Source organism: Nomascus leucogenys, chromosome 18, assembly GCF_006542625.1.
Source record: "Nomascus leucogenys isolate Asia chromosome 18, Asia_NLE_v1, whole genome shotgun sequence".
NCBI classification, from domain to species: Eukaryota; Metazoa; Chordata; class Mammalia; order Primates; family Hylobatidae; genus Nomascus; species Nomascus leucogenys.
In genome coordinates this window covers 36,084,349-36,156,437 of record NC_044398.1, presented here as the reverse complement: position 1 = coordinate 36,156,437, position 72,089 = coordinate 36,084,349, and the positions used below count along the sequence as shown (strand labels likewise).

General features: G+C 39.8%; 1 protein-coding gene across 1 annotated transcript; it reads left to right on the top strand.

Annotated features, from left to right (window-relative positions):
- Window positions 1–19,467: 19,467 nt before the first annotated feature.
- WAPL (WAPL cohesin release factor) lies at window positions 19,468–56,238 on the top strand. Its single transcript, XM_030798439.1, has 15 exons — window positions 19,468–19,639; window positions 20,752–20,904; window positions 21,169–21,305; window positions 22,396–22,507; window positions 25,977–26,204; window positions 32,164–32,275; window positions 32,989–33,086; window positions 34,418–34,494; window positions 37,660–37,835; window positions 38,159–38,274; window positions 39,329–39,493; window positions 45,022–45,229; window positions 48,102–48,190; window positions 53,470–53,565; window positions 53,880–56,238. The coding sequence occupies exons 4-15, from the start codon at window positions 22,424–22,426 to the stop codon at window positions 53,943–53,945; spliced, it is 1,515 nt and encodes a 504-aa protein (XP_030654299.1). The 5' UTR covers window positions 19,468–19,639; window positions 20,752–20,904; window positions 21,169–21,305; window positions 22,396–22,423; the 3' UTR covers window positions 53,946–56,238.
- The last annotated feature ends 15,851 nt before the right edge of the window (window positions 56,239–72,089 follow it).

The following is a 72,089-nucleotide window of genomic DNA, read 5'->3' as shown; positions in this document are numbered from 1 at the left end:
GAAAATGGATCACTTTTTGACTTTCATACAGGGCAATAGCCACAGAGTACGTACCTGAAAGCTGCCTGGGTTAATGGCTGGAGTCTGTTCTAGCTGTTCAGGACCCATGTCACACTGGTGGTGACAGAATGTGAATCTCGCACTGTCCAAATTGGTTTTATTTTTAAAAGAATAATTCTATACATTACCTGATAAAAAGTAGGTAACCTAATTTTGATTTTAAAAGTGAACTGAGGCCAGATGCAGTGGCTCACACCTATAATCCCAATACCTTGAGAGGCCAAGGCAGGAGGATTGCTTGAGCCCAAGAGTTCAAGACCAGCCTAGGCAATATAGCAAGACGTTCTCTCTACAAAAAATAAAAAAGTTAGTCAGGCATGGTGGTGCATACCTGTAGTCCTAGCTACTTGAGAGGCTGAAGTGGGAGGATCACATGAGCCCGGGAGTTCAAGGTTGCAGTGAGCTATGACTGCGCCACTGCACCCCAGCCTGGGTGACACAGCAAGACTTTGTCTCAAAAAAAAGAAAAAACCTTATGCAGTAGATACAAAGGAAAAAAATCATTTAAAAAATGAATTGAGCATTTTGTGTGTCTACCACTCTGCTTGTGCTTTTTTTTTTTTGAGACAGAGTCTCGCTCTGTCACCCAGGCTAGAGTGCAGTGGTACCATCTTGGCTCACTGCAACCTCCACTTCCTGGATTCAAGTAATTCTCCTGCCTCAGCCTCTCAAGTAGCTGGGATTACAGGGGTACACCACCACACTCAGCTAATTTTTGTATTTTTAGTAGAGATGGGGTTTCACCATATTGGCCAGCTTGTCAAAACCTCAAAATTCTTGAAAAACCAAATTTGTTTTGAGACAAGGTCTTGTTCTATCACCCAGGCTGGAATGCAGTGATGCAATCATGGCTCACTGCAGCCTTGACCTCCTGGACTCAATCGATCCTCCCACCTCGCCTCCTAAGTAGCTGGGACTACAGGTGTGCACCACCAGGCCTGGCTAATTTTTGTATTTTCTGTAGATAAGAGGTTTTGCCATGTTGCCCAGGCTAGTCTTGAACTCTGGGCTTAGGTGATCTGCCCGTCTCAGCCTCCCAAAGTGCTGAGATTACAGGCATGAGCTACCATGCCCAGCTGAAATCTTCAAATGAAAAAGTTACTATAGCTAATTAATGATTTACTGAAGAGTTATGGGATGTACACATTACCATTTTCTCTAAATCAAGATAAAGAGACGAGGAAAGAAAACACTCCAGTAAGGCATTCCTGTGACAAACAAATTATCTGTCTTGGGTTTTACCATATACTGAAATCACAGCCAAGATGAGCCACGCAGTCCATTCAGGGAGGTACTTGATAAACACCAGCGCCATGAGGGCACTAATCATAATGAGATATGCCTGCTGGAGTCGAAGTGGACCTTTCCAGTGAATGGAAATCATTCCCACCACACCAAAATTCCAGATCAGGAGTGCAACAGTAATGTAGTCCACAGCAACGTTATAGGTTTTAAACACTTCCCTGAAAAAAAATTACACAGATTTTAAAAGATTTATGTGCAATAATTTTCACCAAAACATTATTTAGAATAATGTGATGGCTCCCAAACATTAGATATTAATATCCCACCTTTATAATTTTACCATAACCTATATCAACTGTGCTATTATTTATTTAATACTTCCCTTTAAATAATTTACTCTTTTTTTGTTTGTTTTTTTGTTTTTGTTTTTGAGCCAGGGTCTCATTTTGTTGCCCAGGCTGCAGTAAAGTGGTGCAATCATGGCTCACTGCAGTCTTGAGCTCCGGAGATCAGGTGATCCTCCCATCTCAGCCTCCTAAGTAGCTGGGACAACAGGTGTGTGCCATCATGCCCAGCTAATTTTTCTAATTTTTTTTGTACAGATAGGGTTTCACCATGTTACCCAGGCTGGTCTAAAACTCCTGGGTTCAAGCAATCCGCCTGCCTCAGCCTCCCAAAGTGCTGGGATTACAAGCATGAGCCATGGTGCCTGGACAATTAATTCACTTTTTTCCCTCAAGTTGAACAATTCACTTTTTTTTCCCAAGCTGAACTTTTTCTTAACAGGAAGCTCTGTATCATTCATATAAATGGGAAACCAGGTGCACAGGCCATAACTATAAAAATAAGTACAAACAGGAAAAAAGATCATATAATACCTAAAATACCATACTATACTTTGGGAAATATTAGTTTAAAACATCTGAAATTAGAAAAAATTAAACATGTGCTAATAAATTTTATAGCTAGGATATAAATTTTCATATAATGAGATTTAGCAGTCATTAAAAATAGATATATGCAGGCTAGGCACAGTGGCTCAAACTCTAATCCCAGCACTTTGGGAGGCTGAGGTGGGAGGATCACCTGAGGCCAGGAATTCCAGACCAGCCTGGGCAACACAGTGAGACTCTATCACTACAAAAAAATTTTAAAATAGGCTAAAGGTGATGGCACATGCAGTCCCAGCTACTCAGGAGGCCGGGGTAGGAAGACAGCTTGAGCCTGGGAGTTGGAGGCTGTGTGAGCTATGATCACACTACTGCACTCCAGCCTGGGCAACAGAGCAAGACCCTAACACTAAAAAAGAAAATAAAAAAATATATATATATGTATGTATTTTGAAATTTCAAAGTGGGAGATAAATCATCTTTCCAGATAGCATCTGAAACCCAAAGTTTATGCTTAAATAAAGGTGTGCTTTCTTTCGCCTTCAAAGCGGGAGAAGAATCATCATACACACACACACACACACACACACACTTACATATACACATATATACAAATATATTTTTTAATACACATATATAAACATGGAGTATAGGCGTAACACACTGTTGCTTGAAAAAATATAGGATCCCATTTATGATCCCATGTATGCAAAGCAGTGTGAGAGAAGAGTAAATGAGAAATTGATATATTAATTCCTGAAAGGATGACAGGACTTATCTTTAGGTGGTGGGAATCTGGTCATTTTTCTTCTTTATAATCTTATATAATGTCTTTTTTAAAAAAATAATGAATGTTAAGTATTTTTATAATGAAGAAAATGCTATTTTAATTTTGGGGAGGAAAAATCCACCATCTAACAACAAAGAGATTGCAACTGTAGAAGATGCCTGAGGTAACTGAGGAGAAAGCATGCACGCCTTTAGGCATAAACTTTGAGTTTCAGGTACTGTCCAAAAAGATGATTCCTCTCCCACTTTGAAATTCCAAAACAGAGCAAACATTGAAATCTCTGGACAATGTAGATATTTATATTAAGCATTTCCGGTATCCTCGAACTAAAAAACAAAAACAAAAACAAAAGACAACAAAAAAAATCTATTTATTAATCTTTGGCTAGGTAACACATGAATAAGATATAAAATTCACAACAGATACTGTGAAAAGTAGGTTTTCTCCCCACTGTGCCCCACGGTTCCCCTCTCTAGAGCAAAGCACTATTTTTTCTTGAGATGGGGTCTTGCTATGTTGCCCAGGCTGGCTATGAACTCCTAGGCTCAAGCAATCCTCCTGTCTCCACCTCCAAAACTGTTGAGATTACAGGTGTGAGCCACCGTGCCTGACTGGAAAGCACTACTATTAATTTCATGTACATCCTTCCAGAAAGTCTATACATATCATGCATATACTTTTCTACTTGACACAAATGACAGCATATTTTAATTTTTTTTTTTTTAAATAGAGACAAGGTCTCACTGTCACTCTGGACAGAGGGCACAATCATAGTTCACTGCAGCCCCGAAGTCCTTGGCTCAAGTGATCCTCCTGCCTCAGCCTCCCAAGCAGCTGGGGCTACAGGCATGCACCACCACGCCTGGCTAATTTTTGTATTTTTTGTAGAGATGGAGTTTCACCATGTTGCCCAGGATGATCTAGAACTCCTGGGCTCAAAGGATCCTCCCACCTCGGCCTCCCAAATAGGTGAGATTACAGGTGTGAGCCACCACACCCAGCCTTAAAATTCTCAATAATAGATCTTGCATATTATCTTTTTTATCCCTCTAAGCTGTCAGTTTATTCACTTAAAATATCTATTTCTTCAGAAGCGGGAGCAGGGACTGCTGGCCCTCAGTGTCCCCTGCCTTCCTCTGCACAGCCTGCACTAGCAGCTCTGAGTACAATGTACGTAAGGAGGGGTAACCTGAGCTAGAGAGGGCCTGGAGCCACATCAGACCCATCCACCCAGTTGTTGGCCTACAACTGGCTGTGGATCCAAAGGAAGGTAGAGGCCAGCTCAGTCTACACCTGCTACTGCTCAGTGCCCACCCGGTCATGGGAGACCAACACACGGTAAAGGTCAAGGGCTTCTTGGAAGGCAGTCAGCAGCCTGTGCAAGATGTTCTCCACACTGCTCAGCTTAAGGGGAGCTGAGGGCAGGACCTCAGCTGGCATCTCTGCTTCACCAGTGTCCAGGGCTTGCACAATTCTTGTTTACTTGTAGATATTTAATCTTTTTTGCTGCCATCATAAATGGGACTTGTCCTTTTATTATGTTTTCTAACTAGTTGTTTATGTGAAGGTTATTGATTTGTGTTTTCATTTTATTTTATTTTTTTGGGACGGAGTTTCACTCTTGTTGCCCAGGCTGGAGTGCAATGGTGCGACCTCGGCTCACAGTAACCTCCACCTCCCAGGTTCATGCCATTCTCCTGCCTCAGCCTCCCGAGTAGCTGGGATTACAGGTACCCACCACCACGCCTGGCTAATTTTTTGTATTTTTAGTAGAGGTAGGGTTTCACCATGTTGGCCAGGCTGGTCTCGAACTCCTGACCTTAGGTGATCTACCCGCCTCAGCCTCCCAAAGTGCTGGGATTACAGGCGTGAGCCACGACACCCAGACCGGGGACTTTTGTTTAATTTTGTAATCAATTGCCTTACCAAACTTACTTAGTAATTTGAATTGGTTTTCGGTTAGTTCTAAAACAAAGTAAACAATCATTTTATCTCCAAATATTGGTAATTTAACCTTCTTTTCCAAATTATATAGCTCGTATTTCTTTCTCTTGCTTAATTGTGTTTGCTAGTCCCTCCAGAGCAATGCTAGATAATTGGTGATAAAGAAAACCTTCATCTCAGCCGGGACAGTGGCTCATGCCTGTAATCCCAGCATTTTGGGAGGCGGAGGCAGGCGGATCACCTGAGATCGGGAGTTTGAGACCAGCCTGGCCAACATGGTGAAACCCCTGCTCTACTAAAAATACAAAATTTAGCTGGGCATAGTGGCAGGTGCCTGTAATCCCAGCTACTTGGGAGGCCTTGAGGCAGGAGAATTGCTTGAACCCGGGAGGCAGAGGTTCCTGTGAACCGAGATCACACCACTGCACTCCAGCCTGGATGACAGAGTGAGACTCTGTCTCAGAAAAAAAACAAAACAAAAAACAAACAAAAAAAAGAAAGAAAAGAAAACCTCCATCTCATTCCTGACCTTAATAGCAAGCTTCTAGTTTCCCTATGAGGATGACATTGGCCTTTAGAATGAGATGCATACATTTTATAATGTTAGAGATTTAGTTATTTATTTATTTTTAGAGACTGAGTCACCCAGGCGGGAGTGCAGTGGTGCAATCATAGCTCACTGCAGCCTTGAATTCCTGGGCTCAAGCCATCCTCCAACCTTAGTCTCCCATGCAGCTACAACTACAGGCACACACCACAATTGGCTAATTTATTTTTTGTAGAGGCAAAGTCTTGTTAGGTTGCACAGGTTAGTATCCAACTTTCAACCTCAAGCTATCCTCCTACCTTAGCCTCCCAGGGTATTGAGATTATAAGCATGAGCCATTACACCTGACCCCATCTGTTTATTAAGGAATCTGATCAAGAACAGGTGTGGAATCTTATCAAATGCCTTTTAGCACATACAGAGATGATGATCTAGTAATATGGCAACTTATAATGAACCAGTCTTCCATTCTGCAAACAAACTCCACTTGGTCAAATGTATTATTATGGCAGGGTGCGGTGGCTCAGGCCTGTAATCCCAGCACTTTGGGAGGCCAAGGTGGGCGGATCACAAGGTCAGGAGCTCGAGACCATCCTGGCCAACATGGTGAAACCCCGTCTCTACTAAAAATACAAAAATTAGCTGGGCATGGTGGTGCGCACCTGTATTCCCGGTTACTCGGGGGGCTGAGGCAGGAGAATCGCTTGAATCCAGGAGGTGGGGGTTGCAGTGAGCCAAGATCATGCCACTGCACTCCAGCCTGGGTGACAGGGTGAGACTCAAAAAAAAGTATTATTCTTTTAATCTATTGCTGAATTCTCTTAATATTCTGTTATTCTTTTGAGATCAATAAATATAACTGACCAATAGTTTTCTTTTACTTGATAACTTGCAGGGCTTTAGCTATCAATGTTATGCTGGCTTCATAAAATTAATCTGGAAGCTTTTTTTCTTTTTATATGTTCTGGAACACTTAGTATTAGAGTTACCATTCCTTAAAGGTTTAACAGAATTTCCCCATTAATCCACTGGGGCCTGGTACTATTGTTATTAGTGCAGGTGGGGTGGAAACTTCTTCAGTAACTTTCTGTATTTCTTCTTTGCTCTGTTTAGATTTTCTCTCTCTTCAGGGGTCAGTTTTGATAATTTTTTTTCTAGAATATCATCCATTTCACACAGATTCTCATATTTGCTTCTTTTGTCTGTGGTTATTTCCCTTAATGCTCTACCAAAGAAATAACTCTCAAATTTATTTATTAGTTTGACTGCCTCTTCGAATTTAAGAGCTAGTGCAATTGTTTCCAAACTGTATTCTGCCACTTGAGCTGAGAAAAAGGCCAGGCTGGCACATCTCTGAGCTTCACTATTCTCTTTGACAGACTAGATCCACTTTTTTCTATATTATATATGAAAATTTCATGTAAGATTTCATTTGAAAGAAAAAAGAGTCACTGATTAAAAAAATAGAAGTATGAAAATCAATTATTCTGGTTTTTATACATTCTTAAAACCCTTTCTTAACATTCTGATTCACAGACTTCTACTAGAAGAATATATAATCTTCAAAAAGGCTTAGAATTAACTGTAGTCTTAAGTTCTTTCAGTTCTACTTATTATAAGCAAGGAGCAACAGAGGAATGTCTCAATTAGTAATATTGACTTGTCTTTATATACCAAGTATGACCTATATATGGAAACAATTCAGAGTAATTCATCAACAAAGTACATGGCTTTAAGTGATCGCTACAGAGCACAAAGGTAGTTAATTCTGAAAGACAGACCAAAAATTTCACAACTTACCCCAAGTAAATGAATGAAAAAAAGAACAGCAACAATAGAGATGATATAATAAGCCAGGCATGGATGACCTAGAAAAGAAAGCATTTCAATATAATTAACAGGTCCCACAACTCTTAAAAAGTACATATTTTTTTCTTTTTTGAGACAGGGTCTCACTTTGTCACCCAGACTGGAGTGCAGTGGCACGATCTCAGCTCACTGCAACCTCTGCCTCCTGGGTTCAAGCAATTCTCATGCTTAAGCCTCCTGAGTAGGTGGAACCACGCGTGCGCGCCACCACACTAGGCTAATTTTTGTATTTTTTTTTTTTTTTGAGACGGAGTCTCGCTCTGTCGCCCAGGCTGGAGTGCAGTGGCGCAATCTCGGCTCACTGCAAGCTCCGACTCCCAGGTTCACGCCATTCTCCTGCCTCGGCCTCTCCGAGTAGCTGGGACTACAGGCGCCCGCCACCACGCCTGGCTAATTTTTTTGTATTTTTAGTAGAGACAGGGTTTCACCGTGGTCTCGATCTCCTGACCTCGTGATCCGCCCGCCTCGGCCTCCCAAAGGGCTGGGATTACAAGCGTGAGCCACCGCGCCCGGCCTAATTTTTGTATTTTTAGTACAGACAGGGTTTCGCCATGTTGCCCAGGCTGGTCTCAAAATCTTGACCTCAAGTGATCCGCCTGCCTCAGGCTCCCAAAGTGCTGAGATTACAGATGTGCACCACCACGCCCGGCCCACATCTCTCTTTAAAACAACTTTATAAAATAGTACAATTTGGCAAAGGCCAATAGAATGGCTTTACCTAGATATTGGTACTCCTTGGACATTTGAATATTCTTTTTTTTTTTTTTTTCTGAGGTGGAGTTTCGCTCTTGTTGCCCAGGATGGAGTGCAATGGTGCAATCTCGGCTCACTGCAACCTCCACCTCCAGGGTTCAAGAAATTCTCCTGCCTCAGCCTCCCAAGTAGCTGGGATTACAGACATGTGCCACCACGCCTGACTAATTCTGTATTTTTAGTAGAGACAGGGCTTCTCCATGTTGGTGAGGCTGGTCTCGAACTCCCGACCTGAGGTGATCCACCTGCCTTGGCCTCCCAAAGTGCTAGGATTACAGGTGTGAGCCACAGCACCTAGCCAACATTTGAATATTCTACATTGACTATGCAAATACAACAAAGTTGTTTCTGGTGTTCTTCCACAAAAATTTTCCAACATTTTGTTACAAAAATGTTCAAACACACAGCAAAATTTAATTAATTTTACAGTCAACAGCCATATATCACCTAGAGTCTACCATTCATATTTTGCAGTATTTGGTTTATAAAATTTCTGTCTAGCTCCTCATCCATTAGTCTTTGTTATTACTAATACATATCAAAGTAAACTGAGAGGTCGGGCGCGGTGACTCACGCCTGTAATCCCAGCAATTTGGGAGGCCAAGGCAGGTGGATCATGAGGTCAGGAGTTCAAGACCAGCCTGGCCAATATGGTGAACCCCGTGTCTCTACTAAAAATACAAAAATTAGCCAGGCATGGTGGCACATGCCTGCAGTCCCCGCTATTCGGGAGGCTGAGGCAGGAGAATCACTTCAACGCGGGAGACGGAGGTTGTGGAGAGCTGAGATCGCACCATTGCACTCCAGCCTGAGCAACAGAGCGACAGTCCATCTCAAAAAAACAAAAAAGGTAAGCTGAGAACACCTGTACATTTCCCTCCAAATACTTCAACTTTAGCCTAAATTTTATCTCACTCTTTAAAACTTGTCTGTCTTGGCCAAGACAGACAATACCAGTGGGAGATGTACACTGGGATTCCATATTAAGCTTTAAATTAAGGACCAGAGTAAACATTAAATAATCGAAATTCTCATCTTTCTTGAGAGATGCTTTTCACCTTGGTTTTTTGGCAAGGGAAGAAGGAGATGTTCTTATTTATTTCTTTTTTAAATTTATTTATTTTTGGGAGATGAAGCCTCACTCTGTCGCCCAGGCTGGAGTACAGTAGCACGCTCTTGGCTCACTGCAACCTCCACCTCCCAGATTCAAGCAATTCTCCTGCCTTAGCCTCCCAAGTAGCTGGGATTACAGGCAGCCACCACCATGCCCAGCTAATTTTTGTATTAGAGATGAGGTTTCACCATGTTGGCCAGGCTGGTCTTGAACTCCTGATCTCAAGTGATCCACCCTCCTTAGCCTCCCACAGTGCTGAAGTTACAGGCATGAGCCACCGTGCCCGGCCTAATTTTAATTTTTTTAACTGTACCTTATAGGAGCCCCCAAATATTTTTTTAAATTATTTTTTGAGATAGGGTCTCACTGTGTTGCCCAGGCTGGGGTACAGTGGCATGATCATAGCTCACTACAATCTCGAACCACTGGGCTCAAGCCATACTCCCACCTCAGCCTCCCTAGTACCTAGGACTATGGCGTGGGTACACCACCATGCCTGGCTAATTTTTTAATTTTTTTTTTTTTTTTTTTGGTAAAGGTTGGGGTCTCACTCTGTTGCCCAAGCTGGTTTTGAACTCCTGGCTTCAAGTGATCCTCCCGGTCTCAGCCAAACTGGTGAGAGTCACCATGTCCAGTCTTGCTTATTTCAAAAATAGCATTTTTCTGAATCAAAAGTAACATATGCTTGTAACACTTAAGAAACACAGAAACACTAAAAGAATAAAACTATTCTAATGGCCAGTGACAACGAAAATTAATATCAACATTTCCCTTCCAGGCCAGGCACAGTGGCTCATGCCTGTTATCCCAGCAGTTTGAGAGGCTGAGACAGGTGGATTGCCTGAGGTCAGGAGTTTGAGACCAGCCTGACCAACATGCCAAAACCCTGTCTCTACTAAAAATATGAACATTAGCCAGGCATGGTGGCGGCCGCCTGTAGTCCCAGCTGCCAGGGATGTTGAGGTGGGAGGATTGCTTGAACCCAAGAGGTGGAGGTTGCAGTGAGCCGAGACAGTGCCACTACATTCCAGCCTGGGTGACAAAGTGAGATACTGTCTCAAAAAAACAATACGAAACAAAACAAAACCGTTTCCCTTTCAGACATGTTTTCTATCTGCATGTATAGGCGTGTGTGAAGACCTTTTAACAGTGAGAATCAACTAGTGTACTGTTTACATTCTGCTTTCACAAATGTAATCTTTTATTACAAACATATTCTCATGCCACCAAATATTATTTGAAAATATGATTTTTTTTTTAAGAGACTGGGGTCTCACTATGTTTCCCAGGCTAGACTGTAAAACCTGGGCTCAAGCAATCATCTCGTCTCAGGGTCCCAAGTAACTGGGTCTACAGGTGCGTGCCACTGCACCTGGCGTGAAACTATGATTGATTGACTGACTGATTGATTGATTTTGAGATCGAGTTTTGCTCTTGTTGCCCAGGCTGGAGTGCAATGGCGCAATCTCACTGCAACCTCCGCCTCCCAGATTCAAGTGATTCTCCTGCCTCAGCCTCTAGGGTAGCTGGGATTACAGGCACTCACCACCACACCCGGCTAATTTTTTTGTATTTTTAGTAGAGACAGGATTTCTCCATGTTGGTCAGGCTGGTCTCGAACTTCCGACCTCAGGTGATCCGCCCACCTCAGCCTCCCAAAGTGCTGGGATTACAGGCGTGAGCCACCGCGCCCAGCTGAAACTATGATTTTTAAATGACAAAATAATAGTATACTCATATGGATAAACCCACAACTGAACCTTTGCCTTATGCATGGAATCTGTATTGTCTTCCCTTTCTTTCCCCAATTTTAATTTACATTAAAATGAACATCCTACTTCACAAATGTTTTTCCGCATTTCTAATTCCTTCTTTAGAATATATCATAAAAGCAAAATTACTAAATCAAAGTGTACAAACTTTTGCTAATTACTGATTTAATTAATACACACTGGCTTAGTTACTTGACAAAAAAGACTAATCTTGACAAAGTCAATATGCCAAATATGTTAATTTGTTATTTTCATATGCATTTATTTTATTACTATGTTATACACACACATTTCAACAGGCCTTTCTCATCTTGCAAAAATCCATAGTTCAGCTTTCCTGTGCTAAAGGATATGAAAGAAAACAGCCCTGCTGTTTTACAGTACACAACAGTATCTTCTCTAAACCCTAAACTATCAAGGCCAGAAATCTTCTGACTTTAATAAGTTATAGTTCCTTTTATAACAAATTATGTATAATAATTAACTGCCTTTTCTGTTTTTTAACATTTTAAGGTTTGGTCTTTTAGCTTCTAGGGATTGCCACAGACATTGCATAACCAACCACTGATATGAGAAATCCTCAGTGTTTATTTCCAAACAGGCTCTGGCAAGTTACTGAATCTCTGACTCAAAAGCTCCTTTTACTTATACTGGGAGTCAAAGTAACAACTTGTTTCTATATAATTGTTTGTGGCGTGCTAAGACTTGAACCATTAAAAACATCACAACACAAATGAACAAGTAAATGTGGAGATCTGGCTGAATACAAACCTCTTAAGCTGTCTAAAATGAAGGATAAGGCTGGGCCTGGTGGCTCAGGCCTGTAGTCCCAGCACTTTGGGAGGCAGAAGCCAGTGGATCACCTGAGGTCAGAAGTTCGAGACCAGCCTGGGCAACATGGGGAAACCTCATCTCTACTAAAAATGGAAAAACTAGCCAGGCATGGTGGCGTGTCCCAGTAATCCCAACTACTTGGGAGGCTGAGGCAGGAGAATCACTTGAACCCAGGAGGCGGAGGTTGCAGTGAGCCAAGATCCACGCCACTACACTCCAGCCTAGGCGAGAGACTGAGACTCCGTCTCAAAAAAAAAAAATAAAATAAAGGATGGATAAAAGATGCACAAATGTGACAAAAATGTATTAAGAAAGGTTCCAGATAAGATGGAGTAAGCACCTTCCCTCTCTCTGTCCCACTGAACACAGTTACAAAACCTGGGCAGAAAGCAGGCAGCAGCTGGTTGCAAAAGATGAAAAGTAATGAGAGGTAGGTGGGCTGGGGAATTAGAAGTACTAGCAGTGAGCTGACTACTTTTTTTTTTCCTCCACCTGTACTCAATACAACCTGAGTGGGCATTAGCAAGACAATGGGAGCTCCAGAAGACCTCTAGCTCTGGCTTGAGGATCAGGAAAGACGTCTTCTAACACCCAGAGAGTGTAAGAATCCAGTTTTCTTCCTTTTTTTTGGAGACAGAGTCTCGCACTGTAGCTCCGGCTGGAGTGCAGTGGCACGATCTCGGCTCACTGCAACCTCTGCCTCCCGGGCTCAAGCAATACTCCTGCCTCAGCCTCTGAGTAGCTGGACTACAGGCGCCCACCACCACGCCTGGCTAATTTTTTGTATGGAGACAGGTTTCACAGTGTTGCCCAGGCTGGTCATAAACTCCTGAGCTCAGGCAATCCGCCCACCTTGGCCTCCCAAAGTGTTAGGATTACAGGCGTGAGCCACCACGCCCGGCCTTCTTTTCCCCTTTTCTCCATTCTCGTATGCCCAGTCCTCACACAATCCTGTGGTGATGGTATGTGGTGGCAGAAGCCTAAAATTCAGAGGGAGGGAATCTTACTCTCTGACTGGAGGAATGTCAGTCCCAAGAGAGGGGGCAAATAGCCCTTGCTTTATTTCTCTTCTCTTCCCACATTTTGGCCCTGACTTTAGGAAGATAAAGTCCACTTTCGGCTGCAGGAATGGAAAGGGAAGCCCAAGAACCACAGGGAGACACAGAAAGAGAAACTCATGAAGGCAATCTCTTAAAGCTGTTTATAAACCTGTGGGTCCATTCCCGAGGTAATGGGTATGGATATGATCCTTCAAAGTAACACCGACCCTGATGACCGAATTACAATAGAAACCACTATACCATCCCACACTGGTGACTGGTGGCATATACATGGGGCAGATCTAAGCAACATGCGAAGGCTTTGACAAGGCTGGTTGGACCTAACCCAATCAGATCAATTGGCCAAGAAACAAAAATATAACCATCCTTGGAGCATAAAAATCCTCCAAGAAGTAAGGGCAAACACTCTTAAAATGAAAGGAAAGTTTTTAAGTTTCAGAATAAAAAAATGTAAAGAAGGGCTAAATAGGAATTTTAGAACTAAAATAAAATAACCAAAAACATTTCACTGAATAGGTTTAGTAACAAAATGCAAATTTCAGGAAACTTGAAGACAGATCAATAGAAATTATCTAACCAGAGCCAATAGTGAAAAAAATTGGAAAATAAACAGAGCCTCAGAGACCTGTGGAATAAAAAGTTATTTGTGTCATCACTCCCAGAAGAGGGTAAAGAGCCAGGCACGGTGGCTCATGTCTGTAATCCAGCACTTTGGGAGGCTGAGGTAGATGGATCACTTGAGGCCAGGGGTTTTAAGTCCAGCCTGGCCAACATGGTGAAACCCCATCTCTAATAAAAATACAAAAATTAGCTGGGCATGAATGGCGCATCTCTGTAATCCCAGCTACTTGGGAGGCTGAGGCTGCAGTGAGCCAACATCACATCACTGCACTCTAGCCTGGGTGACAAAGCGAGACTCAGTCTCAAAAAAAAAAAAAAAAAAAGGGGGCCGGGTGTGGTGGCTCACACTGTAACCAGCACTTTGGAGGCCCAGGCAGGCGGAATACTTAAGGCCAAGAGTTCAAGACCAGCCTGGTCAATGTGGTAAAACCCCGTCTCTACTAAAAATTACAAAATTAGCCAGGCATGGTGGCGGGCGCTTTAATCCCAGCTACTTGGGAGGCTGAGGCAGGAGAATCGCTTGAACCTGGGAGGCGCAGGTTACAGTGAGCCGAAATCACACCATTGCACTCCAGCCTGGGCAGTAAGAGCGAGAAACTTTGTCTCAAAAACAAAACAAAACAACAACAAAAGAAACCCATTCCTTTTTTTCCTCACTTTTATGAGCCAGCCCAGTGGGGGATAACATAATGTCACTTCCTCTTAGATTTTCAAGAAGGAATGCTTTCTTTCCTCTGTTTTTTTTTTTTTGTTGTTGTTGTTTTGTTTTTTTGTTTGTTTTTGTTTTTTGAGATGGAATGTTCACTCCTGTCACCAGGGCTGGAGTGCAAGTGGTGCAGTCTTGGCTCACTGCAACCTCCATCTCCCAAGGCTCAAGTGAATTCTCCTTCCTTAAGCCTCCCGGGGTAGCTGGGATTACAGACGTGTGCCAACCACAACCCGGCCTAATTTTTTTGTATTTTTAGTGGAGATGGGGTTTCCATCTGTTGGACAGCCTGGTCCTCAAACTCCTGACCTCAAGTGGTCTGCCCACCTCGGCCCTCCCAAAGTGCTGGGATTACAGACGTGAAGCCACCATGCCCTGGGCCTTTACCTCTGGTTTATAGTTTGTGATTCAGTAATCCAATCTGTTAACAACAACCTTTGTGGTGTTATTGTAAAAACCAATTTTTATCCATTGTTTTTTGTAGAAACTATGTTATCTCTCATGAAGAAATGCCCCATCAGTTTGTCCAGTGGAATATTTTTTCCTTAGCTTTTAATGGAAATGTCACATTTGACGTTTTTTCTTGCTTATGCCCCTGGAGCACTGAATACAAAAAATAATATGTTTAAGATTACTAGTATTGAATATGCTAAAATGGTTCTGAATATTTAGAATGTTTAGATTATTATTATGAACTTTTTGCTTGTTTTGTTCTGAGTATTTTTCTCATTTAATTTCCTAGCAACAGAATCCATCCTTTTTTTTTTGGAGTAGGATCTCACTCTGTCATCCCAGGCTGGAGTGCAGTGGTGTGATCTTGGCTCATTGCAGCCTCCACTTCTGTACTCAGGAGGTGATCCTCTAAACCTCAGCATCTCAGTAGCTGGGACCACAGGAACCTGCCACCATTCCCAGCTAATTTTTGTATTTTTTGTAGAGACTGAGTTTCACCCATGGGTGCAGGCTTGTCTCAAATCCTGGGCTCAAGACATCTGTCTCCCCTGGCCTCCCAGCTTGCTGGGATTATGGGCGGAGCTACCATTGCTTAGCCCACAACTTTTTTTCTTTAACACAGAAAAACGTTTAGGATCTGGTTTATAATGCTGTATCTGCTTTTCTTTTTTTCTTTTTTTCGAGACAGAGTTTCTGCTCTTATTGCTCAGGGTGGAGTGCAATAGCACGATCTCAGTTCACTGCAACCTCTGCCTCCCGGGTTCAAGCAATTCTCCTGCCTTAGTCTCCTGAGTAGTGGGGATTACAGGCACCTACCACCATGCGAGATGGGGTTTCCACCATGTTGGCCAGGCTGGTTTTCAAACTCCTGACCTCAAGTGATCTGCTCGCCTCGGCCTCCCAAAGTGCAAAGATTACAGGCGTGAGCCACTGCACCCGGCCTGTATCTGCTTTTCTGTTGCCCGGGCTGGAGTGCAATGGCACAATCTTGGCTCACTGCAGCCTCTACCTTCTGGGTTCAAAGTGATTCTCCTGCCTCTGCCCTCCCAAGTAGCTGGGCTATACAGTGCTGCCACCATAACCGGCTAATTTTTTGTATTTAGTAAGAGACGGGGTTTCACCATGTTGGTCAGGCCAGTCTCGAAACTCCCTGACCTCAGATCCCACCTGCCTCGGCCCTCCAAAAGGTCCTGAACTCCTGACTCAGGTGATCCACTGTCTCGGCTCCCAAAATGCTGGGATTACAGGCATGAGTCACTGTGCCTGGCCCTGTATCTGCTTTTCGAACAAGAAATAAAATTAGAAGATTAAAGACAAGGCCTGGTGGTGCAATCAGAATGACTCTGTTAACATTTAGCTAGGTTGCTAAATGGTAAGGGTGATTTTTGAATTTTCCCATGGAAAGTTGATTGCTATATGGTATTTTACATATATTGTACACACACAGTCACTTTCATTGAGTGAAATTAGCATGTGAATACCACTAATTTTGTGCTTTACATACACAATTCACTAAGGAGCATGTGGGAATTACTGTACTGTTTTAGAATGATGTAAAGAGCTCAGTCAATGTTCCCTTTTCTCCTTACCCTGTTTCTTCCTCTCCCTGCCGTGTTTATGTTAGCCTATACAGATATTACTTATTTCAGTTTTTAGTTAGATGTGTCTTCAATATCCCTCCTCCATAATAAACCCTATATTAATCTTGTAAGACTTTGAAATAAAGTCAAGAAAAAGTTCTAAATTGGACTACTTCCTTTAGATTGCTTATTAGTATTAAAATGGTAAAACATCATCAAAAAGCTTTAAAACTAATAGTCTTACTAAATTGCCTTTTCAACAGCATAACCAAAAGTTCCTTTAAATGACCTTTTAATATAAATTATTCAATTATTCTGTATGCTGTTATGCTTCAAGGACTTTTGAGATGAATAGACACATCAAGTTATTCCATTTCGTTTATCATATTCTTTATTAGGTAGGCTATATATTCTATTTTCTACGAATGTGTTAGACTTAAACTGAGCAGCACATCATCACATAACATTATTAATAATATTTAATACTTAGAAAGCACTTTTTTTTTTTTTTAAACGACAGTCCTCGCTTTGTTGCCAGGCTGGAGTGCAGTGGCACAATCTCAGCTCACTGCAACCTCCACCTCCCGGGTTCAACTGATTCTTCTGCCTCAGCCTCCTGAGTATTGGTACTACAGGTACTCACCACCACGCCAGCTAATTTTTGTATTTTTAGTAGAGACAGGGTTTCATCCTGTTGGCCCAGGCTGGTTTCAAACTCCTGACCTCAGTTGATCCGCCTGCCTTGGCCTCCCAAAATGCTGGGATTACAGGCGTGAACCACCGCACCCGACAGCACATACTCTTTCAGGCACTCTTAACAGTGTTTTAATTTAAAACTGTGAGCCACCCTAGTATTTTGTTAGCTGTGGAACTAGGTAACTAGATTATTACTTGTAGTCAGTGCTTTTTTTTTTTTTTTTTTTTTGAGACAGAGTCTCACTCTGTCACCCAGGCTGGAGTGCAGTGGCACGAACTCGGCCCAGTGCAAGCTCTGCCCTCCCGGGTTCACACTGTTCTTCTGCCTCAGCCTCCCAAGTAGCTAGGACTACAGGCGTCCACCACCGTGCCCGGCTAATTTTTTGTATTTTTTAGTAGAGACGGAGTTTCACCGTGTTAGTCAGGATGGTCTCAATCTCCTGACCTCGTGATCCGCCTGCCTTGGTCTCCCAAAATGCTGGGATTACAGGGCTGAGCCACCGCCCTGGCCTAGTCAGTGCTTTTTAAAAAGTAATTTCTCTTTTGCTTCTTTAATTTAATTTTATTTTTTTGTAGAGACAGGGTCTTGCTTTCTTGCCCAGGCTGTTGTTGAACTCCTGGCTTCAAGTGATCTTCCTGCCTCGGCCTAGAGGCGTGCCTGTAATTACCGCATGAGCCCACTGTGCCTAGCCAGTCAGTGCTTTTTAAAAAAGAAGTAAAATGCTTGAGCTTTGAGGCACTCGTTCTTGCCAAAAGGCTGTTGTTAGCAAGCCTGGGCTCGGAGTATGCTTGAGGTACTAAAGGTAGTTTCAAATTAGGGGATCCATAACTAGCAGACACACAAGTTATATAGCTGGTCTTTGAAAAGAATGGAAGGAATGGAGAGGTAGGTTTTTAAATTTATGTTCGGTCCACGTTATGTGTTGTGTCTCAGGAAGCCAGATCAAGTCATTCATGAGTGCATAAATTGTTTCAGCTTGCTAATGCATCATCATGTTATGCACACCTGGCATTTATGAATGATGGGTTTGTATACACAATACAAATGAGAGTTTTTCTACTTTATTAAAGATAATATATAAAAAGCTAACCATTAGTTCACACTAATGCTTAATGCTAATTATGTTGCTTCAGTGCAGCTAGTAAGGGGATGTAGTTAAGTTTTTTAATGTAGATTTTTTGACAGTCTTGAAGTATGATTTTCCACTTATTTTTGTTGTACTGAAAATAAGATTTGTTTCATGAGAGAAAATCTCTAATTTGACCAACCATTCATTTGAAGTTCAAAACATAATTTAATGTCACTTTCGTAGGGATAGAATGAGGTGTTACCTTTCTATCTTGTCTTTGTAATTACGCAGTTTTCTCTTGAAAGTGGAGGGTTTTGTTCTTTTACTTTGATTTGATTTTGTAGGTTTACTGTCATTTATTCTCAATTCTGAAATTCAGTGTTAAAACTGAAAATCCCCCCTATAAGTTTAAGTAAATTGATAGGGCAGCACGATAACCTCAATTGATGTGAGGGACTTTAACATCTTTGTCCTGCTTAGTGTGACATTTTGCTGCAGAAATCACGTATGTTATTACATGGTACTTTTTTGGATCGCACTGTGTCTTGAATAATGTGGTATATGTGTTATATTTTACCTTGATAAAATTTGAGAACTCTTGAGTAGTGGCATACATCTGGCTGCAGTGGTTTGCTTTAAATGAGCTCATTATCTGTCATAAACTGCTGGATTCCCATTGTTGGAAGATTGTGAGGCATGAATTGGTAGTAGGAAAATAAAGTTTTTGCCGAAGAACACGTTGAACTATTATTATTATCATCATTACTGTTTTTTAAATTTTTTTTGAGACGGAGTCTTGCTTTGTCACCCAGGTTGGTCTTGAACTCCTGGGCTCACCCAGGTGGTCTTGAACTCCTGGGCTCAAGTGATCCTCCTTCCTCACTCTCCCAAAGTGCTGGGATTACAGGCATGACCATCATGCCCAGCCCATGTTGAGTTAAATGTGTTGATTACTTAGTAAGCCTAGCAAGAGGTTTACCTTTTTTTTTTTTTTTGAGACGGAGTCTCACTCTGTCACCCAGGCTGGAGTGCAGTGGCGCAGTCTCAGCTCATTGCAACCTCTGCCTCTGGGTTCAGGTGATTCTCCTGCCTCAGCCTCCCAAGTAGCTGGGATTACAGATGCCTGCCACCACATGCCCAGCTAATTTTTTTTATTTTTAGTAGAGACGGAGTTTCACTGTGTTGGCCAGGCTCTTCTCAAACTCCTGACCTCAAGTGATCCACCTTCCTTGGCCTCCCAAAGTGCTGGGATTACAGGCGTGAGCCACCCGCGTCTGGCCTAGGTATACTTTCAAGTGCCACTTTTTCTTGGTTAGTCATAGTTGCACAGAGCCACTAATTACTGATTTTGTGACCTAGTACTACAGTGATTATATTTGCCATAGACATGAGAATGGGAATTATGGTGGGACTAGTCCCAGATAGTATCCATCCTGCTGTTTCTAGGACACGTTTATGCATATAAATTATTCTTTATGATTTTTAGTTGAGAGTCTTTTGTAAGGATGGCAGCGGTTGATCTTTCTCTCATTTCTCTAGTCACCCACAAAAGCTGTATATAATGCCAGACATTGGAATCATCCAGATTCAGAAGAACTGCCTGGGCCACCAGTAGTAAACCTCAGAGTGTCACAGTAAGTGAACTGTACTTATTTATTTTGTGTTTTTTAATAAGCTATAAATTAAGCAGTTACTGTATTCATACTTCGTAAATCTTTGACTTTTCTATTTAACAGTTTATTTTGGCTTTCTTTACTGAAACGTAGTAAGTAGTTTCAGTTTAATTCATTGGAAAACAGGATTGTCAGTAAGATAGCAGAAATTCTAGTGCTGCTAGGTTAAACAATGAAAGCCATAAAAATAAGGCTCTTGTTACTCATGACCCACATTTCATGGAATTTATAGTATTTAGTGTTTAAGAGCAAGATTATCCATATTTGATGTTTGTATAAGAGCTGTACTGTATATTACATCCTATATATATTTCTAAGTGGCTTTCAGTGCTTAATTTGCTTTTCAGAGGCAAATCTCTTCCTGTATTTTAGTAATACTTTTCAATCCAAAACATTAGGAAAAAGATTCTAAGCAACTTATTTTCTCCAGAATGACTGGTAATGTCATACATAATTTCTAGGTTAACAGTAAAGCTTCAGTCATCTGGAGTTATCAAGTAAATTAGTTCTTTATAACAATAAGAAATTTGGGGATAGAAGTCTTTCTAAAGTATAATGTACAGTTCCCTGTCTTCTTAAACTGATTAGACTCCTTTTGATATTATAAAGAAATAATTTTGTATATTAGTAGTAATATAGCATGCTCCTGTTACAGCTATTTATTTCTACCCTAAACTACTTCACACTCGTGTGCTATTAAAATTCTTTTGACTCTGTCTAGTTTTTTCTGTCCTGTCCCTTTCTCCTTATGAAAGCTATTTTTGCATGCAGTTGTGGTTCTTTAGTCTTTCTAATGGTACTAGAGACAAATGACAAATTGTGTGAAATAAAAAGTTTAAAAAAGACTAGAAGGAATCCTTGAGTGGTTCTTCTGTGTGCAGACATACATATGTCTTACCTGTTAGTGCATGGAATTCAAAGTATTTCTAAAGACCTTTGAGAGGCCTCCCTGCTCCCTGCTTTTTTAAAAAGCTTTATTTACTTTTTTTTGAAGCTGAATTTGCCAGATAGATGAGATGTTCCTATTTTTATATATTTATTTAGAACAACTAATTTAATACCTTTATTAATAGGTGAGGCTGTCTTCAAAGGAACCAAATCAAAAAGATGATGGAGTTTTTAAGGCTCCTGCACCACCATCCAAAGTGATAAAAACTGTGACAATACCTACTCAGCCCTACCAAGATATAGTTACTGCACTGAAATGCAGACGAGAAGACAAAGAAGTAAGCAGCCGTATACAGTGTTTACTGCATGTTGATAGATTTTTGTATGTAACATTTAGCCTTTTAATATCTTCAACAAATATCAGTATACTGATACTCAGTTTTGAACCACAAACTTCTTTTGTCCTACCATCATCATTGTTCTAAAAATATTTTTGTTGCCATCTAACGAACTATTTTATGTACTTATGTAAAGTACAGTGAGCCCATAGGTTTAAATATGCTAGTTCCTAGTTAAGGGGTGAACTTTTTTTTTCTTGGCAGTTATATACTGTTGTTCAGCACGTGAAGCACTTCAACGATGTCGTAGAATTTGGTGAAAATCAAGAGTTCACTGATGACATTGAGTACTTGTTAAGTGGCTTAAAGAGCACTCAGCCTCTAAACACACGTTGCCTTAGGTAAGATCTTATTTTTGTATTTTACAATTATGTGCATGCTGTATTAAATTTTTTCAACTAGGTGTTGTCCAAAAAGCCAAACATTTTTTATTTTGTTATGATGAGGTAGTATGTATAGTCAGTGATATGTTAAAATGCTATCCATTTCTTTATAAATAATTTGATTCTACATGATAAGAGGGAAAGCTGGATGATGAGAGCCTTTTTAGTATAGCCTAGGCTTCAGTTTTCAAGTGCTTAAAAAAAAAAAATTATGCTAAAGCATCTTTTTGCCCTGTATGGTGGCTCATACCTATAATCCCAGCATTTTGGGAAGCCAAGTTGGGAGGATCATGTGTGTCCAAGAGTTCGAGACCACTTTGGGCAACATAGTGAGACCCCATGTCTACAAAAAATAAAAAATTAACGAGTCATGGTGGCATATGCCTGTAGTTCCAGCTACTTGGGAGGCTGAGGTGGCAGGATGGCTTGAGCCCGTGATCATGCCACTGCACTCCAGCCTGGGTGATAGAGTGAGGTGAGGCCCTGTCTCCAAAAACAAGAAAGAAAAAATTACCAGAAAGAAAGAAAGTAAATAATTTAAAAAAAAAAAATCTTTTAAGTTCTTTTTACCTCTCATGTTCAAGTAATAAATTAGATTTATTTAAGCATATTGTGATCTGGATGCTTACATTTGCACCCAAATGCTCAAAAAGGTGATCTTTTGTATTTCCTAATGGATTGTTTGAATACTATAATTTTGATTGAATTTTTCAGTCACTTGGAGTATATCCAATCAAATATAATTATAATTTTTATCAAGTATTATGAAAGGCAGCTCAGATTTAAAGCTTTTAGTGGTAGTAGTAATGTAAGGAATGCACTAAAGACAGTTAGGTTATTTTTTTAAAATACAGTGTACCTAATCATGCACCAGGCATCAGTATATTTTTAATAATGTGTTTTGCCTATGGTTTTTATATTGTGATCATGTATGGGCAATGCTTTGACCCTTTTACCCCCTTCCTATTTGCTGGTTTTGGTATTACACAAACTAAAAACTAATGTACTAGCTGTTTCCAGCCCCCTAACGTACTCTATTTTCTTGTAGTGTTATTAGCTTGGCTACTAAATGTGCCATGCCCAGTTTTCGAATGCACCTGAGAGCACATGGGATGGTAGCAATGGTCTTTAAAACCTTGGATGATTCCCAGCACCATCAGGTATTTTTTAAGTTTCTGAGATTGAGAAGCCTTATGTTGAAAACTACTAGTCTATTTGGCTATCAAAAAATATCTTCACTGAATATTCTATAAATATATCCTAATTATAGATTGAGTTCATTTTATTTGCTAAATTTTTAGTGCTTACGGCCAGAAGTTTTTGCTTAATATTTATTTTCTCATGAAAACACTTTTTCTTAATATATCATTTTATACTATTAAAATTGTATTTTGTTATCTTAGCTAATGTAGTATATTGATACTGAATTCTGTAAGTATAATTTTTCTCTATAATCAGAAAGCACTGAGAAGAATCTTTAATATTATTTGATACTAATGAGTGGAAAAAAACTGGTTTGGAAATGCAGCCCTAATTTTTTAGAAACGTTTTTGTCTAGTGTTGAATCTGGAACATGGCCTCATTGTGATAAGGAATAAATTCTTCATTTTCCTTGCCTTTGATGCTTTTGCTTAATAATAAACATAGCAAAAGTTATTAGGTTTAACATTTTCCAAAATTAGAAGAAAGTAACCATCATTGCTAATTATTAGCATTAGTAGTATTTTGAGATGGCCTTACTATATTTTTGTTAAAGAAATTATGTTCTAAATACAGATTAGGTGATAATTTAATACTGCATCTTCTGGCCGGGCACGGTGGCTCATGCCTGTAATCCCAGCACTTTGGGAGGCCAGAGTGGGCGGATCACCTCAGGTCAGGAGTTTGAGATCAGCCTGGCCAACTTGGTAAAACCCTGACTCTACTAAAAATACAAAAAATCAGCCGGGTGTGGTGGCAGGCACCTGTAATCCCAGCTAGTAGGGAGGCTGAGGCAGGAGAATTGCTTGAACCCGGGAGGTGGAGGTTGCAGTGATCCGAGGTTGTGCCACTGCACTCCAGCCTGTGCATTTTTAAGTCCTAGCTACTTTGGAGACTAAGGGAGGATCTCTTGAACTCAGGAGTTCAGATCCATTTTGGGAAACCTAGTGAGACCTCATCTCTTAAAAACAAACAAAAAAGAGAATTCGTTTGCTTTATTATGCAGTTAACAGTGAACTTAGACATTACAGTATGATTTTTAAGGGCAGTGGATCCCCCATGGCCTTTACTATGGCATCCTAATTTCCAAAAATAATTTGCTGTATAAACATTTAATCAGACACCTGGTCTGATGCTTCTCTACTTCTGGGGGCTCAAAGTTTAAATCTTTAGATGGTTGTGTTTTCTGTATATTGAAATAGGTGTAAGTACAGAATATCTCAAGTGTTGGAATATACCAAATGTAAGACCTTTTTTTATATTCACATTTATCTAAAATATTTCACCTTCAGTTTTTAGATTGTATGAGTAGAGTGTCCTGGCCAGGTGCGGTGGCTCACGCCTATAATCCTAGCACTTTGGGAGGCTGAGGTGGGCAGACTGCCTGAGCTTAGGAGTTCAAGAACAGCCTGGGCAACATGGTGAAACCCCATCTCTACTAAAAATACAAAAAATTACCCGGGTGTGGTGGTGCATGCCTGTAATCCCAGTTACTCAGGAGGCTGAGGCACAAGAATTGCTGGAACCTGGGAGGCAGAGGTTGCAGTGATCCGAGATGGTGCCACTGCACTCCAGCCTGGGTGACAGAGCGAGACTCCCTCTCAAAAAAAAAAAAAAAACGAGTGTGCTGACTTAACTACCTGATCTGAGTGACTTTGAGACATTTTATTAATGATTTAAAAAATTACTTGGTTCAACCAGACTTGACTGTTTTATTTTTTTAAGCGATCCTCACAACTCACCCTCCCAAGTAACTGGGACTACAGGCTGCTGCCACTACGCCAGGCTAATTTTTGTATTTTATTTTATTTATTTTGAGACAGTCTTGCTCTATCGCCCAGGCTGGAGTGCAGTGACACAATCTTGGCTCACTGCAGCCTCCGCCTCCCGGGTTCAAGCCATTTGTCCTGCCTCAGCCTCCTGAGTAGCTGGGATTACAGACAAGCGTCACCATGCCCACCTAATTTTTTTGTATTTTTAGTAGAGACGGGGTTTCATCATGTTGGTCAGGCTGGTCTCAAACTCCCGACCTTAGGTGATCCACCTGCCTCAGCCTCCCAGAGTGCTGGGATTACAGACGTGAGCCACTGCGCCCGGCCTGATTTTTGTATTTTTAATAGAGATGGGGTTTCACCATGTTGTCGGGTTGGTCTCGATCACCTTACCTCAGGTGATCTGCCCACCTTGGCCTCCCAAAGTGCTGGGATTACAGGTGTGAGCCACCATGCCTGGCGATTGGTTTATTTTAAAGAAATCCAAATATGTATATTTCAGCATCCTGGGTTTATATACAGATGTAAACACAGCTGTGTTTTCCAAGGGAAAAAATGTGTTAAGGGTATGATATAGATTTAAAATTATTATTTAAATTATTGATTTTAAACTGAAATATGACTGTCTACTGTATCATAAAGAATAGGCTGGGCGTGGTGGCTCATGCCTGTAACCTTAGCATTTTGAGAGGCCAAGGTGGGTGGATCACTTGACCTCAGGTGTTCAGGACCAGCCTCGGCAACATGGTGAAACCCCATCCACAAAAAATACAAAAATATCAGCTGGGCATGGTGGCGCCTGCTGGTTGTCCCAACTACTTGGGAGGCTGAGGTGGGGAGGATTGCCTGAGTCCAGACGGTCAAGGCTACAGTGAGCTGATATGGTGCCACTGCAATCCAGTCTGGATGACAAAGTGAAACCCTGTCTCAAAAAGAAAAAAAATGAGGTATATCATAATAAGGTTTATATAGATATATACTCACACACACATATCTAAAAATGTTTTATAAACTCTTAGCACAGTATAGCCAAAGAAATATGTAACTCAGCATATATTCTTACAGCTATCAGGCATTCATGTATGGAGGATCCATTGAAAGGTAAATTTTAAGCAACAGCATTTTATTTTTTAAACATGTTTCTTCAGAATATTTTTAGAGGGGGGCCGGGCATGGTGTGGCTCACACCTGTTATCCCAGCATTTTGGGAGGCCAAGGTGGGCGGATCACGAGGTCAGGAGATTGAGACCATCCTGGCTAACACCGTGAAGCCCTGTCTCTACTAAAAAAAAAAAATACAAAAAATAAGCTGGGCATGGTGGCACACGCCTGTAGTCCCAGCTACTCGGGAGGCTTAGGCAGGAGAATCGCTTGAACCCGGGAGGTGGAAGCTGCAGTGAGCCGAGATTGCGCCACTGCACTCCAGCCTGGGCGACAGAGTAAGACTCCATCTCAAAAAAAAAAAAAAAAAAAAAAAAAAAAGAATATTTTTAGAGGGACCGCTGAATAAAACATTTTTGAAGTTTCCAACATGGTTAGTAGTAAAGTTTTAAGCATTTTAACTTGTAAACAAAAGGCATTAACAGTCTTATTTCCTGAGATGTCAGGAGTTGCTTACGTGAACTTTTTTTTCTTTTCTTTTTTTGGCCTGTTGAAGAATCTGTCCCTCTGTACAGCTGCCCTCATGTATATACTGAGTAGAGATCGTTTGAACATGGATCTTGATAGAGCTAGCTTAGATCTAATGATTCGACTTTTGGAACTGGAACAAGATGCTTCGTCAGCCAAGCTACTGAATGAAAAAGACATGAACAAAATTAAAGAAAAAATCCGAAGGCTCTGTGAAACTGTACACAACAAGCATCTTGATCTAGAAAATATAACGGTGGGTTCCTTCTTCCTTCCTTCTAAGATGATAATTACTTTCAGAAAGTCTTTGGTTAGTTGCAGTAGCTGTCTGACTGTGGGCAAATTATTTTAATTCCAACCTTGGTTTTTACAGTTTGGCAAATTTCTTAGGTTTAGATCTGAGCATAATTTCATTCCTTGTCTGAACTTCCTAAACTAGTTTATCTGCATTTAGGATTTTTGCCCAGTAAATAGTTGCACATTTTGTGTTGCATTTTGCCTAATCCTTTTCTCTTTATTTTGTAAGAAAAAAAGGGGCCGGGCACAGTGGCTCATGCCTATAATACCAGCATTTTGAGAGGCCGAGGCAGGTGGATTGCTTGAACCTGGGAGTTTGGGTCCGGCTTGGGTGACATGGTGAAACCCCAGCTCTGCAGAAAATACAAAAAAATTAGCCAGTTATGGTGGTCTGCACCTGTAGTCCCAGCTAGTCCGCAGGCTTAGGTTGGAGAAATATCCTGAGCCCAGGGAGTTTGAGCGTACAGTGAGCCGAGGTTGTGCCCCTGCACTCCAGCCTGGGTGACAGAGTGAGATCGTCTCAAAAAAAAAAAAAAAAAAAGGGTAGAAACTACATTTAGGCTATTAGGAATTTGAATTCTTATTCTCCATGGATTTCAGGAATAAACATATCAGAGGATTTACATCTGCCATTTTCTTTTTTAATTTTTATTTTATAATAATAGTAATAATAATTATTTTTTGAGACAGGGTCTTGCTCTGTTGCCCAGGCTGGAGTGCAGTGGTGCAGTCATAGCTCACTGCAGCCTCAAACCCCTGGGCTCAAGTGATCCTCCCACCTCAGCCCCCAAGTAGCTGGGACTACAGGTGTATGCCACCATATCTGGCTAACTTTTGTATTTTAAGTAGAGATGGAGTTTTTGCCGTATTGCCCAGGCTGGTTTTGAACTCCTAGGCCCAAGCGATCTTCCTCAGCCTCTCAAAGTGTTGGGATTACAGGCGTGAGCCACCACCCCCGCCACAACTGCCTTTTCAGTGAGCAACCATCTGTTTATCCCAGAGTACCTCAGGGTGTCTAACTGCTTCATGGGACTTGAAGAACCCTGAAGACACCACAAGGAAGATTCCTAGGCACCTCACCTCCCCTGAGGTGGTGTTCCTTATAATACAGTCATGGCCAGTAGCTGCTCTTAATGCTCATCACAATGCCCCATGTATTCCATTTTTGCTTTAGTTCAGTTTTGCTTTCTTCTGGCTTTTTACTTGTAGAATCAATATGTTCCATTCACATATTGGTGATTCCATCCACTTCTAGGCCAGTAGAAGATAATTGGCCTGTGGTTTTGAAAAAAAAAGAAAAAAAGTGTTTATTATATAATAACCTGGTTTTCAGACATTTCCAACATCAAAACTATATAAACATTTGTTTTTGTCTACTGGTTCACAATGGACAAGTCTATGCAAACGTACCCCTAAAGTCCAAGGAAGCTGAGAGGCCAAAGAGTCTGATAAATCCAGTTTTTTAGAAAGAAACATTTAATAGGGACTTACGAACAAAGGCCGTATCTGTGTTTTGGGATCCCCATGCCATTACACCCCACATCCAGGGTTTATATGCTATATGGAAAGTGTAATTCAGAATGGATGTGTAGGGCTATTGAAGTACATCAAGGTTGTTTGACGTAAGGGCAGGATATACAGTAAGTACCTGATTTTACACAAGAAACAATGGGTAAACTGGAAATTTTAGAGGCTTTCCCAGAACAGATGTTAATTAATCAGAAGCCAGGCTGGGTGGTCTGGCTCACGCCTATAATCCCAGCACTTTGGGAGTCCGAGGTGGGTGGATCACCTGAGACCAGGATTTCGAGACCAGTCTGGCCAATATAGTGAAACCCTGTCTCTACTAAAAATACAAAAATTAGCCGTGCATGCTGGTGGGTGCCTGTATTCCCAGCTACTTGGAAGTCTGAGGCACGAGAATCGCCTGAACCTGGAACCTAGGAGGCGAGGTGGAGGTTTCAGTGAGCCGAGATTGGTGCCACTGCACTCCATCCTGGGCAACAGAGCAAGACTACGTCTCCAAAAAAAAAAAAACAAAAACAAAAAGACAAAAAAAAAAGCCAGTGTCTCCACACCTACTTAACTGAAGACTGCAGCATTTGCCACAAAAATTTATAGGATGCTTTGTGCTAGCCAGGTGTGACTTAGGCTCTTGCTCTATTCTCTATTTTAATTAAGGTAGAGGTGGTAATAGATTCTGGTTACGGTGGAGGATGGGAGAGCAATTTAACTTTAAACAGCAAGATACAAAACTGACATGTATTCAGTACTTTTCACTTTATAAGATTGTGGAGAGAGGTGTTGTGCCCAGATGGCAAATCAGTGATCCTCCATGTCATCATATCATCTGTATGCTACATGTAAAACTTTTTTTTGTTTGTGTTTTTTTGAGACGAAGTCTTGCCCTTGTCACCCAGGCCGGAGTGCAGTGGTGTGATCTCGGCTGACTGCAGCCTTTACCTCCCAGGTTCAAGTGATTCTAGTGCGTCAGCCTCTTGAATAGCTGGGATTACAGGCGTGTGCCATCATGCCCAGCTAATTTTCTTGTATTTTTAGTAGAGACGGGGTTTTGCTATATTGGCTAAGCTGGTCTGGAACTGCTGAACTCAGGTGATCTGCCTCCTCGGCCTTCCTGGGATTACAGACATAAGCCACTGTGCCTGTCCAAAACATTTGGAATTTTTATTTACTTCTATATTTTTACAATGTCTACTGATTTTTTCATGCTATAAAAGAATAAATTTGAGCCTATAATGTTTATTTGCCTGCATAGTTGGATAATGTGACTTTATTTTTTTGTCTTCTATATTCAACATTTAGATTCATTTCAGGTATGCTGTTAAATAACATGATAAACTTGATAATTGAATTTGTCTTATGTTTTGTTGAATTTATTAGGATGATAAATACCAGAATAAACACTTTCCTACACTCTATTAAATAGTTTACTCATATGATTAAGCCAGAGCACAGTTGTCAGTTTTAGGATTCCTCTTTTTCCCCACTAATGTTAGCTATTCTTGAATATTTTTGTTTTAAATTGTACAGTAGATTTACTGTGTTGTTTTGTACAATGAATATCCTTTACATGTTAGTTTTGTTACTAGTTGCTTAATTTCTTTAATATATTGGTATTGCTGATGTGCTATGAAAAGATAATTTAAAATAGTAATATAGTCATGCTTTGCTTCGTGACAGATATCTAAAAATGCATCGTTAGGTGATTTTGTTGCTGTGTGAACATCAAAGTGTACTTACACAGACCTAGAAGTTATAACCTACCACACATCTAGACTATGTGGTACAGCCTGTTGCTTTTAGGGTGCAAACCTGTATAGCATGTTACTGTATTGAACACTGAAGGCAGTTAGAACACAATGGTGGTAAAATTTGTGCATCTAAACATAAAAAAGGTAAAGGAAAAATATGGTATAAAAGATTTAAAAAGATATACCTATATGGACACTTACCATGAGTAGAGCTTGCAGGACTGGAAGTTGCTCTGTGTAAGTCAGTGAGTGAGTGATGAGTGAATGTGAAGGCCTAGGACATGATTGCACCTACTGTAGACTTGATAAACACCATACACTCTGGCTCCCCAAGTTTAACTCTTGACTCTTTTTTAATAACACTTAGCTTAAAACACAAATTGTATAGCTCTACAAAAATATTCTGTGAGCTTTTTTCTGCTTTTAAAATTATTACTTTTTAACTTTTAAAACTTTTTCTGTTAAAAATGAAGGCGACACACACACGTTAACCAAGTCCCACACAGGGTCAAGATTATCAATATGACTGTCTTCCACCTCCACATCTTGTCCCATTGGAAGGTTTTAGGGGCAGTAAAACAGGCATGGAGGTCTCATCTCCCTTGATAACAATGCCTTGTCCTGGAATACCTCCTGAAGGACCTGCCTCAGGGATCCCCCCCTCCACTGCCTTGAAACTCTCTGGCTCTGTCAACCTGGCTGGAGTGCAGTAGCACGATCTCAGCTCACTTCAACCTCCGCTTCCTGGGTTCAAGTGATCCTTGTGTCTCAGCCTCCCAAAGTGCTAGGATTACAGGTGTGAGCCATCTCGTGGCCTGTTCCTCTTGTTTTCTGATTAGTGATCTGGCTGTGCTTTAATTCTGAGTACTATTCCAGTTTTCAAATAAAATGCTTGAATAGTAGGCTGTTTTTAAATGCTAGCTTATAGTATACTGAATATAGCCTAAAATATCAATCCTTTTTATGCCAGTAGAAACAAAAACAAAACTTCCTAAAAAGGCTTGAGTTTTAATTATTAATATCAAATTACCATCATCTTTCTTCTAAACAAAGAATACCTCATTAGGCTTCAGCTTTGCCCATATGACTCATGAATTAACACACACGAACCAATCTAAATTACTCTTTGAGGGACAGAATGAAAAACGGGCACAGTTGAATCTGTTTTTGTGGTATTGGATTCTAGTTTCGTATTTGTCACCTTGGAGAACAACTCTTTTTTGAGACAGGATCTCTCTCTGTCGCCCAGGTTGGAGTGCAGTGGCACAAATCTTGGCTCGCTGCAACCCCCACCTCCTGGGTTCAAGCAATTCTTCCTGCCTCAGCCTCTTGAGTAGCTGGGATTACAGGCGTCCACCACCACGCCCAGCTAATTTTTGCATTTTTAGTAGAGATGGGGTTTTACCATTTTCCCAGGCTGGTCTTGATCTCCTGACCTCAGGTGATCAGCCCACCTCGGCCTCCCAAAGTGCTGGGATTACAGGTGTGAGCCACTGCACCTGGCCGAGAACAACTTTTTTGAAAGAAGTAGATTAAAATCTTCTAGATCTCTTCTAAATGTGCAATCCTAAGGTTTTCACTGGTGATATCTGTTATTTGTATTTCTAAATATCCAATTTGTGTGCATTTTTTCAAATAGACCTGAAGGACTTAAAAACTATCATCTTTTGAAGGGGAGAAACTTAGGGAGAAAAACCAGATCTTGTCAGTCATTGCTAGTTAAAGCATTTCTTTTGTTATGCTGAAGTTCTTTATTACAGCAGGAACCAAATTGCTCTTTCTTGGGAAGTGGCTGTCTGCTTTAAAAAGAAAAACGACAGCCAAAGTGAAATAAAGAGCAATAAAAACTTTACTCGGGTTGTGAGTGTGGGTCTTAGCTTTTGTACTCTTCTGGTGGTGGTCCTAAAGCATTATTTGTATAGTTTTGTCATCATGGCCACATGATGAATATCTGAGCTGCTAAGCCTGCAGTATGCCCTTTAAAACTAGTCAGTCTGCAACACTAAAGTGAACAAAGGATTTGTATGCAGAATAGACAAAATACACCAAATAATAAGAAAAGACAATCAGTCTTGCAGGAAAATATGGAAAGAATAAGGAACAGGAGTCTCATAGTAGAAACATAGTTAATATGTGAAAAACTGTTCAAGGTTACTGTCATTGTAAAAATACAAACAAAAGCAGTATGTTACCATTTTGTACCCTCAGACAAAAATGTTAAGTGATAACTTGTGCTTTTGAAGATTCAAGGCAACTGGCACTCCCACACTTTCCTCCTGAGAGTGTTACTTGTTAAATCCATTGTGGTAAATTAATCTAATATTGATTTACAGTTAAAAAATACATATACCCTTTGACTTAGCAGTTCCACACTTGACCTGTATACTGTAGAAATAAGAATACCTATATATATGTATAATATTAAACTGACAAATGACAGACTAATAGCACATTTTCTCTATGAAAAGCTGGTTAAAAAACTTTGTTCATAGACTATTCTGATAAAATTGAAAATTAGTTCAATTTTATGTATAAAAGTAGTGTTAAAAAACTACATGTAGCATGCAGTACATTTTCGTAAAGAGAAACAATTTCTAGAGTTATTGCTAAAAGTTAATATTCATTAATGGTGCTTCTGGTTTTTAGACTGGGCATTTAGCTATGGAGACATTATTATCCCTTACTTCTAAACGAGCAGGAGACTGGTTTAAAGAAGAACTCCGGCTTTTGGGTGGTCTGGATCATATTGTAGATAAAGGTATGATATTTACATTTAGAATGTTTTTATATATTATTTAAAGCCTGAAGAAAATACTCCGTTGACATACTTCAAAAAATAATTGTGTCAGTTTGGAATGTCTATTATTATTATTATTTTTTTTTTAGTTGCATCCTGCAAATTTCTAACATTTAAAGAAGAGGCCGGCCGGGCGCGGTGGCTCATGCCTGTAATCCCAGCACTTTGGGAGGCCAAGGCGGGCGGATCACCTGAGGTCGGGAGTTCGAGACCAGCCTGACCAACATGGAGAAACCCCGTCTCTACTAAAAATACAAAACTAGACCGGCGTGGTGGTGCATGCTTGTAATCCCAGCTACTTGGGAGGCTGAGGCAGGAGAATTGCTTAAATGTGGGAGGTGGAGGTTGCAGTGAGCCGAGATTGTGCCATTGCACTCCAGCCTGGGCAACAAGAGCGAAACTCCACCTCAAAAAAAAAAAAAAAAAAAAAAAAAAAAAAAAAAAAAAAAAAAAAGAGGCCATTAACATTTTGATATTGGGGGATTATGGAAACAAAATAATTACAGAGTATGCATTTCAAAATCTTACCGTATGAAACCTAGAATAAAAAATGTTCAGAGAGGTTCCAGCATGTTCATAGCATGTGTACAGATGGCTTCTAATGTTAGCTGAAAGTATTCTGTTGGTAAGTATTGATGATAAATACTAACTTATGTTTGTTTCTTTTCACCTAGTAAAAGAATGTGTGGATCATTTAAGTAGAGATGAGGATGAAGAGAAACTGGTAGCCTCACTATGGGGAGCAGAGAGATGTTTACGAGTTTTAGAAAGTGTAAGTATGTATGACTATTTGGCAAAAATTATTCAGTCTTAATTGTGATTGTGTATGTAAGAGACAGACTGCCAAATATTTTATATACCCCTAGAGGTTCACTTCTGTTAATCCAGATAGAAATAGCAGTACATTTTTTGAGCAACCAGTTGTTAATAAACAAGCTAAATGAGTAGTTTTATATTTTAAGAGTACCTGTATTATTGCTGCAAATGAGATGTTAGGCTTGTTTGTTTATATATGCCAATCTTTTTTAAAGATTTTATTATTTTTATTATTATTTTTTGAGCCAGAGTCTGTCTCTGTCACCCAGGCTAGAGTGCAGTGACATGATCTTAGCTCGCTGCAACCTCTGCTTCCTGGGTTCAAGCAATTTCATGCCTCAGCCTCTTGAGTAGCTGGGATTATAGGCATGTGCCATCATGCCCTACTGATTTTTGTAATTTTAGTAGAATCAGGGTTTCTCCATGTTGGCCAGGCTGGGCTCAAACTCCTAGTTTCAAGTGGGCTGCCGGCTTCAGCCTCCCAAAGTGTTGGGATTACAGGCATTACACCTTGCTGGGCCCCTCCAATCTTTATTGTTTTTTCCTTAATGTGAATTTCTACTTGACTACAACGTTTGTAGATAACAATAGTGAAACGCAATCAGGTTTTATTTTTAAGTTATTATTAGCATTTTGTTTATTTGACTTTTGAGTCAGATTGTTTATAGGCATGGCCTGTCATAATATTTGGCTTTGGAGAATGATACTGTTGAACTGCAGTAAGTATATTTTGTTCTTTGACTCTTACGAAGGACTTAACCCAGTTCTGTATAGATTAGAATTTATACTGCCAGCTAATTTCAGGGTGCATAGGTTTGTTCACCAGGTTATTTTAAAAATGGTGTAGTATAAATTAAAAGCTCCTGGCATAGATTAAATTGTAATGTTCCATGTGTCTTCTAGAGTGCTTTGGGTACAGTAGATAACAGATATTTCTTTGTAAAAATGTATTCTAAATGAATACTTACGAACTTTACGTTATTTGTAAGTTGAGGACTGCTCTATTCTGACATTCAGTGTGTTTGGCAATTTGTTACAGTGAATATATAGTATAGAATATGTTAATTATGAATGAATAATTATAACAGTGATGTCTTAATTTTTTCATAAAGCATTAGCTTTCTTATTTTACATCTGGAACCTGTAGTTAGTGAAATTATTCCCTTAGGTAACAAGGGCTGTTTCTTCCTCATCTTTGTATCTTTTACGCACCAGGCAGAATGTGGTGTTATATGAATGAATGAAAGTTTTGGATTGCCACAATTATTTCATATTCTTCCCTTTTAGGTAACTGTGCATAATCCCGAAAATCAAAGCTACTTGATAGCATATAAAGATTCCCAACTGATTGTTTCATCAGCTAAGTAAGTTTTTTGTTTATTAATTAACAACTAACATTGTTACTTATTTTAAACATTTGGATTGACCATAAATGAAAGAAATTTGGATTAGCTTCCTCCATGAAATGCTCTGTTGAGTTCTGTGAATCGGATCACATTGTGTAACAAAAGTTTTAAGAGTACAGATTTTGGACACAAAATGACGGTGTGGATTCCAGCTTGATAATTTCAGCTGTATAACTTTTGTAATATACAAATCAAGCTCTTTACAAGGGGGATAATAATAGTGGCTAACCCACCTAGGATTTTTATTACAATAAAATGAGTTAATTTGTATGTTCGTAAGAAATCTATACATAGTAGATATTTAAAAATATGTGTATATTAAAAATACATATAAAATTTTTAAAATTTAAATGATTTTTAAAGTATCTTTTGTATCTTATTTGTGATACATATTAATGAGTTAAATTAGTTAATATGCAAAGTCTAGAACAGTACTTGGCATATAGTAAATACTAAGCATTTTTCCTCATTCTTGTTTTAAATGGACTTTTCTAGCCCTCTTCTTCTGCACTTTATTTAGACCTGTTTTTCTATATCTGTATGTAGCTTCTTCCATTCCACATTTCTTTCTTCCCACATTTCATCACAATTAGGCTAATGCTGTCACCTCCGTGCAGGCAAAATTCCCAAGTATGTCTCCAGTCCTGGTTCTATCTTATTAGAGCAGCCTCTTCCTGATATCTCTGTCCTAGTTCTTGATATCTGCCCTAGTTCTCTGGCCTGTAGCCTATCCAGAACAATACCACATGGAGTTAACTTTCTCCAAATCACTGCTTTGAAAAAATAATTTTAATTTCTCAAATCTCTGATTCCTTGTTGTCTTTGGATATATGTACAACTTTCTTACTGAAGTCAGCCTTATCAAAGGCCCATTGCAGTCTTACTCTAGTTTATCTGTTTTTTAACCTCTTAGTTTGGAGGAATTCAAATATAAATAATGTAATAAACTGTAACGTACACTTTATCAATCATGGCCAGTCTGGTTTCCATCTGTAACCTCATCCATTCCCTCTCCTGTATTATTTGAAACAGATCCAGATATTATTTCATCCATAAATACTTAAGTACATAATGCCTAGAAGAAAAGGACTCTTTTAAAAAATATAACCCCAATGCCATTTTCATACCACACATTAATAGTTGCCTAATATTTTATGTTTAGTCAATATTCTAATTTTCAGTAGTCTCAAATTTCTGGTCTCAGTAGATTTTCTTAATCTGTAGGTTTTAAAAATCTCCTTTTTTTGGTCTTGGATTTGTACATTTTTTATCTTGCATTTGTATATTTTATTTTTCTTTATTTTATTTTATTTTATTTTATTTTTTTTCTGAGCCCAGGCTGGAGTACAGTGGCATTATCTCGGCTTACTGCAACCTCTGCCTTCAGGATTCACATGATTCTCCTGCCTCAGCCTTCTGAATAGCTGGGACAACAGGTGTGTGCCACCACACCTGGCTAATTTTTGTATTTTTAGCAGAGACGGGGTTTCACCATGTTGACCAGGCTAGTCTCGAACTCCTTGGTCTCGAACTTCTGACCTCAGGTGATCCACCCGCCTTGGCCTCCCAAAGTGTTGGGATTACAGACATGAGCCACTGTGCCTGGCCTATTTTATATATATTTAGCACTCTTTCTTTTTTTTTTTTTTTTTTTTTTTAAATAGATACAGGGTCTTGCTATGTTGTCCCGGCTGGTCTCAAACTCGTGGACTCAAGTGATTCTCCTGCCTTGACCTCCCAAAGTGTTGGGATTACAGGCATAAGCCAATGTGCATCGCCTATATTTAGGGCTCTTACCGCATGCATTCTGGGTTTGCTACCATGTTTTTACCCTTCCTTACCAAAGATTATTGAAGTTAAATGTTTCTGATTTTTGTTTTTTAAATTAACAAGAAAAATTGTATATGTTGTTTCTGATTTAAAAATACCTCTTTTGTATACTTCATAACCTCTGACAACTACCTTGTAAGAGGAAGTATTTGATATGACAGATGCTCTTTTGTTGTGATTAGGAAATTCAGGCCAAATGCTTGGAAGTGCAGTAGAGGTCAGAATTGAGTGTTTGTAAAAGAGCACTTATCTCTAGGTTTTTAAGCTTTTCAGCAGAAACCATGATCAATTCGGAGATAGCATACAGAAAGATTAAATAACATATGCTGAACCTCCTTTTATCTTCAAAGCCCCAGTTTAGCCCAGTCTAAAAACAGTTGAGTTACCAATGACAGTATGGTAATCCTGACCAGCATTCAATACCAGAAGAACAAATTATTTTAGGTTAGACATGAGGAACACCTTCCTGACCAAAGGGTTGTAAAATATTAAGAACTTCTACAGAATTTCCTCAGTATGTTTTAAAGGGCAACTAGGCATAGATTAGATACGGTTTCTTTAAGAATTTTGTGTGATATATAATGTATGAAGAATCGAGCCATCATAATGCCACTGCACCCCAGCCTGCGTGACAGAGTGAGACAACTGACAGAGCGAGCTTACTTGATTTGTATTAAAAATCATGGACTTGGTGATTTAAATAGTGTCTTTAGAAATACTAGACCCATTTAGGGATTATATTTCCTTGTTATTTTGGGTAGTATCTTGAGAATCTTTAGATGTAGCTCATCCCCTTGGATAACTGTCAAGGAGACATGTCAATTTGAATGAACTTAAATTAAAAAATAATGATTTATACTGTCACGTTGGTAGTGAAGATAATAAAAATAATGATCTACTCTAATGCCTATGAAATATTTAATACTTGTCTTTACATTCACATTTGTTATGTAGTAATAACATTTACTACCTCAGAAGTGTCCAACATTAGCTGTTAACCATTTGCCCTGTTTGAGAAAGGGTTGTGGTCCGTCTCTTATAGTGGAGAGATCGATAACATGTGAGACAATTTGGAAATAAAGAGATTACTAGTGGTAAATGTAGATAGTACAGATATAAACTTCTGCCATGAGTTTTTAATTTTAACATTCCTTGAATAAGTTTTTTAAGGTATCAGGTTTTTCCAAAATAAAGTGAAATTTCATCCGATAGCCTTTAGGTTCAAGTAAATAGAAATTTGCTGTGTACCTATTATTATTTACTATAATAGTCTATATTTGATTTCCTTTTAAGAGCATTACAGCATTGTGAAGAACTGATTCAGCAGTACAACCGCGCTGAGGACAGCATATGCTTAGCTGACAGTAAGCCTCTGCCTCACCAGAATGTAACTAACCATGTAGGCAAAGCAGTGGAGGACTGCATGAGGGCCATCATTGGGGTGTTGCTCAATTTAACAAATGATAATGGTAAGATTTTTTCCATTTTTTTCTCATTGAAAGATGTATATTGCATGCGAAAACAAGTTATTTTTCTTTGTTTCTCCTTTTCTTGGGGTAGTGATTTTTTTATTTGTCATAATGTACTTGACTTACTCATGTGTAGGTTTAAATTGCTTTTAAGAGTTGATATTTTTAGAAGCCTAGCAGCTTGACCCGGAAATATCAATAGTATGTTTCAATAGAGGAATGACTGTACAATTCTAAGTTAATATCCATGTTAATAAATCTCAATTATTAGTGTTCTAAGGAAGAATCAGTAACCATTTTCCTGTATCCGTTTCTTATTTCAGAGTGGGGCAGCACCAAAACAGGAGAGCAGGACGGTCTCATAGGCACAGCGCTGAACTGTGTGCTTCAGGTTCCAAAGTACCTACCTCAGGAGCAGAGATTTGATATTCGAGTGCTGGTAAGTTGAAATGACTTTTTCAGAAATGAGTATCATATCTAATAAGGTGTGTAAAATGTTAACCTTAGTTTGGGTTTAAGAACCAACCCTTTAATATATTGTGGGTTTTTTTCATGAATTTCCCTATGAACATACTGTTTTTGTTTTTTTTGGAGACGGAGTCTACAGTGGCAACATCTTGGCTCACTGCAACCTCCGCCTCCCTGGTTCAAACAGTTCTCCTGCCTCATCCTTCCAGGTGCTGGGACTGTAGGCATGTGCCACCACGCCTGGCTAATTTTTGTATTTTTAGTAGAGACGGGGTTTTGCCATGTTGCCCAGGCTGGTCTCAAACTCCTGGCCTCAAGTGATCTGCCCGCCTCAGCCTCCCAAAGTGGTGGGATTACAGGTATGAGCCACTGCGTCTGGCTGAACGTACTTCTTATTGTGCCAAAGAAAGCCGTGAAAGATCCTATGTAAAAATAAAAAGTACGAAAGCTGAAAGTGGCAATTAAAAATTAAAGGAATGATTCTTTAGGAAAATCGGTGGTTTTTTTGTTTTGTTTTGTTTTTTGTTTTTTTGTTTGTTTGTTTTTGAGATGGAGTCTCACTCACTCTCTTGCCCAGGCTGGAGTGCAGTGGCACAATCTCGGCTCACTGCAACCTCCATCTCCTGGGTTCAAGCACTTCTCCTGCCTCAGCCTCCCAAATAGGTGGGATTACAGGCATCTGACAACACACCTGGCTTATTTTTGTATTTTTAGTAGAGATGGGGTTTCCCCATGTTTGTCAGGTTGGTCTCGAGCTCCTGGCCTCAAGTGATCCACCCACCTTGGCCTCCCAGAGTGTGGGATTACAGGCATGAGCCCTGTGCCTGGCCTTTTTTCTTTTTTTTTTCCTGCTTTTTTTTTCTTTTTTTCTTTTTGGCCTTTCATACTTACTGGTTTTTAGCCATTCTGTAGATGGTAGAACACTGATACTCAGCTTTTTAGTTGCCAATAAAAATTGTGTATATTGTGTTCATTTGTTTTAAGTACTCATCTCTGATAATATGTGTCTTTTAAAATTTTTGAAGGGCTTAGGTCTGCTGATAAATCTAGTGGAGTATAGTGCTCGGAATCGGCACTGTCTTGTCAACATGGAAACATCGTGTTCTTTTGATTCTTCCATCTGTAGTGGAGAAGGGGGTGATAGTTTAAGGATAGCTGGACAAGTTCATGCTGTCCAGGCTTTAGTGCAGGTAAGCAACCACTTTAAAAACAAATTCATAACTGCAGTTTGTTGGATTTGTCCAATTTCTTTTATCAGTTGCACCTTTTACCTCCTTTTCTTGCCCATCCACTGCTGGCCCTCTCTGCCCCTCCCCCGGCCTTTTTAGTTAGAACTCCTGAAGCATGTCTCTGCTGGGGTAGAAAGGGACTGTTTTACACCTGACCAATTTTTAAATATTCACGGCGTCTAGGGTGAAAGCTTATTTTAAACCAGAATTTGTAACCAATTAAAAATGTGGTATAGGCTGGGCGCGGTGGCTTACGCCTATAATCCTAACACTTTGGGAGGCTGAGGCAGGTGGATCACTTGAGGTCAGGAGTTCAAGACCAGCCTGACCAATATGGTGAAACCTCATCTCTACTAAAAATACAAAAATTAGCCAGGCGTGGTGGCATGCACCTGTAATCCCAGCTACTCAGGAGGCTGAGAGGCAGGAGAGTCGCTTGAACTGAGGAGGTGGAAGTTGCAGTGAGCCGAGGTGGCATGTCACTGCACCCTAGCCTGGACAACAGAGCAAGACCCTGTCTCAAAAAAAAAAAAAAAAAAAAAAAAAAAAAGTGGTATAATTTCTCTGTAGTTCAGTAAGGGGTGTACTGCTTAGAATGCATTCTTACTTTATTTTGCTGATTTTTTTTTCAATTGTTATAATCACTCCTTAAGCATTGTTACCAAAAAGCAGAGACAAAGGCACATTTGTTTTATTAATGAAATTGGGTTCAGTGGCTCACACTTGTAATCCCAGCACTTTGGGAGACTGAGGCGGGGAGGATCACTTGAGTCCGGGAGTTCAAGACCAGCCTGGGCAACATAGTGAGTTCCCATCTCTATTTAAAAAAAAAAAAAAAAGTCAAGAATCCAGGCCCATCTCATCCACTTCGTGTCCTCTAGTATTTATTTACTCATCTGATCTGTGTCCAGAACTTTGACCTTATGGACCACAGAAAACTGGAAGTCCTTTGTCACCTGTTGCCTTACCCAGTCTGGAAAGTGGCAAAGTAGCCGAGCATGGGAAATCGTGAATGAGAATATTTCTTTGAGCCATTTAAAGTCATTTTTTCATTATCCTCTTTTGTTCTTCTCTATTATGTGTGATTGAATGTTGACTATAGATAAGAGGTAGTTAATCCCTAGGCTTTTCTTCTTAGACTCAGAATACTTGGTCTTGACTAGCCTTTTTATTTAAAATACAAAATTAAATGTGAAACTAGTGATAGATTATCATTACTTATCAATAACAGTAATAGTAAATGGTAGTAGTAATTTACTAACAATAATTGGTAATAGACTACTTTAGTCTTCAGATACCATTTAGAGATTTCATTTAATGCAAAAAACATTTAAAAATATTTGGCACCTACCGCTTTGATCCCATTGACAACATTTATTTTTCTGCTAAATGAAGCATTTCTTGGCCAGGCAAGGTAGCTCACACCTATAATCCCAGCACTTGGGGAGGCCAAGGTGGGTGGATTGTTTGAGCTCAGGAGTTTGAGACTAGCATGGGCAACATAGTGAGATCCTGTCTGTACAAAAAATAAAACAGTTGGTCGAGTGTGGTGGTGCACGCTCATAGTACCAGCTACTCGGGAGGCTGAAGTGAGAGGATTGCTTGCGCCCAGGAGTTTGAAGTTGCTGTGAGCCGTGATTACAGTACTTGCTCCAGCCCGGGCAACAGAGTGAGACCCTGTCTCAAAAATGTTTTAAAAAAGTATTTTTTTTTTTCTGTACAGTAGACTTGTTTTTAAACTTTTTATTTCAAAATAGTTATAGACTCACAGGAAGTTACAAAAATAGTACAAAGAATCCCTCCCATTTACTCTTTACCTAACTTCCTCAAATGGTGACATCTTATATAACTGTAGTACTATAGCAAAACCAAGAAATTGACGTTAGTACATTACTGTTAACTGCACTTTAGACCTTATTCAGTTTCACCATTTTCATCTGCATTCATTTATGTTTGTGTGTAATATATGTACCTCTGTTCAGTTTTATTACGTGTATATATTCATGTACTCAACCACTGCATTGAGGTATAGAACCGTCACCATAAAAGAGTTCCCTTGTGCTGCTCACTGTACAGCCTACCTGCCCTCCCTGTCTCCTAGCTACCACCAACCTGTTTTCTATCTTTTTCCATCTCTTGTTTTATTTTTTTCTATCATTCTAGTCTCTTTCTTTTAAAAATTGACTTTTCTTCAAATGGAACCTAGAAATGAATAAAAACTTACCGTCAGTCACCTCAGAAGCTGTGTTTGAAGGCACTGATGATAGATCTGCATTATTCACATAATAGGGGTTCATTTGCAGAAGCCACCCCTACACCCTCGGAGACCCCTGTTTGTGAGTTGTTTCAGGGATAGTCTCAAATTTTCCTGTGGTGTCTAATTGACCTGGGAGTATCACTCCAGTATTCCTCTTTTGCACATAGTGTTATAGAAGCCTCTTGTCCTTCAGGGTATCATCATATATCTTCTCTGGCTTTCTTTTATCTGCTATGGTTTATGGTTTGTCATTTTTAAATCAGTTTAAAGTTTTTGTTTTTCGATTGTAATACCTTTTGGGTGATGGGTTCTGTTACTCATTTTGGAAAATTGTGCCGCCTTGTACTCACATCAGTTATCTTAAAGTGTCAAGAAATGGCTCTTAATTCTGTTATTCAAAGATAGAGTGGAAAAATCCATGTTCAGATTTATATCCTTTATGCTACTGATAACGTTGGCCTGAATCCAGTAATTTTCAAATTACGTATCTTTTCGATAATGTTGTATAAATGGAATCTTACAGGTAGTTCTGATTACTGACATGAACTTTCCTCTTTCTAGCTGTTCTTTTCTTACCTATTTATGGATCTGTTTATTTTTTAAAAACCAAACATAATTCACATACATAGTGGGGGAAGAAAAAGTCAGATCCAGAAAGGTTTAAACTCCACAAATCTGTTTCCTAAAACATTACCATTTGTAATAGTTTTGTGTTTGTCCTGAGAAATTAGTGTTTATGCATAAATCAAAATAAATGTGCAGGCCAGACATGGTGGCTCATGCCTGTAAACTGTAATCCCAACACTTGGGGAGGCTGAGGCAGGCAGATTGCTTGAGCCCAGGAGTTTGAGGCTGGCCTGGGCAACATGGCAAAATTATGTCTCTACTAAAAATTTAAAAATCAGCCAGGTGTGGTGGCATGTGCCTGTAGTCCCAGCTATTTGGGAGGCTGAGGTGGGAGAATCACTTGAGCCCAGGAAGTCGAGGCCGCAGTGAGCCATGATCCTGCCACTGCACTCCAGCCTGGGCAATGGGAATGAGACCCTGTCCGAAAAGTAAATAAAAAAATGTGCAATGTGTTTTATATAAATGGACTCTTACTGTACATAGTGTTTAGTCTATACCAGCTCTTTGCTTAATGTGTCTTCCTGAGCTCTTCATGTCAACATGTAGGTTCATCACATTCTTTGTAATGACTGCAAACTAGTAGCTTTTTGATTTGTACATACATACGTACATACATACAGGGTCTCACTCTTTTGCCCAGGCTGAAGTACAATGGTCCAGTCACAGCTCACTGCAGCCTTTACCTCCCAGGCTCAGGTGATCCTTTCCCCTCAGCCTCCCAAGTAGTTGGAACTACAGGCACACGCCACCACGTTTGGCTAAGTTTCGTATTTGTAGAGCTGAGGTCTCAAACTCTTGCGCTTTTAAAGTGCTAGGGTCACAGGCATGAGCCACCATGCCCTGCCTTAGTACTTTATTTAACCAAACCTCTACTGATATACTTTTTGATTGTTTCCTGTTTTTTTAAGTTTTATTTTGTCACAAAAATTACAGAAATAAATACCCTAGCATCTAAATCTTAGGCCATAGTTTTCTTTTTTTTTTTTTTTTTTTTTTTTTAATTTTTTTGGACACAGAGTCTTGCTCTGTCGTCCAGGCTGGAGTGCAGCGGCACCATCTCAGCTTACTGCAACCCCTGACTCCCAGGTTCCAGTGATTCTCCTGCCTCAGCCTCCCAAGTAGCTGGGATTACAAGCATGCGCCACCATGCCCGGCTAATTATTGTATTTTTAGTAGAGGTGGTTTCACTGTGTTGGCCGGGCTGGTCGCGAACTCCTGACCTAAAGTGATCTGCCTGCCTCGGCCTCCCAAAGTGCTAGGATTTACAGGCATGAGCCACCCCACGTGGCCATACTTTTCAAAGTATGTCTGTGGGCATAATTTTCTGGTTTAGGAATTTTTGTGTCATAATATATTGTACTGTATTTAAAGTTGATATGCCTAACTCCTCCCACCCTCATCACCAAACACATACTTCCTGTGCCCTCAATTTATACTTCCCCCTAAAACTTTTTATAAGAGTCCCCATTCCTTCATACTTTTGCCAAGATTTTTGCCAGTCTAACAGGTTCCTAGATATTTTTGGTATTTCCTTAAATGGCATTTTGTATATGTCCAGAAACAGTAGTGGTTCATTCTTTTTATTTTTCCAAAGCCCTTGCTGTGTTTAGCTTACTTTTTTGGCCTTTTCAAAAGCAGTAATCCTTGAAGTTGTGTCTTCAGAGTAACCCGTAACCCACAACAACTCAGTTCTTTCTGGAGTCATAAGTAGGAGTCCATCATTCTCTTCTAATACATTTTTATCTCAGGGCTTGAAAATTATTGGGAAATCCAAAGAGCTTTTGTTGTTTATATGTGCTTTATCTCTCCGTATTTACTGAATTAGAAATTCAAACTGGGAGACATTACATTAGCTGTTGGAGCAGTGACATAATCACATGACATGTAGATTCCAAAACTCCACTGTACACTCAGTGAAAGAAGAAACAAGTCAGCAGACCTCTTAGTATTATTATGAGTGTAATTTTGACCTCCTTTACTCCCTGATAGCGTCTTAAGGATCCACAGGGATTCTTAGACCAATTTTGAGAATTGCTGTTCTATAAAGGTTAATTTTTATTTTCTGAAAGATATTATTTTATATAATCTCTCTTTGAAGTTTGTATACCACTCTTCTGTATACTCAACAAATCTTTGGGGTCTACTTGGCATTTGATTTTCAGGCAATTCTTTCTAGTAACTTGGAGCATTTCCTAAATTGTGTCAGTGTTTTCTATGTCAGTATTATACCAGCATAGGGAAAATAAAGTAAGTGAAGGCAAGGAATTTAGCATATTCCCTTTTGACTTAATAATTTTCCAATTTTGTATTTTGTTGCTTGAATTTCTTGTGTTATGCAAATTAAGGGAAATTATTGAGACTCATTCTTGCAAGAAATCTGCATCATTAGTAGACGACTTCATTGAATCTTAGCAGCATTTATACTTTTGTTTTGGCTTTCAGTAGGATGTAGAGCAAAAGCTTTTACTTATACTCACCTCTTTTTTATCACATAACCATCTTAGAGTTAGTGATAGATTTAAAAGCAGCTATAACTTTATATTTGCATATGTGCATATTGATTGGCGATCTCTTTTTAATGATCTTCAAAAATAATTTTTATCAGCTATTCCTTGAGCGAGAGCGGGCAGCCCAGCTAGCAGAAAGTAAAACAGATGAGTTGATCAAAGATGCTCCCACCACTCAGCATGATAAGAGTGGAGAGTGGCAAGAAACAAGTGGAGAAATACAGTGGGTGTCAACTGAAAAGACTGATGGTACAGAAGAGAAACATAAGAAGGAGGAGGAGGATGAAGAACTTGACCTCAATAAAGGTATATTTACTTTGAATGGTGTATTTAAATTGAAGATAGTGGTTTGATTTTGTTTTTTTCTTCAAACTATTTAATTCATAGATGTCTTAATCTGGCTATTGCTTGAGGACCTCTCTAGTTCAATCCAGACAAGCTTTGATACTTAAGTGCTTGTGGTAGTTCTCCCACAATGAGGAAGTTGCATGCCAGTGGTAGGCATGCTAGTGATGGAAAAGATCCAGTTAAGTCACTCTTCCTTCCGGGGCCCTCCTTTCCTTTACTCATCTGTGAAGAGACACATAGGAGACATAATAGGATTTTTTCAGTTTTCAGTTTTTGAGATTGTTTTTTCAGCTTCACTTTAAACTTGAAGATCTATTGTCAGATTACAGTAGTAGTTCTCAAAGTGTAAGTACTAGATGGTAAACACAGTAAGAAATATACTGTAGGCTGGTGGCTCACACCTGTGAGCCCAGCACTTTGGGAGGCTGAAGCAGGAGGATTACTTGAGGCTAGGAGTTTGAGACAACAATCTAGCAATACCCCATCCCTACAAAAAATATAAAAAATTAGCTTGGCGTGGTGGCACAAGCCTGTAGTCCTAGGTGCTTGGGAGGCTGAGGTGGGAGGATTGCTTGAGCCGAGGAATTCAAAGTTACAGTGAGCTATGATTACGCCACTGCACTCCACCCTGAGTGACAGAGTGAGACCCTTTCTCATTTAAAAAAAAAAAAAGAAGATACTAGAGGTAATATCTTCACCAATCATACATTATTGAGTATCTACTGTTGTCAGAATTTGTGATACAACTTTTGCCATTTATACAAGTTCTGCAAAATAGCCATTTGTAACTTCGTATCATTAAGGTTATGAATTTAAGTTCAGTCCGCCCTCCATACATGTGGGTTCCACATCCACAGAGTCAGCCAACCACAAATCAAAAATATTTGAGGAAGAAAAAATAATACAGGTTAATAATATAGTATAACAGCTATTTATCTAACATTTACATTTTATTAGGTATCATAAGTAATCTAGAAATGATTTACAGTATGCCAGAGGATGTGTATGACTTATATGCAAATACTGCACCCTTTCCTGTCAGAGATTTGAGCCTCCTTCAGTTTTGGTATTGGAGGGTGCTGGCATCCTGGAACCAATCCCCCCTCGGATGCAGAGGGACGACCATAGTATGTTCAGCTTCACATCAGTAGGAAGCAAGCCGCAGCAACGTCTCATTCTGAGCCTTTTCTCCTGTTACTCCCACTCCTCCCCAAATCTGATAACCATTAGTTTTAATATTGTAATACTTTTCCTTTTTCTCAGTTACTAGGTTTTGATGCTTTTCTTTTTTTTTTTTTTTTTTTGGCGTAATAACATTTTTGGTTTTTTAGCAGTCTTTTAAAAAGTTACAGCTTTATTGAGATAGGATTCACAGACTGTACAATTCATCCTTTAAAAGTAATTCAGTAGTTTTTCATGTATTCACAAGGTTGTGCTGCCATCACCACTAATTCCAAATACTGTTTTTATCACTGCTAAAGGAACCCCATACCCATTAGCAGCCATCACCCCTATTTTCCCCTCCTCCCTGGGCACTGGCAACCACTAATCTACTTTCTGTGTCTATGGATTTGCCTGTTTTGCACATTCCATTTAAAAAGGAGTCATACAGTATGTGGCCTTTTATGACTGGCTTCTTTCAGCCAGCAGAATGTTTTCAAAGTTCATCCGTGATACAGTATTTGTTAATACTGTATTCCTTTGACAAATAATATTCCATAATATTGTTATACCATAGTTTATTTGTTTACTGATGGACATTTGAGTGGTTTCTGCTTTTTAGCTTTTTGAACAGTTATCTGCAAGTTTTTTTGTAGACATTTTCACTTCTTTTGGATTTATACCTAGGAGTTGGAATTGTTGGATTGTATGTAACTGTGTGTTTTAACATTCTAAGAAAATGCCAAATTGTTTTCCAGTGTGCTGCACTATTTTACATTCCCATCAGCAATGTATGAAGGTTCCAAGTTACTTGTATTGTAAAAGAAAATTTTTAGTCGTCCTAGTGGGCGTGACATGATATCTCATTGTGGTTTGATTTGCAGTTCCCTGGTGATTAATGATGCTGACCATCTTTTTATGTGCTCATTGGCCATTTGTGTATCTTGTTTGAAGAAATCTCTAAGTCTTCTGACCAGTTATGTGGGTTGTTTTTGTTGTTTTTGAGACAGAGTCTTGCTCTGTCACCCAGGCTGGAGAGCAGTGGCACGATCAGGGCTTAGTGCAGCCTTGACTTCCCAGGCTGAAGCGATCCTCCCACCTCAGCCTTGCAAGTAGCTGGGAGCTACAGGCGTGCACCACCACACCCATGTAAGGTTTTTGAATTTTAGTGGAGAGGAGGTCTCACTGTGTTGCCCAGGCTGGTCTCAAACTTCTGAGCTCAAGTGATCCTTCCACCTCAGCCTTGCAAAGTGCTAGAATTATAGGTGTGAGCCACCACGCCTGGCCCTTTGCCCAGTTTTAATTGGGTTGTTTTTGTTGTTGAGTTGTAAGACTGTTTTATGTTTTTTATATGTTCTGGATACTTGACCCTTATGAAGTTCATTATTTGCAAATATATTCTCTCATTCTGTGGATTATCTTTTCAGTTTGCTAATTGTGTCCTTTGCAACACAAAAATTTTAACTAAAGGTTTTATGGTTTCAGCTCTTCTTTTGGATCCCTATTTCATTTTGATTTAATTTTTGTTAATCTGTGGATATCCAGTTGTCCTAACATCATTTGTTGATTTGTAGCAGTTTTGAAGTAAAGATAACTAACAGAATGGTTGGTTTTGTGAAGTTTGTGTTAATTAATATACTGTTACAATTCTTTACTTCAACTCTTTCAGCCCTTCAGCATGCCGGCAAACACATGGAGGATTGCATTGTGGCCTCCTACACAGCACTACTTCTTGGGTGTCTCTGCCAGGAAAGTCCAGTAAGTACATAGTTCTGTGATGTTTTATGTATCTTTGAAAGATTCCAATGTAACAGCTTCATACCTTTACATGTTTCACTTATTTATTTCTTCAGTGTTTCCCCCTTAATGTCCAACTTACTCCACAAAGGCTATTGGCTGATTATAGGGTTGTTTAAACTGTTTGTTTCCTATGGAGGAAAAATGGCAAGAAAATGTGTTAACATTTCCAGTAGTTTTTTTTTTTTTTTGAGGTGGAGTCTTGCTCTGTCACCCAGGCTGGAGTGCAGTGGCGCGATCTCTGCGTACTGCAAGCTCCGCCTCCTGGGTTCCCGCCATTCTCCTGTCTCAGTCTCCTGAGTAGCTGGGACTACAGGCGCCCGCCACCGCCCCGGGCTAACTTTTTTTTGTATTTTTTGGTGGAGACAGGGTTTCATCGTGTTAGCCAGGATGGTCTCCATCTCCTGACCTTGTGATCCGCCTGCCTTGGCCTCCCAAAGTGCTGGGATTACAGGCGTGAGCCACCGCGCCCGGCCATTTCCAGTAGTTTTGTTTAAATTACCTAAATAGTTTTGAAGTAAAAACTTTAGTACAATCTGTATTGGAAAGGGAATGTGTAGCATTTTTTACATGCTAATCCTTTCCAATATAGGTTTTACTAAGTAAGGCCTGGAGTGGAGTAAATTAAATTGATTTTCACTTTTTAAAAAGTGAAATAAAGTTGATCTTTATGGCTTTGTTAGAAATATAAAGTTGATCTTTATGGCTTTGTTAGAAAGGGAAGTGCCTGTCAGAGTTAGGCTTTTAAAGATGTAAGAAAAAGCAGTTCTGGAAAACAAGCTAGTCAGTGCTTTAATCTCATGAAAAAGGAAGAATTACATACATGAAATAAAATTAAAAATCAAAATAGTATATAATATTAAAAACTTTAAAATACTTGTTGAGCTTTTTAAGGTACATCCCAAAGGTCAGAATACTAATGAAAAAGCCCTTGTGGCCGGCCATGGTGGCTCATGCCTGTAATCTCAGCACTTTGGGAGGCCGAGATGGGCAGATTACTTGAGGTTAGGAGTTCGAGACCAGCCTTGCCAACATGGCAGAACCATGTCTCTACTAAAAATATAAAAATTTGCTGGGCATGGTGGCGCACGCCTCTAATCTCAGCTACTCAGGAGGCTGAGGCACAAGAATCGAATCGCTTGAATCCTGGAGGCGGAGTTTGCAGTGAGCCAAGATCGTGCCTGGGCTTCAGAGTGAGACTGTTTCAAAAAGTAGAAGAAAAGAAAAAGCTCTTGTTTGATGGATGAATCTGTTCACATGCCTTTGGTTGGAGTAAAAGAAGGGATAGTGTGAAACCTGTACTCATCTGGCTTAAGATGGCAGAGTCTAATTTGGGTGATATCAGTGCCTCACTGAGGTCATCAGAGACTCAGATTATTTCTGTCTTTATTATTTTTCTGTATTTTTTTGTAGAGACAGGGTTTCACCATGTTGTCCTGGCTGGTCTCGAACTTGGCTCAAGTGATCCTCCTGCCTCGACCTCTCAAAGTGCTGACATTATAGGTGTGAGCCACAGTGCCCACCCCATTTCTCTCTTTAAACTTCTGTCCTCCACATGTTGTCCTCTGCTAGCCTTCATGGTCCCATGCTGACTACAGCTAGGTGTCTCATCAAATTAAATAATGCCTCACAGTAATAGGGCCTCTTCCTCTATGGTTCTTTTTTTTTTTTTTTTCCCGTAGGTACATTGGCTGGAAATACATATCTTTTTAAGACAACTGTTTATTTCCCCTGTGGGACCCCGTGCCACTCTCACCCCTCACCAGGTAGACTTCTCATCTTGGCCAGCATTGGGTCACAATGCTTTTGTCTAAACCAGTCACTGGCCGGGAACATGGGATTACTGTGAGTGGATTAGATCATCAGGATTCACTTAGGAGAAATATGAATGAGAAATCTAGACAATCAGGCTGAGTCAGCCTGAAAGTGGAAGGTCATGACTATGGGGATAGTCTGCTGCCTTGGGAAAAACAAACATGAGGGGTAAAACTGTTGAAGAAGGGGACGGCAGAATCATTGTGAGTGTTCTCTTTCAGATGGGGGGTTGGGCATAGGTGGATTATTTTTAAGTGTAAAGTCCATTTGTAAAGCCAGATTTTGAAATGGAAGGCAGATTGTTTTCTAGGAGCAAGGGCATTGAGGGAACAAGAAAGAGTGGAGACCTATAGGAGGGGGGTGTTGGTTTCAGTAGGAAGCAGGGGCCATCTCTTTTTGAAGCTGGAGGGCTGGAAGAACAGAGTTAATGATAGATGAATGGCTTCATTTGAGCAGGAACTCATGCTGGCTCCTTGTACTTGGGCCCATCTACCCACCTACGTTTCCTTACTTTTGCCATCTAATTCTTTGTATTGCCTTTTTTTTTTTTTTTAACTTTCTGTATCTAAGTCCTGTGTGTTTTTCTGAATCCATCTTGTCCATCTCTTCCATACTTATATTTTAACTAACCTAAATACACCAGCCCACTCTGTGTGGCCCCTCTGGGTACCACCGATTTCAGGATCAAGACCAAAGTTCTCATCGTGGCTCTGGAGGCCCTGCAAGATCTTTATATCCCTTTTTCTTATTTCCAGTGACAAGATTTTAAGAGCAAATCAGAAACCCATCACACACAGGAAAGGAGGAAGAGGCAGGCCTCAAAAGCAATGAAAAAAGGCCGGGTGCGGTGGCTCACACCTGTAATCCCAGCACTTTGGGAGGCCAAGGTGGGCGGATCACAAGGTCAGGAGATCGAGACCATCCTGGCTAACAACGGTGAAACGGTGAAACCCCGTCTCTACTAAAAATACAAAAAAAAATTAGCCAGGCGTGGTGGCGGGCACCTGTAGTCCCAGCTACTCGGGAGGCTGAGGCAGCAGAATGGTGTGAACTTGGGAGGCAGAGCTTGCAGTGAGTGGAGATCGCGCCACTGCACTCCAGCCTGGGCAACAGAACGAGACTCTGTCTCAGAAAAAAAAAAAGCAATGAAAATAATATTTAAATTTAAAGATTTTTAGATACTCTGTTTTGTACACATTATAGGTTTAGTCATATTTCAGTCATTTTCTTTCTTACATAATCGTTCTTGAAATTGTGTTATTACCACATATGATTTACCTTGGGCCATCTTTCCCATGCTAATTCCTATTTGTGTTTGCCTGTATCTATCTTTTCTCTAAAAAGAGAATGTTTTTAAGTTGTGGGCAATGTTGTGAATTCATAGAGCCCCAGATTTATTTGTTGCCTTGGAGATTATTATGATTAACACCAAAAAGCTAGCTGATACCACAAAATGTAAAGGAAGTTTGGTTTGCCTAATGCGTAAGTGAAAGAGATAGACAAGAAAGCATGTGGTTGTTGGCAGTAAATGCTGCTTTGTGGTCTGATCCCGTTTTCACTTGCCCTCCATGACTTCTTACTTTGCAGCTGGTGCATTGCAGTGGTCAGTCTCCTCACTGCTCTTCCTGCTTTCTTGCCCCTCCGTTCCTGGGACCTTGCACATTGCCACTGGAGCTAACTTACTTCAGAGCACTTGCTGATCACGTAGCTCCTTGCCCAGTCTTCCTTGGCTCACAGCCAGTAAGGGGACTAATGACTGTTTGGTGTTGCAAGACCCTGGACTTAAGACTACTTCTCCAATTTCCAAACATACTGGACACTTTTAAAATTTTTCAAATAGGCCATGCTGTATCATGCCTTTTCTTTTTGTTCCTGCTATATTCTGTTAAAAAATGCTGTCACTGTCCCTCCCATTGCCTCAGAAATGCTGTATGTCATACTCTGTAGTGTGTTGATAGAGAAGGATTTGATTTGGATTAATGAGGGGCTTTCATCCAAAATATAGGAGCTAATCATATATTCTGTATTATAGAGGTGTACTTTTCTACTGAGCAGTTCTCCAGGGACACCTTAGCCACTACTCTGCCTACCACTGTGATAGCTTTTGGTGGGAGGATCAGTTTGAATGTGTGTAACTGATACCTTCAGCACATGAGTACTTCAGCAGTGTTTTGATTAGATCTTTTCTGAAGCTGTATTCATCTCATTATTTTGCTGCTTTCTAATTTTTCGAGTACCCTGGCATGGGATTAGGAAAAAGGGGGTGGGTAGTGGCAAATTTCTGAAGAGAAATATGTCATCTCTCCTTTTTTGACCCCGCTAACAAAAGTCAAATTGGGAGCTTTTTTGTGTTTTATTGTTTTTTGGTTGGTTTTGTTTAACCCTTTACCTTGTGTCCTCAAACTTGGGACAGTATACTTTCTTTTGCCCCTTACTACAGGTGAACCTTCCTAAAAGATTTCTTCTTTTTATTCTCCCTAAAACATTTAAAGCATTCTTTAATGTAATGAAATAGTTTTTTAAGCAGGTTGTGTAATGTTTTCTATATAACAGATTGGTTTATATATAGTTTGGCTGCTTCTTGCTAATAATGAAGGGTATTGTCTGAGAATCTATCATAGATGAGGTTAGATTGCCTTTGGAAAGATGCTTCTGGTTAATTCCTGTCCTATATAATTAGTTGAATTCATCTATGAAGGATGTGAATTTTTCTTTGATCTTTTTATTTCATGAGCAGCTTTGTGAGTACGTTCTCAAGTCTAAAGTCCTCACCCTCTTCTCCTATTCCCCCAGGGCCCCCAGTGAAACACACATATATATTAAACAGTGCAGTTTGTTATTTCAGGCCTTTTTCTTTGCATTTATGAAAGTAGGTCGGCATGCTGCCTCACACCTGTAATTCCAGCACTTTGGGAGGCCAAGGTGCGTGGATTACTTGAGCCCAGGAGCTCGAGACCAGCCTGGCCAACATGATGAAACGACATCTCTACTAAAAATAAAAAATTAGCCAGGCATGGTGGCACGTGCCTATAATCCCAGCTACCCGGAAGGCTGAGGCATGGGCATCGCTTGAACCCAGGAGGTGGAGGTTGCAGTGAGCTGAGATTGCACCACTGCACTCCAGCCTGGTGACAGAGTGACTGTTTCATTACAAAAAAAAAAAAAAAAAAAAAAAAAAAAAAAGTAAGTAAATGTGTACACAAATATTTCTTTGTAGCTTTTGCCAACTTTACCTTTCTCCTTTCTTTCTGAGGGTGAGGTAGGAAATCACATGCAGAGTGAGTGTGGAAAGAGAATAAATAACCACGTGTTCCAAGGATCTTAAAAATTTGCACCAAGATGTGTATTAAAACCAACAACATTGTACGAGGTGCAATCTCATGTTTTCTGCCAGCTGACCAATATTTCTTGCTCTGTTTCCTCAGATCAATGTAACCACTGTGCGGGAATATCTGCCAGAAGGAGACTTTTCAATAATGACAGAGATGCTCAAAAAATTTTTGAGCTTTATGAATCTCACTGTAAGTAGCTTTTATTACAGCTTATATGATTTTAAATTTAAGTATAATACATTGATAGTAGACATAAAAATACTATGGCCATAGTAAGTGGGAGCAAAAAGGGATTTTCTTTTAATTTTAATAATTGTGTTGTATTTCTTCAAGGTAATCATTGCATGTTATGTCAAATAACTTTATCAAACCCAAATTTAATCTCGGTGTACTTTGATTTGTAGTGTTCAGTTTAGTAAATCTAGACGTAAACTTTTATTTATACTTCTTAAAATCTGTTAAATGTTAACTGTTACTTCCTTTCCCCTTCACCCTGCTTTCAGTGTGCTGTTGGAACAACCGGCCAGAAATCTATCTCTAGAGTGATTGAATATTTGGAACATTGCTAGCTGCTTTACCTTTGCTTCAGGTGCTCAGTAATGCTGGAGCTATCTTTAGACAAAGAAAAGTCAAGTCATGAAAGAAGTCCTTGAAGATATACCAAGAACATTCATCAGTATCATTCGTGTTTGGATTTTTAAGGCCACCTGATTTCTTCGTCATGCATTCGGCATTTGCTAAATGACAGTTACTACATCAATCTGCAACTATCAAAAATGAGGGAAAAGGTTCAGGCTGTTAACAATTCCATGCAGTATTTAAACACATTTACTTTGGCAGAGTTTATACCCTCCCCTTGTTTTCTTGCTTTATTCTGGGCAAGTTTGAAGGGGAAAATTTGTGCTGCTGTTAGTGCAACTGCTGTGTATGTTGAGCCACTGTTGTCATGCCAGCCAGGTGCAAAGGCAGCTTAGCTACTGAGGTAGCGAATGTTCTGAGGACATTCTAGACAACAGCTTAGTTCCTTTTTCAGGCTCATTTGCTTTTGCTTTTTTGTTGAATGATTCCAATCGTAAATAAAGCTTTTAATAATTTTGTGAATTTTTTGGTTATTGTTCCCTGAACTACTGTCTATATTTAAAATTAGATGGAATCCAAAGATACACGGGATTAATAGTATATTTTTTTATTCTTGATTAGGTTTGGGTTATTGAACTATTTTTTACTTTTGAGACCACAACCATATTCAATATCATACCATAATGTGTCATAGCTATAGACACAAGAAAAACAACAGTTTGAGGGAATATTATATAAGATGATGTGCCCTGTTGAAGGAGGAGGCAAAATAGTCAAACCCAGGGTAGTTTACACTTAATGCTAGGGAGGCTCTTGAAACATTATTAGATTTTGAGGAAAGACTCTCTAGATATATTTTCTAATGTTCAGTACAATAAATATAAGGAAGCTAAAACACCAATGTGGAATTCATGTTTCCAGATAACATGTATATTCTTCTATAGAGTGACAGGATCAATTGCGTAAGCGCAAAGCCTTAAATTGCTGGTTTAGAGAAGACCCTTTTTTCATTCAGATTCTTTGTTCATAGAGCAGTTATTTGAAAAACAGTTATGGAACACAAAACATTTTATAGATTTAATATCATAACATTGCAAATTTTTCTTGTATTATTGTTCAGACCACTGGTTATACTTTTTTTCCCCTTTTTTATTGATTGGGCCTAAATACAGGCTTTCTAGAGATCTTTTTCATTAATACTTTTAAATACCTTTCAGGTAGTTACATCATGTTTCTTCATTGGGTTTGTAAAACTTGAAGCCATAAAAATATTAGTTTGGTGTGTATTGGGGAAAATAGCTAAAAGTCTAATTTTTACCCATTTAGACTTTGTTATTTCCTTGTATAAAGTGACAAATCGGGGCTCTTGTATCAGTGCCAGCTGTAATGTTTTTAAATGCAGTGGCTGCCTTCTATTGTCTTCCTATTTTTGATAATGCAGATTGTTGGGAAATCTATAAGGAAGTAACTGATTCCAGGCAAATTGTTTTCTTCCTTCTACCCACCCCAACCCCTACCCATCACCTTTTAAGAACATAGTACGCCAGTGTAACGTGGGAACCATTGAGATTGTGTTTGCCCTGAGTATTAAAGCTAGCTTAGCAAAATACTTTTTAAAAACATATTGGTAAATGATACCCATAAAATTAAATTAGTTATATTTTATTTTAAAATGCAAAATACATTGATATTTATTAATCATTGGATTTAGGGAAAGGGACAGATTTTTTGCGAACCTGACTTGTGGCAGATGGTAAGGAATATTATAAAACATTTGGATGAGAACAATCAGGGCGAACTACATTTTTCTGTTACACTGGTAATCATTTGAAAATTGATTTACCTCAGTGTTTAACAGTTTTTTGTTTTGTTTTGTTTTTTAAATAATAACTAATTGTCAAGCACTGATAGAGATGCAGATTTTGATGGGGGGAGGTGGTGGGGGAGATAATCACTTCACCAACTGCAGTGCATTTGTGTGTTTTTAACCCTCAGAGAACTCTGCATTTTAGGGTACTTGAGGCTGACTTGCAAATTAACAAAGTTTTAAAGTAACCTTTTTTCCATTGTAAATATTTCTGTAAATACTACCAATTGGAAATTAGAACAGTAGAGTACTTTTCTGAATCCAATCCTATTTTTATTTTATACAGTATTTCTCAGCTGTGATCTTTGGAGCAAAAGCCAACGGCAGGAAAAAATAGTTTGTACCAGTTTCATGAAGTATGTCTTTGGGTTTTTGTAAATAATTTTAACTCAAATAAAATTGCTACTTTCAATACACATGTTGTCTTTAACATAAGTCTATTGGAGGACAGAAGTGTCACAAACTTTATATATAGCTGACTCTAATGGGAAATACACTATCACTTAACACATTTAACCAGTTTTTGTTAAATATTTTATTTCTCCATGTTTTTAATAATACTCCCATCTGAATATAATGTGAACTCAACAACTCAGGCAAGTTAGGGACTGGATTTTCAGTTAGGCCCTTGGCATACTTACTGTTTTGATTTAGGTATTTTTTGCTCCTACGAGTATGATCCAAAACTTCTTTGCTTCTGAGGTTTTACACTGCTTTTTAGTTTTTCAGTTTTCTTCTTAATTGTCAGTCCTTAGGCATCCTGTATTTACAAGTAGATTCCTCAACCTCTCCTTACTGCCCTTAGCCACAAAACTAGATTGAAGGATCTCTCCTGGGAGTTTCCATTACTCTCCCCACTTAAACATGAGTATGTAAGAGTGGCTTCAGGATGCAGGCTATGGATATAGAAAGACAAATCACACAGAAAATTTGAATCCTTTTTCTGATACATGTTTATTGAGTTTGAGTAAATTCTTGAACCATTAAGCCCATTTCCTCAAAACAGGAAAAACAGGGATAGTACCTACCTCATGGTTCTGAAAATTAAGTAAGTACATGTGAAGCATTAGCACAATATTCTAAACTTAGGATGGCCGGGCACAGTGGCTCACACCTGTAATCCCAGCACTTTGGGAGGCTGAGGCGGGCAGATCACTTGAGATGAGGAGTTCAAGACCAGCCTGGCCAACATGGTGAAACCGGTCTCTAATAAAAATACAAAAATTGGCCAGGTGTAGTGACACACACTTGTAATCCCAGCTACTTGAGAGGCTGAGGCAGGAGAATTGCTTGAACTCATGAGGCGGAGGTTGCACTGAGCTGAGATCGTGTCACTGCACTCCAACCTGGGAAACAAGATGCCATCTGAAAAAATAAATAAAAATAAGTAACTTTAACTTGGCAATGGTAGCTTTTATCATTTCACTATTTTCTATCAGGAAGGTGAAATATTCTAAACAATGGAGTAGCATATTGTTATATTACTGAGGTCAGTGGGGCTTGGGTTACTTTAACAGCAACTCTACAATTGCTGTTTTCAAATTGATCTTGTTAATATCTTATTAATGACTAATAAACGAGGGAATTGAACAAACTTCAGTAATCATGAAAGTATTTTAAGCATGGGGGTGGGGCGCTTTGGCTCATGCCTGTAATCCCAGCATTTTGGGAGGCCGAGGTGGGCGGATCACGAGGTCAAGAGATGGAGACCATCCTGGCCAACATGGTGGAAACCGTGTCTCTACTAAAAATACAAAAATCAGCTGGGCCTGGTGGTGCGCACCTGTAGTCTCAGCTGCTTGGGAGGCTGAGGCAGGAGAATTGCTTGAACCTGGGAGGCAGAGATTGCAGTGAGCCAAGATCGCGCTACTGTACTCCAGTCTGGGCAACAGAGCGAGACTCCGTCTCAAAAAAAAAGTATTTTAAGTATGTCCTTCAGGTTTTTTCTTGGATATAGGAGTGTTGAAAGAGGCTTGCACAATTCACTATCATAGTCTCCTGACATTGGATGTGTAGATGAATAACTTTATGGATAATGTTTTTGAACAAAGAATTTGAATAAATACTGAGTGTTTTGGTCAAACCTCTTTCCCTTTTTAACCTTTGTGTGCAGTTTGAATACTCCAAATGCCATGTACTGGCTTAATGAGCCAGCTGAGTTTATAAAACTATATACTGCCTAGTATAGTTTATAAAACTATATACTGCCTAGTTGTTAGTTATAAGAACCTGTCTTGCCATCTAGAATTGTATTATAGCGAATGTAGGTAAATGAAACTATCCTCTTGCAATAATTGTTAAGTAGACTGTCATAAATTAAAGAAGCCTATCATAACCCCTAGAGTAACGAGTAAAAAATAATGCAGACACATATAGCTAGAGCTGCCAGAGGAAATTAAAAGGAACACTGGAAAATATTTGATTAATCAAAGGAAGGCAGGGAAGGAGTAACTAACAAAAACAAGAAAAGTAGAAAACAAGAAGCAGGACAAATAGAAATAAGCAAAGAACACTTTCCCTGTAAGGAACAAGCCAAAGATGTCCACTAAGCCTAATGATATGAATAATTATGTTAAATGTAAATACACTAAACAAAGGCAGAGATTGTCAGACTGAACAGCCAAGAGACACTAAATACAAATATACAAATGATATGGAAGTAAAAGGATAGGAAAAGATGTACCATGCAAATACTAATCACAAAGTTGGAGTGGCTATATTATCAGACAAGATGGACTTTAAGACAAGGGAATATTACCAGATCTATTAAGGGGAAAGGATCTCTAACAGGAAGAAATAACAATTCTGCCTGTGCATCTAATACCTGATAGACCTTTATACTACATGCAGTTAAAAATTTAAAGGAGAAATAGACAAAGTCACATCATAGTTTGATATTTCACTCTTTGGAATTAATAGGATACATATATATGATATATATTAGTAAGGATAGAGAAGCTCTGAATGACAGTATCAACTATCTTGACGTAATTGACAGTTATAAAACATTACACGGAGCATATTTTTCAACTGCACAAAAAATTCACAGACCATCTGATGGGTCATAAAACAAGTCTCAATGAATTTAAGATGATTGAAATCTTTAAGGGGATATATCTTCACCCCAAGGAATTAAATCAGATGTCAATGCAATATCTAGAAAACTTTGAAAAATAATACACTTCCTAGTAGTCTTTGAAGGGGAATTAGAAAGTTTAATGATCTGAATGACAAAATACAACATATCAAAATTTGTGGAATACACTTAAAGCAGTGCTTACAGGAAAATTAAGAAGGCTTAAATTATCCTAATTTCTATGTGAAGCTAGATGAACAATTAAACCTAAAGTAAGTTGAAGGAAAAAAATATGAGCAGAAATTAATATAATAAAAGGCAAATAATGGAAAAATTTTACCAAAGCCAAAAGATGATTCTTTGAAGTTAATAAAACTGAAATCCTTAGCAAGACTAATCAAGAAAGAAAAAAACACAAATTATCAATGTCAGAAAAGATGGAATACAGATGCTATAGGCATAAAAGGATAAATAATTTTAAAATTTTTATAATTAAAAGATTTTTATTAATAGAGACAAGGTCTTACTTTGTTGCTCAGGCTGGTCTTGAACTACTGAGCTCTGATCCTCCCGCCTTGGTTTCCTAAAATGCAAGCATTACAGACATGAGCCACCACACCCGGTCAGATAAAGAATTTTATGAATAACTTAAGCCAGTAAATTTTACAAATTAAATGAACGAATTCCTTGCAAAACAAACTTACCAAAACTGACTCAAGAAACAGAAAGCCTCATTAGCCCTATATTCAAAACAATTTAATTTGTACTTTAAAATCTACAAATAAGTCCTGTCCCAGAAGACTTCATTGATGCATTACATGAAACACAAGGAAGAATTAATATCCATCTTACACAGAAAGTAGAGAAGAGAATATTTATCAAATCAGTGTAGAAGGCTTACCTATGTATCTCCAATACAAAACGCAAAGATATTGCAAGGAAAAAAGTAGCAACATTTTATAGATGCAAAATATTTAACAAAGTATTACAAAATCAAATCCATTACTATATAAAAAGTATAATACATCGCAACAAGGTATTTATCAAAGGAGTGTAAAATTGGTTTATTATCCTTTAGATACAGAAAAACCATTTTCCAAAATGCAACACCTATTCATGGTTAAGAAACAAAAAAGCAACAACGCAGTGGCTCATGCCTGTAATCCCAGCACTTTGGGAGGCCAAGGCAGGTAGATTGCTTGAGCCCAGGAGTTTGAGACCAGCCTAGGCAAATGGCGAAACCCTGTCTCTATAAAAAATACAAAATTAGCCAGGTGTGGTAGTGGGCGCCTGTGGTCCCAGCTACTTGGCAGGAGAATCGCATGAGCACAGGAGGTCGAGGCTGCAGTGAGGCGTGATTGCACCACTGCCCTACAGCCTGGGTGACAGAATGAGACCCTGTCTCAAAAAAAGAGAAAGAAATAGGAACTAATCTTGATCCCCCCCTCAGAAGAGAGCATGTATGAAAAGTGTACAATAATTAAACTTGATGAGTCACAGAATACTTTCCTCTGAAGATCAAAAACAAGGCAGAAGTTTCCAATATCAACACTTCTACTTTGTTTAAAAGTAGAATTGACAAGCTGATTCTAAAATTCACATGGAAATGCAAAGGACATAAAATAGTAAAAATAATCTTGAAGAATAATAAAGCTGGAGGACATACACTGTTGACCTTCCAGTTTCACGATAAAACCACAATGGTCAAGACCATGTATTGGCATGAGGACAAGATCAATACAATGAAGGCAGAGCCTAGAAATAGGTCAACAGATACAAGGTCAACTGATTTTTGACGGAGTCACCAGAGCAATTTGATGTAGAAATTAAAATATTTTTAACAAATGGTTATGAAACAAGTGAATATCCATATTTAAAAAAAAATCTTGACCCTTAACCTTATGCTAAACATAAAAATTAATTCCAGATGGATCATAGATCTCAATGTAAAAGCTAAAACTATAAAGCTACTATAAAAACAAAGAACAAGGCCAGGCATAGTGGCTCAGGCCTGTAATCCCAGCACTTTGGGAGGCCGAGGTGGGCAGATTGCTTGAGCTCAGGTGTTCGAGACCAGCCTAGGCAACATGATGAAACCCCGTCTCTACTAAAACGCAAAAAATTAGCCGAGCGTGACAGCCTGCGCCTGTAGTCCCAGCTACTCAGGAGGCTAAGGTGGAAGGATCACCTGAGCCCAGGAGATGGAGGCTGCAATGAGTGGAGATCATACCACTGTCCTCCAGCCTGGGAGATAGAGCCAGACCTCGTCTCAAAAATAAAAATTGGCCAGGCGCGGTGGTTCACGCCTGTAATCCCAGCACTTTGGGAGGTCGAGGCGGGTGGATCACGAGGTCAGGAGTTCAAGGACCAGCCTGACCAACATGGTGAAACCCCATCTCTACTAAAAATACAAAAATTCTTTGGGCGTGATGGCAGATGCCTGTAATCCCAGCTACTCAGGAAGCTGAGGCAGGAGAATCACTGGAACCCGGGAGGCAGAGGTTGCAGTGAGCCGAGATCGTGCCATTGCACTCCAGGCTGGGTGACAGAGCGAGACTCCCAACTCAAAAATAAATAAATAAATAAATAAAATAAAAATTAAGTGGCCAGGTGCGGTGGCTCATGCCTGTAATCCTAGCACTTTGGGAGGCTGAGGCAGGTGGATCATGAGGTCAGGAGACTGAGATCATCCTGGCCAACATGGTGAAACCCTGTCTCTACTAAAAATACAAAAATCAGCTGGGTGTGGTGGTGTGTGCCTGTAATCCCAGCTACTGGGGAGGCTGAGACAGGAGAACTGCTTGAACCTGGGAGGCAGAGATTGCAGTGAGCAGAGATCTTGCCACTGCACTCCAGCCTGGCGACAGAGTGAGACTCCATCTCAAAAAAAAAAAAAAAAAAAAAAAAAAAAAGGTTAAAATAAACCTATGAATTACAATGAGATGCTATTGTATATTCAGTAGAATGGCCAATTCAAAACATGACAGCACCAAATTGTGGCACATGAACAACTGGAACTTTTTTTTAATGCTGTTGGGAATGTAAAATCATAACACCACTTTGGACGAGTTTTGTCAATTCCTTGTGAGATTAAAGTTATACCTGTCTGGGCTGAGTGCACTGGCTCATGCCTGCAATCTCAGCACTTTGGGAGGCCATGGCAGGAGGATCACTTGAGGCCAAGAGTTCAAAACCAGCCTGGGTAATATGGTGAGACCTCGTCTCTGCCAATAGATAGATAGATAGATGATAGATAGATAGATAGATAGATAGATAGATAGATAGATAGATAGATGATAGATAGATAGATAGATAAAAAAAAAAAAAAAAAAAAAAAAAAAAAAAAAAAAAAAAAAAAAAAAAAAAAGATAGATAGATGATAGATAGATAGATAGATAGATAGATAGATAGATAGATAGATAATAGATAGATAGATGATAGATAGATAGATAGATACATACATACATACATACATACATACATACATACAAGCTGGGCATGGTGGCACATGCCTGTAGTCCTAGCTGAGGCAGGAGGATTGCTTGAGCCCAGGAGGTTGAAGCTACAGTAAGCTATGATTGTACCACTGCACTCCAGCCTGGGCCACAGCTAATATATATATATATATATATCTGTCCTTCAACCTAACAGTTTCACTTTATCCAGAAGAAATGAAAATATGCAACAGAAAAAGTTGTGGAAAATGTTCATAGTCATTTTATCAACAAATAGCCAAACACTGGAAACAACTCAAATGTCCATCCACAGATAATAAACAAATTGATAGATTCATGCAATAATATACTACTTAGTAATAAAGAGGAATGAATTACTTTTTAAATCCACAACATGAAGAAATTTCACATTCATAATGCTCAGTGGAAGAAGTTGAATTTTCAAAATACATATAATACAGCCATGTGCAGTGGCTTCCACCTGTAATCCCAGTGCTTTGGGAGGCTAAGATGGGAGGATTGCTTGAGACCACGAGTTTGAGACTTATGCATCAATTTATACAAAATTGTAGAACAGGCAATATTATCTAAGGTGAAAACATTCAGAACAATTTATTTAAAAGACAGTAATAAGCAGTTAAATGAAAACCTCTATATGCTTAGAAATGTAAAAAACACAACCTGATAACTCATGGGTTAAATCAATTATAATTTTTTTTTTTTTTTTTTGAGATGGAGTCTTGCTCAGTCACCCAGACTGGAGAGCAGTGGTGCAATCTTGGCTCACTGCAACCTCCAACTCCTGGGTTCAAGTGATTCTCCTGCCTCACCCTCCCGAGTAGCTGGGATTACAGGTGCATGCCATCATGCCCAGTTAAGTTTTGTATTGTTAATAGAGACAGGGTTTCACAGGTTGCCCAGGCTGGTCTCGAACTCCTGACCTCAAGTGATCCACCTGCCCCAGCCTCCCAAAGTGCTGGGATTACTGGTGTGAGCCACCGCACCTGGCCATAATTTTTTTTTTTTTTTTTTAATTAGAACTAGGCTGGTGACAGTGGGTCACACCTGTAATCTCAGCACTTTTAGGAGGCTGAGGCGGGTGGATCACCTCAGCCCAGGAGTTCAAGACCATCCCAGGGAACATGGCGAAACCCCATCTCTATGAAAAATACAAAATTAGCCAGGTGTGGTGGCACACGCCTGTAATCCCAGCTACTTGATAGGCTGAGCAGGGAGGATCACTTGAACCCAGGAGGCACAGATTGCAGTGAGCCCTGATTGAGCCACTGCACTCCAGCCTAGGTGAAAGAGTGAGACCCTGTCTCAAAAAAATAAAAATTTTAATTTAAAAAATAAATTAGAACTGGATGATAATGAAAATAAAATATATCAAAAGTCATGGTGCAGGGCGCGGTGGCTCACACCTGTAATCCCAGCACTTTGGGAGGCCGAGGCGGGCAGATCACTTGAGGTCAGGAGTTCAAGACCAGCCTGGTCAACACAATGAAACCCTGTCTCTACTAAAAATACAAAATTAGCCGGGCTTGGTGGCACATGCCTGTAATCCCAGCTACTTGGGAGACTGAGGCAGGAGAATTGCTTGAACCCTGGAGGCGGAGGTTGCAGTGAGCCAAGATCGTGCCATTGCACTTCAGTTTGGGCAACAAGAACAAAACTCCGTTTCAAAAAACAAAAAAAAAGTCACGGGATGCAGCAAAATTTTTATCTTTAAATGCTTATATTTGAAAGACAGAATGACTAAAATTGTAAAGTACATATTATTCATCTTTTTTTTTTTTTTTTTTTTGAGACGGAGTCTTGCTCTGTCGCCCAGGCTGGAGCGCAGTGGCACGATCTCCACTCACTGCAAGCTCCGCCTCCCGGGTTCACGCCATTCTCCTGCCTCAGCCTCCCGCGTAGCTGGGACTACAGGCGCCCGCCATAACGCCCGGCTAATTTTTTGTATTTTTAGTAGAGACGGGATTTCACCATGTTAGCCAGGATGGTCTCGATCTCCTGACCCTGTGATCCGCCTGCCTCGGCCTCCCAAAGTGCTGGGATTACAGGCTTGAGCCATCGCGCCCGGCCTTATTCATCTTAATGACAGAGTAAGAGCAATAGAATAAACTCTTAATAAGTAGAAGGAAGAAGATAATGGCAAATTTTTTAAAATTGGTGAAAAATTGATTCTTTGAAAAGTCTAAATTTTGAGTACACTGACCAAGAAGGAGGGAATAAAATACAAATTACAAAAGTAAGTATAAAAATCAATACATGTGGGCCAGGCGTGGTGGCTCAAGCCTGTAATCCCAGCACTTTGGGTGGCTGAGGCGGGCAGATAATAAGGTCGGGAGTTTGAGACCAGCCTGGCTAACATGGTGAAACACTGTTTCTACTAAAACTACAAAAAATTAGCCAGGCATCGTGGTGCGTGCCTGTAATCCCAGCTACTTTGGAGGCTGAGTCAGGAGAATTGCTTGAACCCAGGAGGCAGAGGTTGCAGTGAGCCGAGATCGCGCCATTGCTCTCCAGCTTGGGCAACAAGAGCGAAACTCCATTTCAAAAGAAAAAAAAAATCAATATATGCTATCCTGTATGAAATAAATAAATAAATAAATATTAAAAAGACAATATATGAGTACAGAAACACTACAAATTAAAGAAGTTTTAACTACTCTGAATAAATGCATGCTAATGAATTTATGACTTAAATGAAGTGGGCAAATTCCTAGAATAATATAGCAAAAAAGAAAAACCTGGCCAGATGTGGTGGCTCATGCCTGTAATCCCAGCACTTTGGGAGGCTGAGGTGGGTGAATCACACGAGGTCAGGAGTTCGAGACCAGCCTGGGCAACGTGGTGAAACTCTGTCTCTACTAAAAATACAAAAATTAGCCTCACGTGGTGGCATGTGCCTGTAATCCCAGCTATCTGGGAGGCTGAGGCACAAGAATCCCTTGAACCTGGGATGTAGAGTCTGCAGTGAGCCAAGATCATGCCACAGCACTCCAGCCTGGGTAACAGAGCAAGACTGTCTCAAAAAAGAAAAAAAAAAACCTGACACAAAAAGGGATAGAGTTTTACAATTTCTAAAGAAATTGAATCAGTATTATTAAAAGATTTCAAAACACACATGACACAAAGTCCATGGTTTTGAAAGTTATTTCCACTAAATTATCAAGAAATAATTTCAATCTTATACAAATTCTTCTGGAGCATTGAAAAAGACGGAACTCAGAAACTCCCCTAAATATTCAATGAAGGCTATATAACGATAAAAATAAGAAAAGGACAAGAAGAGAAAGAAAAATTTCAGGGTAATCTCCTTAATAACCATAGATAATAAATTCCTTTACATTATGTTAGAAAATTAAGTCCAGAAATATACAAAAACCTAATACAATGTCCAAGTTGAATTTATCACAGAATGCAATGGTGAGTTAACATTAGAATAATCAACAAATGCAACTTATCACATAAATGAGGAAAATCATGAGGCCTTCTCAGTGAATGCACAAAAAGCATTTAATTGGCCAGGCGTGGTGGCTCACGCCTATAATCCCAGCACTTTGGGAGGCTGAGGCGGGTGGATCACCTGAGGTCAGGAGTTGGAGACCAGCCTGGCCAACCTGGCGAAACTCCGTCTCTACTAAAAATACAAAAATTAGCCGGGCATGGTGGTGCATGCCTGTAATCCCAGCTATTTGGGAGGCTGAGGCAGGAGTGTTGCTTGGACCCGGGAGGTGGAGGTTGCGGTGAACTGAGATTGTGCCACTGCACTTGAGCCTGGGCAACAGAGTAAGACTCCAGTTCAAAAAAAAAAAAAAGTAGGCAAAAGATTTCAACAGGTACTTCACAAAAGAAAATATAAGCAAGATAAATAAGTGCAAGAAAAAATCCTAAACATCATTAGTCTTTAGGGAAATAAAGATTAAAACCATAATAGTGTATAACTCATACATAGTAGAAGGTCTAAAATTAGAAGACTGACCACACCAAGTGTTGGCAAAAAGGTGAAGCAACTGGAACTTTCTCTTTTTAATTTTTAATTTTCATGGATACATAATAGTTTTACATATTTATGGGGTACGTGTGATATTTCGATACAAGCGTACACTGTGTGATGACCAAATCAAAGTAATTAGAATATCCATCAACTCAAACATTTAGCATTGCTTTGTGCTGGGAACATTCCAAATCTACTCTTGTAGTTATTTTGAAATATACAATAAATTATTGTTAATGATAGTTGCCCTATTGTGCTACCAAACACTCAATCTTATTCCTACAATCTAACTATATTTTTTGCAGCACTAATCACATGCTTTAGTTCCATCACCCATTAACCAGCTCCTTTTTATCCTCCCCCAGTGCTATGCTTCCCAGCCTCTAGTAGCCATCATTCTACTATCTACCTCCATGAGATCAATTTTCTTAGCTCCCCCATCAGTAAGAACATGAGATACTTGTCTTTCTGTGCCTGGCTTACTTCACTTAACATAATGTTCTCTAGTTCCATCCATGTTGTTGCAAGGGACAGGATTTTATTTATTTTTTTATTGTTATTTTTTCGAGACAGAGTCTTGCTCTGTTGCCAAGGCTGGAGTTCAGTGATGTGAACTGCAGCCTTGACCTCCCAGGCTCAAGCTATCCTCCTGCCTCATTCTCCCAAAGTATTGGGATTACAGGTGTGAACCACCGTACCTGGCAATGTTATTCTTTTCTATGGCTGAATAATATTCCACTGTGTATCTATACCACATTTTCTTTTTCTTTTCTTTTTTCTTTTTTTTTTGAGATGGAGTCTCACTCTGTCACCCAGGCTGAGTGCAGTGGCATGATCTCAGCTCACTGCAACCTCTGCCTCCCAGGTTCAAGCGAGTCTCCTGCCTCAGCCTCCCCAGTAGCTGGGATTACAGGTGCGTGCCACCACACCAGGCTAATTTTTGTATTTTTAGTAGAGATGGGGTTTCTCCGTGTTGGCCAGGCTGGTCTTGAACTCCTGACCTCAAGTGATCCGCCCGCCTTGGCCTTTGAAAGTGCTGGGATTACGGGCGTGAGCCACTGTACCTGGCCACCACATTTTCTTTATCCATTTATCCGTTGGTAGACACAGTGGAATTGTTGATTCCATATCTTCGCTATTGTGAACAGTGCTGCAATAAACATGAGAGTGCAGATATATCTTCAGTATGATGATTTCCCTTCTTTTGGGTAGATACCCACCCGTGGGATTGAAACCGTTAACAGGTTTGTTACCTGATGTACCTAGCAAGTTAATACCCTGAGAATGTTAATATTCTCTGGGTTGCAGCAGATAAAGAGGTTTAATTATAGGGTCACCGAACAAGGAGATGGGAAGAAAGTTCAAATGCATTTCTCTGAGGAGTTTGGGCTAAGGTATTTAAGGGCTCTGGAGTGAGCTGAAGTGTGGAGATCATTGATTGGTCCAGGAGGGAAGAGTGAAGTCATAGGATAGGATGAGAAACGATTCTCATGTTGATTCTATTCCTCTGTGGGGGTCTTTGAACTGGTCGGCATCAGCTGTTTTGGTGGAATTGGGGATCTGAAAAACATCTTGAGCAATTCTTAAACAATAGCCTCATGGTTTTAGCATCAGTTCTGTCTCTACAGGAACAATGGGGATGCAAATAGTCAGACAATGGTGCTGCAGGGACTTCCGGTTACAAGGATGTGGACCAAAGTTCAGCCTGATTATAACTCTATTTCTTTCCAGAATTATTCTTAACCCTGTGAGGATGACTTCAGGACTCCTGGATCATGTGGTAGTTCTATATTTAGTTTTTTCGAGGAACCTGTTTTCCATAGTGGCTGTACTAGTTTATATTCCCATCAGCAGTGTATGCATTCTCCGAGATAGCCTCGCCGACATCGTCAGTTTTGGCTTTTTGATAATGACCATTTAAACTGGGGTGAGATGATCTCTCATTGTGGTTTTGATTTGTGTTTCTCCGATGATGTTGAGCATTTTTTTTTTCTTTTTTTTTATAGAGGCAGGATTTCACCATGTTGCCCAGGCTGGTCTTGAACTCCTGGGCTCAAGAGATCCTCCTGCCTCAGCCTCCCAAAGTGCTGGGATTACAAGCGTGAGCTACTGCACCTGACCTAAATTTTTTAAAAATAGAAATGGGGGGCATTTTTTCATATACCTGTTGGCCATTTGTATGTCTTCTTTTGAAAAATGTGTAATCAGGTCTACTCCCATTTAAAAACCTGATTCTTTGTATTTTTTCTATTGGGTTGTTTAGATTCCTTATGTATTCTGGTTATTTTAGTCCCTTGTCAGTTGAATAGTTTGCAAATATTTTCTCTTATTCTGTAGCTTGTCTCTCCCCTTTGTTGATTGTTTCCTTTGCTGTGCAGAAGTGTTTTAGCTTCACGTGATCCAATTTGCCCATTTTTGCTTTGATTGCCATGATTTTGAGGTCTTACTCAAGAAATCTTTGTCCAGACCAATGTCCTGAAGCATTTCCTCAAAGTCTTTTCCTAGTAGTTTTAGAGTTTCGGGTCTTACATTTAAATCATTAATCGATTTTGATTTAATTTTTGTATATGGCGAGATATAGGGGTCTAGTTTTGTTCTTGTGCATATGGATATCTGGTTTACCAGGCACCATTTGTTGAAAAGACTGTCGTTTCTCCAGTGTATGTTCCTGGCACCTTGTTGAAAATGAGTTGATTGTAAATGCATGGATTTATTGGAATTTTATACTCTGCTGGTGGGGAATGTGAAGTGGAAGAACCACTTCAGAAAACTCTTTGCCAGTTTCTTTTTTTTACTTTCTTTTCTGCTTTCTTCTTTCTTTCTTTTTCTTTTCTTTTTTCTTTTTTTGGAGAAAGGGTCTTGCTCTGCAACCCAGGCTGGAGTACAGTGACATGATCTTGGCTCACTGCAGCCTCAACCTCCCAGGCTCGAGCGATTCTCTCACCTCAGCCTCTCAAGTAGCTGGGACTACAGGCGCATATCATGACGTCTGGTTAATTTTTTGTATTTTTTTGTAGGGACAGGGTTTCACCATTTTGCCCAGGCTGCTTTTGAACTCCTGAGCTCGAGCAATCCACCTGCCTTGGCCTCCTAAAGTGTTGGGATTACAGGTGTGAGCCACTGCCCTGGCCTGTTTGTCAGTTTCTTAAACACACACTATATCACCCATACATTTCACTGCTAGGTATTTACTGAAGACAAACGAAAGCACATTGTCATACAAAGACTTGTTGGTGCCGGATGTTAATCATGGGGGAGGCTATGCATGTTGCGGGCACGGGGGTACCTAGGAAATCTCTGCACCTTCCACTCAATTTTCCTGTAAAACTAAAACTACTCTAAAAAATTAAGTCTAATTATTTTTTTGAGATGGAGTCTCACTCTGTGGCCCAGGCTGGAGTGCAATGGCTTGATCTCAGCTCACTGTAACCTCTGCCTCCTGGGTTCAAGTGATTCTCCTGCCTCAGCCTTCTGAGTAGCTGGGATTACAGGTGCATGCCACCATGCCCAGCCGATTTTTGTAGTTTTAGTAGAGACAAGGTTTTACCGTGTTGGCCAGGCTGGTCTTGAACTTGTGACCTTGTGATCTGCCCACCTCAGCCTCCCAAAGTGCTGGGATTACAGGCATGAGCCACCACAGCCAGCCATAATTTTTTTTTTTTTTTTTTTAATTAGAACTAGGCTGAGCATGGTGGCTCACACCTCTAATATCAGCATTTTTGGGAGGCCGAGAAGGGTGGATCACTTTATCCCAGGAGTTTGAGATCATCTTGGGCAACATGGTGAAACCCCATCTTTATGAAATATACAAAATTAGTCAGGTATGGTGGCATGCACCTGTAGTCCCAGCTACTTGAGAGGCTGACGGGGGAGGATCAGTTGAACCCAGGAGGTGGAAGTTGCAGTGAGCCCTGATTGAGCCACTGCACTCCAGCCTAGGTGAAAGAGTGAGATCCTGTCTCAAAAAAAAAAAATTAATTAAAAAAAATTAGAACTGGATAATGAAAATAAAATATATGAAAAGTCATGGTGCCAGGCACAGTGGCTCACGCCTGTAATCTCAGCATTTTGGGAGACCGGGGTGGGTGGATCACTTGACTCCAGGAGTTCACAACCAGCCTGGGCAACACAGTGAAGCCCTGCCTCTACAAAACACACCAAAAAATTAGCTGGGGTAGTGGCACGTGTCTGTAGTTCTAACTGCTTGGGAAGTTTAGATGAGAGGATTGTTTGAGCCTGGGGAGGTCAAGGCTGCAATAAGCCATGGTCACACCAATGCCCTCTCGTCTGGGAGACAGAGTGAGACCCTGTCTCATTAAAAAAATTACATTGACTGGGTGCCTACTGTGTGTCAGGCCCTGTTCTGGGCACTGGAATTTAGCAGTAATGAAAGACGCAAAGCTCCTGCCTTCATGAAGCTTACATGCTAGCAGATACATAATAAAAATATGCTATCTGGCAGTGAGAAGAGGCGGTGAGGGGTAGTCAGATTCTGGGCATAATTTGAAATGGAAATGAGGGGTAATGCATGAATTATATAAAGGGAGGTGGTGTTAAAATTGTTCCATGTTTGGTGCCTAGGAGCTCAATGAAGGGAACTGAGCTATGAAAGGCTCATGGGTTACATACAGATTGTTTGGGAGGGTCTCAGAGTATAGTTTCGACATATGAGGTAGGAGATGCCTGTAAGACAGCCAAGGGGAAAGGGTGGATGGGCGCCTGGATGTGTACGGTTAGGAAAATGTTAGGATTGAAGCTACAAATTTGGGAGTCATCAACACATAGGTGACGTTCCAAGTCGTGAGTCTTGGTGGTCTTATGGGTTATTTCAGTGTTGGAGGTGGGCTTAGTTGGGAGTGTTTGGGTCACCCTCATGAATGGCTTGGTGCCCTCTCCGTGGTAATGAGTGAGTTCTCATTGTATTAGTTCATGTGAGATCTGGTTGTTGAAAAGAGCCTGGTGCCTCCCTCCCTATTCTCTTGCTCCCTCTCTCACCGTGTGACATCCCTGCTCCTTCTCTGACTTTTGCTTTGATTGGAAACTTCCTGAGCCTTCACCAGAAGGAGATGCTGGCACCGTGCTTCTGATACAGCCTGCCAAACTGTGAGCCATAGAAACCTCTTTTCTTGATTACCCACCCTCAGGTACTCCTTTATAGTAATGCAAAACAGATGAATGCACCTTCCTGTAAAGAAAACACTTGGCCCATTTACTTTTACTGGTGAGTTTTCCAACATTTGAAGAAAAAGGTAACAACAGTGTTATACAAAGCTCTTTAAGGAAATAGAAAAAGAGGAAATACTTTTCCAACCCATTTTATGAGACCCATTTGTCCCTGACACCAAACCCTGATGTGGACATTGTAAGAAAGAAAGATTGTACTACAGTCCAGTCTTTCGTGGCTTGGATGCGAAATGGTAATAAAAAGTTAGCCAGTAAACTACAGCAATATATAAAAATGTGGCTGGGTGTGATGGCTGATACCTGTAATCCCAGCACTTTGGGAGGCCAAGGCGGGTAGATCACCTGAGGTCAGGAGTTCAAGACCAGCCTGGTGAAACCCTGTCTCTACTAAAAATACAAAAATTAGCCGGGTGTGGTGGCATGTACCTGTGATCCCAGCTACTTGGGAGGCCGAGGCAGGAGAATTGCTTAACTCTGAGAGGTGGAGGTTGCAGTGAGCTGAGATCACGCGACTGCACTCTAGTCTGGGTGACAGAGTGAGACTCC

Excerpts from the sequence above, each read along its gene's own strand:
- WAPL (XM_030798439.1), top strand. The coding sequence starts at position 22,424 with ATGCCCAGTTTTCGAATGCACCTGAGAGCACATGGGATGGTAGCAATG. Across the intron at positions 33,087-34,417 it reads GTTTACGAGTTTTAGAAAGT|GTAACTGTGCATAATCCCGA; the intron begins GTAAGTATGTAT and ends CTTCCCTTTTAG. Across the intron at positions 38,275-39,328 it reads GATTTGATATTCGAGTGCTG|GGCTTAGGTCTGCTGATAAA; the intron begins GTAAGTTGAAAT and ends AAATTTTTGAAG.